Source organism: Sorghum bicolor, chromosome 1 (genome assembly GCF_000003195.3).
Source record: "Sorghum bicolor cultivar BTx623 chromosome 1, Sorghum_bicolor_NCBIv3, whole genome shotgun sequence".
NCBI lineage: Eukaryota > Viridiplantae > Streptophyta > Magnoliopsida > Poales > Poaceae > Sorghum > Sorghum bicolor.
This window is the reverse complement of record NC_012870.2, coordinates 51,993,345-52,065,433: the sequence shown is the minus strand read 5'-3', so window position 1 is coordinate 52,065,433 and position 72,089 is coordinate 51,993,345. Positions and strand designations below refer to the sequence as shown.

The 72,089-nt window shown below is 40.5% G+C and overlaps 1 pseudogene; it reads left to right on the top strand.

Annotated features, from left to right (window-relative positions):
• Nucleotides 29,801–61,673, top strand: LOC8083867 (annotated as a pseudogene).

Here is a 72,089-nt window from a genome sequence, read left to right as displayed (position 1 = left end):
CCAAAGTCGTAGAGTGCTTCTTGGAAGTCCACCATGCCGATGGAGATCGGGATGACGGGGCGTCCTAGATTGTCTCTCTTGACCGGTAGAAGGTCAGTAATTACTTCCACAACGGGGTTACTCCAGTAGTTGCATCCTCAAGCATCTCAGGGCAGTGTTTGCATGAGTGTCCAGTATCTCCAGCGTGTTTGTGCTCATATATCTAGGTTCTTCACTTGTGAAGTCTAGGAATTGTAAAACTCCTTCATATTTTTCTCGAAGTGTACCTACTCATAGAGACAAGGCAGAGATCAAGTGCATGGGCCCTGTTGGTGGAAAACACCAACAGAACCAAAAGTGTATTTGTTCTTCTCTAACCTCAAGCATAGTGAGCAAGACAAAGTTGATGGATAATAAAATCATGAGTGTAGTATTTAACATTTGTCAGATTAGATTGCTCAACCTTATGGAAAGATAATCTATCTATCTATATGTTTTGTTTATATCTTCCAAAGATTGAGTGTGCAACATTTTAGCTAATATGATTAGGAGTGTGGAATCACAAAGGTGGAAGGACTAAACATGTTGAATCGATTGGGTTGGTTAATCTAGAGTTGTAGATCATACATGTTTGTCTCTTTTATTCATGTGAACGCTAGAACCAAGGAGAAGCTTATAGAAGTGATAGTCAAGTACTTTAAGATGTTACCTTACTTGAAGAGTGATGGTACAGTATCACCTTGTGGAAGCTTTCCTCTCTTAGCGGTTGTGCATTGTGTTTGTGGCACCCTCCATGGATCATCTCTTGTGAGCTATGCCTTCCTTGTGTAAATTGTTAAACTTCATGTGTGTCTCTCTTTGTCTCCAATGTGAGTTTATCTCAGGACTTCCCAGGTCGATATTGAAAGTTTTCCTGCAGGGGTTAGTCCAACAAAATATACCAATGTCTACACAAGCAGTTTTTAGTTCAATAACCAAACTAGACTCCATGTCTAATTAGATTAAGGAAGGCTGTTTAACCTAAGCACCATGCTTAATTTAAAAACCAATAGAAGTATGTACAGTACTTCCAAACTAACACTTACTAGGATAAACAAACGTAGCGTGATGGCTTTTATAGAGATCTACTCAAGTGGAGATGAAGTAGTGTGATTACTATTTAACAAATTGAGCATGTCTCAAAGGTAGGGACAACCAACATAGCAACATGGCAAATGATGTTTTTATATAAAGTACTCCCCCAAGCTTGAATTTTGCAAAATTCAAGTTTGGATGAAATTAATTCAATGTTGTATGATGATTGGTTGTACATACCTTGTGCTTGTCATTCATCTGATCTTCTTGCTCCAATCCTAGAAAGGTTAGTGACAAGAATACCCGAAGGGATATTTTTACAATTGTCCTTATATGCTCAATACACAAGGTAGTGTTGCAAATAATTAAAAGCTCATGTTATGATCTGATCAGTGCTTGTTTTAGGACACTAAGCTTGTCCTTGGGAAACCATCAATTTATGTCGGCGAAGTGGTTTCCCCTCCAACGCTGACCTATATCAAGATCAACTCAACGAGATCTGCAATATTTAATATAGACATATGCATCGACAACCGCCCTTTTAAAGTTTTTATAAATAGAAAGGATGAGGGGGTTGGAGATCTCGAATGTGGTGATGTTGGAAAAACCAATGGATTGGGAAGATGTTGCATATGAGCATGGAGTAAATGAAGTGGCTATGAAATAAATTCCATGCTCATTAATGCTTAGAGTGAAATCCATGTGGTGTGGTGAAAATGGTAAGGTGAGTGTGGTATAAAAGGAAAAGAAAAAGGATACACGGACGACTTGGTTCGAAACTAGCATAGCTACCGTTCCCCGGCAACGGCGCCAGAAAGCTTGTTGGGTATTTTAAACGCAAACAGAAAAATCCGCAAGCGCACGGATACCGATGTAGCTTTCACCCGGGAGTATTCGAGAGTATCGATTTTCCATAGGGAACGTGAGTGTACTAATTAAGATCCAAGATCGCCCAAGGATAACTATATAATTATTTTTGGTGGGAAGAGAGGAAGTTTCCTGAGAGTTCTCTAGTTGATCTAAGAATCAAGAATTACTTCAAGATTATCTATTTTGGGACATCAGAACACTAACCACAGAAAGAGATGAGAAGGGGGCTAGGAAGCTCCGACTACGGTCCTACAAACACCGATCCGAACGAGGTGGAATACGTCGACCGATAGGGCTGTCACTACCCTAGGGCTACCACAACAATCCGCAGGATTGGGTGCAATTCCAGGTAATTGCAAGACTAAACACCACGTCTAATCTATTAATTACTACTCTAATGTTTCAAAGATTAGAGCACTTGATGCAAGCGGGAATCCAATAAATAACTTGAATGTAAATAAAAGTAATTAGAGAACTCAGGAGTTATGAATTGAAGAACCTGGAGAACGATGAAGAACGAACCAGATGCTGCAAAAGTACAATGTTGAGGAAGATCCGACAGATCCGGTGTTGAAGGTCCTTAAGTATCAAATTTAATTATCAAATAAATAAAGAAAAGGATCCAAATGAAATCAAGATCTAGACTTAGGGTTTTATCTGACAGAATTCCACGAGTTTTGGTGTTTGTCTATTTCTGCAGGGGGTTATCAGGAAATACGGAAGAAAGGCCCACATGTCAGGATTACGTAAAGATATTAACGTGCTGCGCAATTATCTTACATCTAGAAGACTCCAGAATCCACGAGACCAAAGCGGAGGCGAAACGGGGCCAGAGGCAGGGCGCCCGCCCTCCTGCCCTGGGCGCCCGCCCCCTCCAGGAGTCCAATCAGGACTCTGCTTTGCGGGAGATTTCCACCGACCTAAAGGATGAATCTAAACCATACAATCTATGTCGGTTTGATCCAATGGCCCATATTCACTTGAAGGGACTATAAAACCAGACCCCCTGGCCCCTGGAGGAGGGAGCCTCTCAACCCTAATTCATTGTTCCATCAAGGGAGAAGAAGCCTCTGATCAAGATTAGAGCCACCACATCAATTAGACATCTAGATTAGCATAGCTACATAGGATTAGAACTAGAAGGAGTCAATCTTCGATTGGTTTCCGGATCTGTCAGGAGGATTCTTGGTAATTCTCTAATTGTGCTTCTAATTGCTTTCTAATTATCTTTGTTCTTCAATATTATGAATATGACTTTGTTCTACTTCAATATATTGCTTATGACTTTGCTCTACTTGCTTATATTCAAGATTATATTGTTCTTAGTTTATCATAGTTATGTACTTGGCTTAGTTAGATTAGATCTATATACATGCTTAGGATCGTATAGCGTTTATCCATCGGATCTATGGGTAAATGATAGATATTGTGTAGGCGTGGTGCTTATACCGTATTTATCTGCGATTGTACCCAATATGCCAGATCGTGGGGTGGTTCGTGATAGTGACAGATTCATTGATTCTTATATAGTCCCCCTCTCGTGTATTGGGCTGGCAGAGCAACATTATTATAGGGGTGTGATTGCTATGTTTCTCATATTCCTTGCTAATATCACTATGCATGGGCGTAGTCTTGTCTCGCAATGATTGCTAAGTATGCTTGCACTAATTATGATATGCTAGACTATATAGTTGAGAATAACTTAGGGAATATTCTTGTAGTTCGTTCTAATACCATGCTAATGACTTTCTAGAGTATCTAATTGAGGTGCTTATCATATTTATTATGTGGCTAGATCAGATTAGTTATCCTTGTCACTATTATTATTTCATATATCTTTTATGTGACACTTATCCCTGTATGAAGAGTTAGATATAATGTTCTCAATTATACATGCAATGATAGATGCTCAATCTCATATTCTATTCTGTAATCATTAGTGATGATTTCTAATCCCTTCCCAGTGGTAAAAATATAAATAACGATACCTGGAATACTTCCCGGTTAAAATGCTACATCGGTATTAATCTGTGCGCTTGCAGATCCCATTCATTATTTATTTAGAAGAGCAATTGCATATTTCAATACCGCGTCTCTTATGTCATGCTGGGGATGACAAGTTGGCTTAAGTGGTGTGAGGGATAGGTTTGGCATTTTTGGCACCGTTACTAGATTTAGAGAACTTAGTCTACTTTTGGTAATGATGTTAAGAATACCCAACAAGCATTTTTGGCACCGTTGCCGGAGAAGGTTGATTACTAATCAGGAATGGAATAAAAGATTTCGAGTTATCATTCGCATCACTAATATGATTGAGCGTATCTATTCTCTCATACAGTTTTACCCTGATATTTTCCTATTTTATCTTATGCAGGGGAATGTATGAATAGAAGACATCTTCCCGGAAATTTTGTTGACAATCCCGAGGCATTATTCAAGAAAACGAGAACCAAGAAGAGATCATCAACACTTCACGAAGAAGCTTCATCCAATCAGGAAGATCACCGGAACCTGTCTTCAGAGTTCGAAGCCATGGCGAACAAATCAATCCGCGAGTTCTCAGCTCCCACTACGGACAACATCCGCACTGGACCTGCTGCAGAGATCGATGGCAACTTTGAGCTCAAGCCTGGACTTATCAACATGGTGCAATCCAACCAGTTCTGTGGGAAGGCACACGAAGATGCTAGTGCTCATTTACAACACTTCCTGGAGATTTGCAACACATTCACCATAGCAGGAGTTTCCAAAGATGCTATACTACTTCGCCTCTTCCCATTCTCACTGTTAGGAAGAGCGAAGCAGTGGTTCTACGCTACAAAGGAGAAGAATACTACGTGGGCACTCTGCTCAACAAACTTCCTAGCTAAGTTCTTTCCCATGGGCAAGACCAATGCTCTCCGTGGGAAGATTACAAGTTTTCAGCAACAAAATGATAAATCTGTTCCAGAAGCATGGGAGCGCTTTCAAGACTACATCCTAGAATGTCCCCATCATGGAATGGAGAGTTGGCTATTGATGCAGACGTTTTATCATGGGCTCGGCAACAGTGCCCGAGAAACTATGGATGCTGCAGCTGGAGGAGCATTCTTATCACTTACTATACCACAAGCCACAGCTCTTGTGGAGAAGATGGCGTCCAATCAAAGCTGGAATGAAGAGAGGACCCAGACACGCAAGAGAGGTGGAGGTATGCATCAGCTGAAGGAGGTAGACATGCTATCTGCAAAGCTAGACCTGCTCATGAAGAAGCTCGATGATAGAGCTGGAGATAAGAAATAAGTTATGCACATCTACGACTCTCACATGACTTGTGAGGAGTGTGGAGACACTGGACACTCAGGCAACCACTGCCCTGAGATGCTTGAGGATGTGAACTACATCAACAACAACAACAACAACTACAACCGTCCTCAACAAAATCAAGGTTGGAATCAACAGAGGCCTAACTACTCCGGTAATTATCAAGGTAACAATTCTTACAACAATAATAATAATTTTCCACCTTTGAGAGAGTTAGTGTCTAATCAAGGCAAGCTAATGGATAATCTATCTAAGAAATTGGCATCTAATGATAAAATGCTAGAAAATATAAATAATAGAATGGATAATTTTTCTACAGCTATCAAGAATCAAATTAGCTTTAATAAAATGATTGAATCTCAGTTAAATCAAATAGTTGCTGCTGTTCCTACTACTAACCCCGGTATACCATCACAACCGGAAGGATTAGAATCTGCAAATCTTGTAGACATGTTTGATGCAGGTAATTGGAGTAACCCCGTCACTGAATTTTCTACTGACCGTCTGCCGGTCAAGAGAGGCGATCCAGGACGCCCCGTCATCCCGATCTCCATCGGCATGGTGGACGTTCCAGAAGCACTCTGCGACTTTGACTCTAGCGTCAACATTATACCCAGGGTACTCTATGAAAAATTCTTTACATATCCTTTATTAGAAACAACCATGTGTTTGCAGTTTGCAGATCAGACGATAACTTTTCCAAAAGGAATAGTGAAGAACCTTTGTGTCCGAGTTGGTACCTTATATGCCCCAGCAGACTTCGTAGTGGTAGAGACCGGAAATGATGAGAGAGCACCTATCATCCTAGGGAGGCCATTCTTGAACACCACGGGAGCTATCATCTACGCCAGTGCTGCCAAGATCAGTTTCTACGTCAAAGGGAAGAAGGAGATATTTTTCTTCAAGAACAAGACTACACAAATTCCAGATCAATCCAGACGTAAATCAAGGAAGAGGACCAACAGGAGAAACAGGAACAAGCAAGTGTGGACCGAGTCAGCTAAGATGGTCATTGTAGTCCATGAAGGCCAAGATCACCAACTTAAGTCACCGCTTTTGACTAAGAAGGACGACCCAGGAATGCCAAGCATCTACTGCTCCATAAATGGATACAACTTCTACAAGACAATTTGCGACACCGGATCGGGCGTCAACATAATGGCCACAGTCACCTATCGGCTCTTGTTCGGAACCATGCCACTAAGACCAACATACATTCAGCTCCAGATGGCAGATCAGACATTTCGAGAAGTTAAAGGAATAGTATCTGATGTCCCAGTCAAAATAGACGATCACTTTGTCTACATAGACTTTCAAGTTGTTGACATGGGAGAAGACGAGTATGATCCACTCATCATCCTTGGAAGACCGTTCCTCAGCACCGTTAAAGCAATTATCTACATTGGAACCGGAGAAGTCCATATGCACTTCCCCTCAGAGAAGGTACGCCGTTATTTTACTGACCCTAACTATATCATTGAAGAATCTAAGCAGGTCAGAAAGAGACGCAACCGCAACCAGAGGAGGCAGATCATCAAGGATGGATGGGCAGACTATGAAGGAGAAGTTGTAAGATCAGAAGACGTTGAGTTTAAACAGAATTATCCAGAGGAGATTGAAGCACCAAGTCAGGTATGGAAAATGAAGATAACTATACAAGAAGAGGAGGTGCTGCCGGAAGTACCGACTACGCCACCCAACGAACCTCAGGACGATTAAGAAAATGGAGAGTCCCGTTCGGAGGACTTAAAAACACCGAACGCCTTGCCAAGAGGTAAACTTGGTAGTTATCCTTTCCCTTTTAATTATTTCAAATAGTTTACTTAGTTAATCATGTTCGTATTATCCTAAAAAGAAATTAAAAAAAATGTGAAAAACAGTAAGCCCCATGTGAGTAGACGAGTGGCATAAAACCCATAAGTACATTCACTGTGGTGGCATAAAAATAAAATAAATATTTTTCTGCTTTATAAAATGAAAATATAAAAACAGGGAGTAATAATTATTAAGGAGTCTCGACATGATAAAGGCTAGATATTTATGCTAACACTTAATCAGATCCACAAGCTTTGTTGTCTATTTGAGCTCCACAGAATTTAAGAATCAAGAAGACTAGCAGATGGAGGACATTCTAATCGCTGTCAGAATGCTGCTGACTTTCAAATACACCTCTGCCACCTGCTAGCTACATCAAGAGAAATTACGTCAAAATTCAGCTTGGGGGAGAGCACCCCCATTTATCTCGATAAGTATTTCTATCTATCTTTATACTTATATTATTTTAGAATATAAATACACATAAACTATGGAAAACCAAATAAAGATTTTATGCTTATATATCTTTTGCTTAGTGTGTTTAATAAATAAAGTGGCTATGCTAATCTTTATCTAAATAAAACTTAAGCATGGATATGATAAATAGTTGCTCTGCCTAATTTGCAAATTTTAAGTTCTCTCTCAAGTTTAGAAATAACTGTTATAATTTAAAGCTTGCTCTAGACCTAAACTTGTGGGATGAAAATTTGATCTGAAGTCTAAGTTGTTAACGGATACGATATGGGAAGGTTGAGCTGCTGTTTATCTGTTCCTAGAGATGCTAGAATTCTGGAGAATTTTATCTTTGAAAATCTTTAAAATGTTGCATGATGAGTTCCTGTATGATGAGAGTTTAAATTCCTACCACAGCCATATATACATGCTTGCTAGACTTTGAGCCACACATTTATTATTTACTGCTTATGAGCATTGAGTGTAGTCAAGCTGTGTAGACCCTTAGGGGCTTGTCATGTGGTTAAATCAAGATTTCACTTGCACGTTCACTCATATATGCTACTTCTACTCCGGAAGTACCATCCACATATATCCACCCATTCCATCTCCAGAACCAACCAAAAATATTCTACTCCTAATCCGGGAGAGAATAACCAAAAATATTTCTGTTTTCCCCTTGTGAAATAAATGCTCAAGTTATCTTGTTACTACCACTTGCTATATTATCTCAAGAGATGAATGCTCTAAAAAAAGAGAAATAAAAAAGATACGAGGAAATAAAAAGGAGCAAGTGCTCAGAACCTCGAAAGAAAAGAAAGAGTGAGACGAGAGGTAAAAATGGACAAGTGTCCGACAGTAGAATTAGGGGTACAATATACCCACCTGAGAGACAAGAAAAAGAAGAGCATCTCATTCTCCTCATAAAGTTTCAAAAGCAAGGAAGGTATGTATCCCCTCAAAGAGCAAAGTAAAATTAGACTTCCACCACCATTGTTTCCACCATTGTTATCACCGTTATCACCATACACCATTCATTCGCCACACATGCACATCTTGATTTGGCTTATTGATATGTTTCTTTGGATCCATGGTTTGACTATGCAATAAATGTCTTGTAAGTATGTATACTTTATCTCCCACCTATGAGCTCCAGATATTAAAGTCTTATTAGAGTAGGGTGAGAGAGAAGGCAATGTCACTATGCCTCATACCACAAATACCACATATATTGAGAGAAGGCATATACCATCACTGCCTTGGTAAGGATCCAAAAATACCACAAAAGAGAGACCTGAGAGAATCATACAAGGAATCTCTGAGTTTTATTTGAAAATCTGCAAAAACTCTAGAGCTATAGCTGATCAAGAATAAGAGACATGGCACTTGGCTAGACTGTTCTATCTTTTAACTACTCAAGACAGAAGTGACGGTTACAAGTCCCATGGTGAAGGTAAAGTAAGTAAGTTTTAAGTCTTGACAGTTTACTCTAACTCAGAGATGAGATCTTATTTAAAAGCATGTGTACCGTCAATTTTTAAAGATATTGCAACAACTTATGATCCATAGCTGAGTCTATCCTTGCTCAGGGACGAGCGAGAGGTAAGCTTGGGGAGTTTGTTGACGGTCCTTAAGTATCAAATTTAATTATCAAATAAATAAAGAAAAGGATCCAAATGAAATCAAGATCTAGACTTAGGGTTTTATCTGACAGAATTCCACGAGTTTTGGTGTTTGTCTATTTCTGCAGGGGGTTATTACCCCTCTCGTGTATTAGGCTGGCAGAGCAACATTATTACAGGGGTGTGATTGCTATGTTTCTCATATTCCTTGCTAATATCACTATGCATGGGCGTAGTCTTGTCTCGCAATGATTGCTATGTATGCTTGCACTAATTATGATATGCTAGACTATATAGTTGAGAATAACTTAGGGAATATTCTTGTAGTTCGTTCTAATACCATGCTAATGACTTTCTAGAGTATCTAATTGAGGTGCTTATCATATTTATTATGTGGCTACATCAGATTAGTTATCCTTGTCACTATTATTATTTCATATATCTTTTATGTGACACTTATCCCTGTATGAAGAGTTAGATATAATGTTCTCAATTATACATGCAATGATAGATGCTCAATCTCATATTCTATTCTGTAATCATTAGTGATGATTTCTAATCCCTTCCCAGTGGTAAAAATATAAATAACGATACCTGGAATACTTCCCGGTTAAAATGCTACATCGGTATTAATCTGTGCGCTTGCAGATCCCATTCATTATTTATTTAGAAGAGCAATTGCATATTTCAATACCGTGTCTCTCATGTCATGCTGGGGATAACAACTTGGCTTAAGTGGTGTGAGGGATAGGTTTGGCATTTTTGGCACCGTTACTAGATTTAGAGAACTTAGTCTACTTTTGGTAATGATGTTAAGAATACCCAACATCCGGCTCCTCCTCCGCTCTCCTCTTCTCTCTCCCTATTTTCTAGATTACAACTAGAACTAGAACTAGAGGAACTAGAACTAGAACTAGATGAACTAGAACTAGATCTAGATGAACTAGAGGTAGAACTAGAAGAACTAGAGGGATCCTCTCTACTTGGATGAAGAATTGAAACCCTGACTTTGATTCTGTAGAAGAGGTATGATCTCCAGGGGCTAGGGGGCCTTGCTTATATAGTCTTTTTAGATGAATCTGGGCCGTCGGATCAAACCGACATTAATCGCACGGTTTTCCTTGGTCCCTTAGGTCGGTGGAGCACGATCCGCGAAGTTGAAGCTGATTGGTTACTGTAGCTGGGCGGGCACCCAAGGGACTTGGGCGGGCGCCCTGCCCCCGGGCCCGATCGGCCTCCCGTTCGTTCCCGTGGCTTCTGGAGTCTTCTAGATGGTAGAAAATTGCGCGGCACGTTAATATCTCTATGTAAATCCGACGTGTGGGCCTTTCTTTCATATTTCCTGATAACCCCCTGCAGAAATAGACAAACACCAAAACTTGTGGAATTCTGTCAGATAAAACCCTAAGTCTAGGTGTTGGTCCATTTAGATCCTTTTCCATGATTAGTCGACAGTTAAATGTGAGCATTAAGGACCGTCAACAACAATAACAAAGCATTGGAGCGAGCGCTTCAAGCATTGGTTCTACGGTCATGGGGGAAGCGTGGACCCAGACACCGGGGCGCTAGTTTGGGGCCAAGAAATCTCTAGAGCAGCAGAGAGACTAGTCCGTGCATGAGAGGCGGTTCAGTCTGGTGAGTTCAGGCCTAACAGGGAGAAGGATGAACTCACCTATGCGCTTGAAAATCCTGAGCACGTTGGGCGTACGAGAGGCTATGGGGCAGTTCCGTGGCTGCAATCATTCCAAGCCGATCAAGATACCTACAGAAGCCGCCAGAGAAAGAAGGATGAGGAGGCAGAGCGGATCCGCTGCCTAGAAGCTTTTGTTCTGCAGTCAAAAGAGCGCGAGAAAGCTCGTGAAGAATGGATGCAGGCGGAGATTCAAAGGCAAGTGCAAGCAGCACTTAGTCAAATGACGAAAGGGCAAGGTACATCACAGCCTGAGGTCAACGTTAGCGCCCCAGGCCAGTTGAAAAGCAGCTGCGCATCCACGGAAGTACCAACCATTCAGGATGACACGAAGCTACACTTCCCCATGGATGATGTCACAGAGGCTTTTACTACCTGTGAGCTGCATGTACCAGATGGGAATGCAACAAAAAAGGTGGCTATCGCTGTTGTCAACCCTATCGACCGAACGAGAACTCAAAGAATCCATAATCGACCAGTACCTGGTGGATATGCTAGCGTCTCGGTTGATAGGGTTGAGAAAGGTTGTGGCAATGTGCCTCTTGACATAGAAGGGGGAGACGGAGAGAAGACCTTAGGTGAAGCTGAGAAGACATTTATTTGTTGGCGCAAGCACTTCATAATTATTCCTCAACATAGGTTTGTGTGTGATTTTAATTCTTATATTATTTATTATGTATTGAAATTAAAAAAAGTTTGCTCACAAAACTTGTAATTATTTTCTTTGCAGGGACTCCTCCAACCTAAGTCCAGTTCTCTCCCCAGCGCATCATAGTGCTGCGGGCGGTGACAATGCTGGATCTCCTCCAACACCTGCGGCGGCCACACCGACCCCGCCACCGCCTCCACCACGGTCTCCACCTCCTCCACCGAGGTCTCCAACTCCTCCACCGTGTTCTCCAATGCCGAAAAGGTCGGCCCCACCACCTCCACCGCCTGCACCGCCCTCTCCTAAGAGTGCACGGTCGGTCCCCTCGCCTCCAAAGCGAGGTAGTCAGAAGCGGTCTACCCAAGAAGGACCGAAGTCATCGGTCCCACCTCCAAAGAAGGCTGCCTCAGCAAAGAGAGCTAAGACGCTAGAAAAATTACCTTACGAAAAGAGTGAAGAGGAGGTAATTGCTGCATCCAAAGCTGAGGTCAAACAATTTTTTGATAAATTGAAGGAGGATAGGAAAAAAACGGCTTAACCCAGAAAAGCCGTACTTTTATGTAAAGCCATCGGAACTAAGGCAGAAGGTGGCGGACCATCAAAAGAAGCAACGCGAAGCTCAGAAAAAGCCAGCACTTTCGGACTATGAGCGGTCTCTGGTCAAGTCTTCACAGCCTAAGAAGAGAGTAGGAAAGGGGGTCCCACAGCTCGGAGAAGTATCAAAACCGGTGCCCTCTTTGATTGTGCCAAATCAATACGGCTCAAATGAAGACTTGATGCCAAAGAAATCCTTAGCATTGTCTGAGCTAGACTCGCTTGAGCATTACTTTGGACAGAGCGGTTTAAATATGGAAGAAATTGGCGCCATTCTTGGATGCCAAACATTTGAAAAAGCCGAGGTAGTTGATTAATGGAGGGCAAGATATGAACCGGCCAGGAGTCTATTCGACCCTAAGCGTTTACACGAGCTCGGCACACAAATGTTTGCAATAAACAAATGGTGCATTGAGGCGTCTAAAAGGGGAGAGAATTGGATTTCTGTTCGTATTAGACAACATCACTACTTCCGTGGAGATGACCTTATATACGTGCAGTTCGAAGAATTGCACCAATTATGTCACCTCGACGCCCTCGACAAATCTCTTGTCAGCTGCTTTTGTCTGTAAGTATTTTTTTATTTTTATTATACTTCTAACTTCTTTAATTACATGTATATAATCCTTACACACTTAGGATTTGTATGTATAAATGCAGGCACCAAATGAGAGAGCTCAGAATGAGAAATGACAATAGTATTGGGTTCGTTGACCCTTATATTGTTTTCAAGGCTCCGCAGGCAGTGTGGACAGCAGCTCATGAGACAGAAGTCTGCACCAATCTTATGAGGTTCTTTGTGAACCAAAAAGAAAAACAAAAAAATACTCTTCCCCTTCAACTTCGAGTGAGTTATATAGTTATTAAGTGCATGCATATTTTATTTTACATTATAGGACTGACTATATATATATGTGTAAACAGCTTTCACTGGATACTCATGGTCATTGAAATTCCCAAGAACCGGTTAATAATCTTTGACTCAATGAGAAAACCACAAGAAAATTATCAACAAATGGTAAACATTATTCAAAGGTACGTAATGTCGATCTCAGCTTAAAAAATATCATAATATGACTCTGTAATTATTAGTTCACGATCCACAATGGCTGTGTATAGGGTTTGGGAAAGATTCATTGACCGTGAACATCTCAGTGGATGTAAAGCGCCGCTTAACATAATACATCCACAAGTAAGTTCTACTAGCTAACAAACTTTCGCTAACTTTTAGCCTTCTTATTGTCGTGGTCGTGAATATTTTTATATATATATCGTACAGTGGTGTTTAAGACAAGAAGGGGGGAACAATATATGTGCATATTACGTGTGCAAATTCATGATGGCACAAGTCAATCAAACACCCACAGAGACGCTCAGAGTACGTTACATGTCTCTTTTCATTATCTCCTGAATTATATTGAATAACTTAGATAACTAATACCTTTTTTATTTATTTCAAATTAAAGACGGAATAGTTGAGGGAAAAGGTCCTACAACAAGACCGAATCAAAGCTATCCAAGAGACGATAGCAGGATTTCTCCGCGACCAAGTGATCAATCCAAACGGCGAGTTTCACTTAACGGCAACGAAACTCTTATTCCAAACAACGATGATCATTTGTATCGTTTGTAGACATTGGGAGAAAAAACTCTATGTATATATGTGTTACGAATTTTATACATATAAAACTATATATATATAAAGCTTTTTACATATCTATTTAATTTTTGATGTGGCCTATTCATTTTATTATAGGCAAAGCTTAATTATTAAGCTAAGCCTATAATTTTCATTTATATATGCTTAATATGCGTGTAATATAAATATATTATTGTATCAGCAAAAACATGTATTAAAAAACCTACTATTATATATTATATAAAAACAATAAACAGAACCGAAGAAGTGAACCAAAAAAAAAGAGAAACCCTTTAACTTCAACATCGGTTGGTAATACCAACCGGTGTTAAAGGGTCCTGCAACGTGGTAGCCCTGGCAGGACCCTTTAACACCGGTTGGTATTACCAACCGGTGTGGTATTACCAACCGGTGTTAAAGGGGGGCTTTAGCCCCGGTTACCCGAACCGGGACTAAAGGGTGGGCCTCCCGGAAGGGCAGCACCAGCTCAGGAACCGAGGCAATAGGCCCTTTCCGACCGGTGCTAATGCCTGAACGTGTGGCAGTGTTAACATAATGAATCCAATAATAAGTACACACCCGTTAGTATTTTCTAATGGATCCTAACCCGTGCCCGGTTAGTATTCTTTATGTTTATCAAGGTGCTGGTGCAGACTGATATATACAGTGACATGAATAGCTGCTGCACTATGCGAAATCCGTGGATGACTATTAGAACCCTATCACTACCCGAATTTATGCTGACAGAGGATCATCACACTACTAGCCTTTGGTCACTTGCCCAAAATGAACAATAATCTCGGCCCAAACAGCGTCCGGGACAAAAACATATTTAGTCCCGGTTGGTGAGACCAACCCGGACTAAAAGTCCCCTGCCCAACGGCTATTGCAGAGATCCCGGTTGGGCTCACCAATCGGGACAAAAGCCTAGCCTTTAGTCCCGGTTGGTACCACCAACCGGGATTAAAAGCTGTTGTCCCGGTCCGTCCCACCGGCCGGGACTAGTGTTGGAATTTAGACACGGTTTTTAAAAGGAACCAGGACTAAATGTCGCTCCCCATATTTGAACTCTTCTTCCCCTGGCCGAGCTCATCGATCTTCACTCTTTTGCTGTGTTCTTCATTTGGAGTTGCTTGTTCTTGCTCTCATCTCCGGCTATTGATTCATTTCATTGTTTCTACACCGTCATCGACTTGTTAAGTGGTCACTAGCTTCATCTTCTCAACATTTAGAAGCGGCATATGTCATTTCCTAGTGTTATGTATATTGTTTTTTATTTTATGATTTTTTTAAGAGGTTATTAGCTTCATCGCCATTTCAAAAGCGACGCGTTTTTTTAGAGAAATAGTGATAATATGTTTTTTATTTTAATTAGTTTAGAAAAAAATTTAAAACATATAATACTTTAATTTGCAATTTTTGACCGATTTAGTTAGTTAATTATAACTAGTATGCATACCACATTTCATGATTATTTAGGAAAATAGAGAATTTTTGTGCTTTTTTAATTTTGCTTGTTTAGAAAAATTAGAAATAGAGAATTTTAGATTTTTTGTTGCTTTAATTTCTCTATTAAAAATTAGAAACTTATAATACTTTAATTTGCAATTTATGACAAGGTTAATTAGTTAATTATAACTAGTATGCATACCATATTTCATGATTAGTTAGAAACATAGATAACTTTTGTGCTTTTTTAATTTTGGTTGTTTAGAAAAATTAGAAATAGAGAATTTTAGGTTTTTTGTTACTTTAATTTTTCTATTAAAAATTAGAAACTTATATTTCTTTATTTTGCACTTTATGACATGGTTAATTAGTTAATTATAACTAGGATGCATGCCACATTTCATGATTAGTTAGAAAATAGAGAACTTTTATGTCTTTTTAATTTTGTTGGTTTAGAAAAACCAGAAATAGAGAATTTTAGGTTATTTGTCACTTTAATTTCTTTATAAAAAATTAGAAACTTATAATACTTTACGCTGCACTGCAGACAATGACACGTCATTGGATGTACAATGTCGATCGCCGCTCCAAAGAATTCATTGACACGTCATTGGATGGATTCATATGTTGCCCATGTGCCTTGTGTCAGAATTTGAAGGAATATTCTAGCTCTAGAAATATTCACTCACATTTGTTGAAGTCGGGTTTTATGCCAAACTATATTTGTTGGACCAAGCATGGAGAAAACGAGATAATGATGGAAGAAGGTGAAAAAGAACAGTTGGAGGCTGACGACATTATTGCTCAATACGGTGACTTCGGTGATACAGCAATGGGAGAAGCTGAAGATGAGGCAGGTGCAGAAGGCGCACCTGTTGAAGATGATGCTCTTGGTGATGTCATTCGTGATGCACAGAAAGATTGCGAAAGTGAAGAAGAGATGACAAAGTTTGACCACATGTTAGAAGATCACAAGAAATTACTATACCCATCTGCCCAGGATGGGGAAAAAAACTGGGTACAACACTAGAATTGTTAAAATAGAAGGCACAGAATGGTGTATTCGATAAGGCATTTGGGCAATTACTGAAGATCCAAAAAAAATTCTGCCGAAGCCTAATGAACTGCCCACTACTACGTACGAAGCAAAACAGATCGTCTGTCCTTTGGGATTAGAAATCAAGAAGATACATGCATGTCCTAACGACTCCATCCTATACCGTGGCAAGGACTACGAGAATTTAGATGAATGTCCCGTATGTAAAGCATCACGGTATAAGATCAGGCGAGAAGACCCTGGCGATGTTGAGGGGGAAGAATGTCCCAGAAAAAAATCTCTGCAAAGGTTATGTGGTATGCTCCTATAATACCACGTCTGAAACGTCTTTTTAGAAATAAGGACCATGCAAAATTGTTGCGGTGGCACAAAGAAGACCGTAAAGTAGACAACATGTTGAGACACCATGCGGATGGGTCCCAGTGGAGAGCAATAGAGAGGGAATTTCCGGAGTTTGCAAAAGACGCAAGAAACTTAAGGTTCGCTTTAAGTACGGACGGTATGAATCCTTTTGGTGAGCAAAGCAGTAGTCATGGCACTTGGCCTATTACACTATGTATCTACAACCTTCCTCCATGGTTATGCATGAAGCAAAAGTTCATTATGATGCCGATGCTCATCCAAGGCCCGAAGCAACCGGGCAATGACATTGATGTCTATCTAAGGCCATTAATTTAAGAACTCCTTCTTTTATGTAGTGAAACAGGTGTTCGTGTGTGGGATGAGTACAAACAGGAACACTTCGACCTACGAGCACTGTTGTTTGTGACAATCATTGATTGGCCTGCTCTAAGTAATCTTTCAGGGCAGACAAACAAGGGATATAATGCATGCACATATTGTTTTGATGACCTTGATAGTATATATTTGAAAAAATGAAGAAAGGTCGTGTACCTTGGGTATCGTCGATTTCTTTCTATGAATCACCCAGTTAGAAAGAAAGGAAAGCATTTTAAAGGTAAGGCAGACCACCGATGCAAGCCTCGCAACAGAACTGGAGAAGATGTATTTGAGATGGTTAAGGATGTGAAAGTAGTTTTTGGTAAGGGACAAGGCAGCCAACCAGTTCCAAAAGATGCAGCGGGTCATGCACCCATGTGGAAGAAGAAGTCAATATTTTGGGAGCTACCCTATTGGCATGTCCTAGAGGTCCGGAATGCGATCGACGTCATGTACCTAACAAAGAATCTTTGTGTGAACCTTCTAGGATTCATGGGTGTATATGGTAAGCCTAAGGATTCACTTGAAGCACGACAAGACTTGCAACGCATGGAAGAACGAGACAACCTGCATCCAGAGAAGACAGATGATGGACGCCAATATTTAAGACCTGCTAGCTACACTCTTAGCAATGAAGAGAAAGAAATCATGTTTGAATGCTTAAGCAGCATCAAGGTCCCATCTGGATTCTCCTCTAATATAAAAGGTATAATTAATGTGCCTGAGAAGAAATTTCTGAACTTAAAGTCACATGACTGCCATGTGCTTATGACGCAATTACTTCCAGTTGCATTAAGAGGAATTCTACCTCCACATGTATGTCTGGCCACCGTAAAGCTATGTGCATTCCTCAATGCAATTTCTCAGAAGGCAATCAATCCACTGGAACTAGCTGCTCTACAGAATGATGTGGTTCAATGTCTTGTCAGCTTTGAGTTAGTGTTCCCTCCATCCTTCTTTGATATCATGACACACCTCCTAGTTCATCTGGTCAAGGAGATCTATATTCTGGGTCATGTGTTCCTACATAATATGTTTCCCTTTGAGAGGTTTATGGGAGTTCTGAAGAAATATGTTCACCAACGTGCTCGGCCAGAAGGAAGCATCGCTGAGGGCTATGGGACAGAGGAGGTCATTAAGTTCTATGTTGAATTCATTCCTGAACTTGACCCAATTGGTGTTCCTGAATCGCGCCATGAGAGGAGACTCAGTGGAAAGGGAACACTAGGAAAGAAAACATACATCAGTGCGGGGGACGATTCTTTCAATAAAGCACACTACACAGTTCTTCAAAACTCATCCGTGGTGGAGCCGTATGTCACGAAACACAAGGACTTCCTACGATTCCAATTCCCAAAGAAGAATGAAGCTTGGTTTATGCGTCAGCACATAGACACTTTCAGTGATTGGTTACGAAAAGAATGTCAGGGTAATGACCAGATTGATGAGCAACTGTATTTGTTGGCTAGGCAACCATCATGGCATATCCTCACGTACAAAGGGTACGAGATAAATGGAAATACATTTTACACCCTAGACCAAGATAAAAGAAGCACAAACCAAAATAGTGGAGTTCGCGTAGACGCCATAGACCCGAATAGAAACAGACAAACATATTCTGGCCGTATAGAGGAGATTTGGGAACTAGACTACGCACCTAATTTTAAAATCCCTTTGTTCCGGTGCCAATGGGTGAAGGTTACCGGAGGCGGGGTGACAGTTGACAAAGACTATGGAATGACAACAGTGGACCTCAACAATGTTGGTTACAAAGATGAACCATTCGTCCTTGCTGCTGATGTGAATCAGGTGTTCTATGTGAAAGTCATGTCTACAAAACAGAAGAGAGGGAAAAATGACAACAAATCAACAAATGAGCCAAAACGTCATATAGTTCTCTCAGGGAAAAGAAACATTGTGGGAATTGAGGACAAGTCAGATATTTCAAAAGATTATGAAAGGGATGACCGAATCACGCCTTTCAATGTGACCAAAGATCCGAGCATACTGATAAATACTAAGGACACTCCATGGTTACGTCAAGATCATGACCAAGGAACATACGTCAAAAAGAAGATCACTATTGTGCCCGCCTAATAAATAGATTGCAATAGAGTATGCGTATGTGATAATTGTAACTTAAGATGTTTATATTAGTTTTTCTTATTTTATATCATTTCAAATAATGAAATGGCATTTAAGTTTGCTATTATAAGAGATGTGTCAATTATTTGTCAAATGCAAAAATAGTCGAACTTGGTCAAACTTGGTCAAATGACATACTAAATTACTTAAAATGAAAAAATTTTGAATACCAAGTTGTTAGATATCATCAAGATCTAAACTTTTTATATAGACAATTTTTCCATTTGAGAAAGTTTAAGTTCACAATACCCATCAATTCTTCATTCTCACACAAACTATATGAAACTACATTTGTCAATTGTGGATTTTGAACTACACCTTCCCAACACTTTGTCAAATGCAAAAATGGTCTATATATTAAATGTAGATTTCGATGAGTGGAACAATATTGGTATTCATGACTTTTCCGTTCGAGACCATCTAGGGTTTCGAAAACCGATGCGTGGCTATGAATTCTATCAAAATTCAAAATTGAGTGGTCAAACTTTTCCAAAAGAAAAGTTGACCATTAGACAAAATGTAGAACTTGCTGAGTGCAACAAACTTTGTATTCATTACTTTTCAATTTGGGAGCATATAGGGTTCGGTCAAAGTGTGTGTTTCTAAAAACCAATACTTTGACTTTGGTCAAACTTGGTCAAATGACCCATTTGATGACTTGAAATGAAAAAATTTTGAATACAAAGTTCGTAGAGATCATCAAGATCTACATTTGATATATTGTCCATTTTTCCATTTGGATAAATTTGAGCCAATCCTAAGCACATTTGTTCAAAATCTAAGACGGGTTTTGGTCAAACTTGTTCAAATGACAAACTAAATTACTTAAAATGAAAAACTTTTGAATACCAAGTTGTTAGATATCATCAAGATCTAAACTTTTTATATAGACAATTTTTCCATTTGAGAAAGTTTAAGTTCACAATACCTACCAATTCTTGAATCTCACACAAACTATATGAAACTACATGTGTCAATTGTGGATTTTGAACTACACCTTCCCAACACTTTGTCAAATGCAAAAATGGTCTATATATTAAATGTAGATTTTGATGAGTGGAACAATATTGTTATTCATGACTTTTCCGTTCGAGACAATCTAAACTTTGTATTCATTACTTTTCCATTTGGGAGCATATAGGGTTCGGTCAAAGTGTGTGTTTCTAAGAACCAATGCTTTGACTTTGGTCAAACTTGGTCAAATGACCCATTTGATGACTTGAAATGAAAAAAATTTGAATACAAAGTTCGTAGAGATCATCAAGATCTACATTTGATATATTGTCCATTTTTCCATTTGGATAAATTTGAGCCAATCCTAAGCACATTTGTTCAAAATCCAAGACGGATTTTGGTCAAACTTGGTCAAATGACAAAAAAATTACTTAAAATGAAAAACTTTTGAATACCAAGTTGTTAGATATCATCAAGATCTAAACTTTTTATATAGACAATTTTTCCATTTGAGAAAGTTTAAGTTCATAATACCCACCAATTCTTGAATCTCACACAAACTATATGAAACTACATGTGTCAATTGTGGATTTTGAACTACACCTTCCCAACACTTTGTCAAATGCAAAAATGGTCTATATATTTAATGTAGATTTTGATGAGTGGAACAATATTCGAGACCATCTAGGGTTCCGAAAACCGATGCGTGGCTATGAATTCTATCAAAATTCAAAATTGAGTGGTTCAAACTTTTCCAAAAGAAAAGTTGACCATTAGACAAAATGTAGAACTTGATGAGTGCAACAAACTTTGTATTCATTACTTTTCCATTTGGGAGCATATAGGGTTCGGTTAAAGTGTGTGTTTCTAAAAACCAATGCTTTGACTTTGGTCAAACTTGGTCAAATGACCCATTTGATGACTTGAAATGAAAAAAAATTGAATACAAAGTTGTTAGAGATAATCCGATGTAATGGTGAATATTGTTGTAAGCATAAATAAATAAGAAATAGAGAAAAAGCTTGAAAAAATAATCCAATGTAATGGTGAATATCACGTATATCATGATTTTGGAGATAAATGATGATAAATAAACAAAATTTACGTTTAAATAATGCACAAACAAATTTTCTATCAAAAACATCTATTTTAAGATATTAAAATTAAATCATTCATTTTTGCTTTAACAAAATACTAATTATTTTTCATATTTAAGTTTGCTAATATAAGTGATGAAAAGATTTTATGTTTCCAAATTTATTATGTAAGCAATTAGACCAAAAGAAATGGAACTATTATTTTTTAACAAATTAATACATATGATTCTATTTACTATACAATTAACAACATTAATCTAATTATTGTAAGCATCAGCAAAAAATACATTTAGTCCCGGTTCCTGGCTAGAATCGGGACAAAAGGTTGCCTTTAGTCGCGGTTCTAGCCAGGAACCGGGACTAAAGGGTGGACCTTTAGTCCCGGTGCGTATCACCAACCGGGACTAAGGCCTTGTTTAGTTCCAAAATTTTTAGCAAAATGAGCACTGTAGCAATTTCGTTTGTATTTGACAAATATTGCCCAATCATGGACTAACTAGGCTCAAAAGATTGGTCTCGTCAATTTCGACTAAACTGTAAAATTAGTTTTTATTTTTATCTACATTTAATATTCCATGCATACGTCTAAAGATTCGATGTGACGGGGAATCTGAAAAATTTTGCAAAATTTTTGGGGAACTAAACAAGGCCTAAAAGGTCTTTAGTCCCGGTTGGTGATACGCACCGGGACTAAAGGTCCCCGCGTATATTTAAGCTAACAGTCGTCTTCCTCACCGATCCAAATCGATCCCGAGCCCTAGCCCTAGCCCGTCGCGTGCCGCTCCCGCCGTGAGCCCTCGTCTCGTCTCCGACCGCCGTCGTCTCGAGTCCAGGAGCGCCGCCGCCACCGCCGCCACCACCACTAGTCCACCACTCGTCCCCGTAGACGTACGGCGCCGGCACCACCGCGCGCCGCCGCCGCGCGCCGAGCCGAAGACGTACGACACCGCCACCACACGCCGAGCTCCGCCAGCCCTCGTCTGCGGCCCGAGCGCTGCCACTGCCGTGGCCGCCACCGCCACTGACGACTGCAGAGTTATCGATCTCTGACACCAAGTTTAATTACCTATATACATATATATACATGCTATTTGTTTTTTTCCATATGCAAAATATGAACAGTGTACAATGTTTTATGTATGGATGTGACATGGAATTTAAAATATTTTGCAAAATATTTGGAAAAGTGTACAATGCTTTATGTATGTTTGTTCTTTCGTCCCCGGGTGGCGGCTCGCGCCCTCGTCCCCCGCCGTCGCCTCGCGCCCTCGTCCCCAGCCGAGAGCCGAGGAGCGCCACCCCTTGTCCTCGGGACAAGCCAAGGAGCGCCGCCGCCGCCGCAGCCACCCCGTCGTCCTCGGGACGAGCCGAGAGGAAAACTGCCACCGTTCTACCGGCCCCGCTTTCTTCTCCGGCGACCCGGCCCCGCTTTCTTCTCCGGCGAAACTGTTTTGAGCGCTCTGTTGTATATATATTGAGATGAGATGATATAATTTATCCTTTGTATGATATAATTTATATGATATAATGTATCCTGTGTAAAAACTTGAAATTTGTAATTTATTTTTACAGTATGTTTCTAAGGCCTTAGTTGTAATTAGTTATTGTTATTTATCTCGTGTAGAAGCTTAATTAGTTTATAGTAGCCATAATTACAGTGTAATTTATATGATATATTTGTCAATAAAAACAAAAGTGTTACAGTACCAAAAACCAAAAAAAAATTCAAAACTAAACAAGTCCTTAGTTGTTGTATCGAATATTTTATGAAATATCAAAAGAGCAGTTTGGATATTAATTAAAAAATTAATTACATAATTTCTCTAAAAATGCGAGACAAATTTATTATATCTAATTAATCCGTTATTTGCATATTTGTGTTATTATAACAATTATGACTAACATAAACTAATTAAGTTTAAAAGGTTTGTCTCGCGGTGTCCCTATGTACTGTGTAATTAGTTATTTTTTCTCTATATTTAATACTCTTAGCTAATTTTATCTAATTTTTAGCTAAGGCATGTATACATATATATATATATATGGAAGTGTTTTGTTTATCATATTTGTCTCGCAAATTTTTCTCGCAAATTAATTACATGTTGTAAACATATATATGAAGGGCTTTGTTTGCTTGCAAAAAAATTGCCTCACAAAATTTTCTCGCAAATTAATTACATGTTGTTAACATATATATGGAGGGCCTTGTTTACTTGCAAAAAACTTGTCTCGCAAATTTGTCTCGTAAATTAATTACATCCTGCAGTGGCGTTTTTATTTATCCATACATTTTTATCTATCTATGCAAGAGTTAATGGACAAAAAATGGAAGTGCTTTCATTTTTTTAGATATTTATAAAAAAGTTACACATCTAGATTTACTTGTTGATAAATATTTATATGTATTAAAATATTCATTAGATAAAGTGTAGACAAATATTTTATGATAAAAATTCCAAAATGTGTGGACAAATATTGTATCCAAATATTGTCTAAGTACGAGATTTGACAAATAACTTTTAACACTTGATTAAATTTGCAGAAATGGCCAATCCGAATGACAACATGGATGATGCAATGATGGACCTAATCAACAGCGGCGCCAATCCAGATCCTCAAGGCGAAGATGATGGGAGTCAGTACTTTGCTGATTATGAAGAACTTGTGGGAGATAATACTGATCAGGTCTATCTACAATCTAGTATATATGTATATATATGAAATTAAAATAAATAACATTTATACTAATATATTTATACTTGTTTGTGTAGCCCTCTAAATTGGCGACAACTTCTGAGAAGAGTAGAAAAGTGCGCGGCCCGAAGAAGCCGTTGGAGGGTCGGTACATTCTGTCGGAATTCGATGAGGGTACAGGACAAGTACTTGGGGCTAATTCTAAAAAATTTATTGCGCACTGTGGCTACCTTGTAAGGGACAGGCTCCCGGTCAGTGCTCGTGAATGGAGGCAACAGAAAGATAACCCTAATATTTGTTTTGTCTCAGATCGTGACAAGGAATTGATTTGGCAAGATATTCTTCAACATTTCACGCTCGATACACAGGATGAAGTTTTGAAGGAGAAGGTTAAAATCTGGGTTATGCAGAAGATGGCCAAACAATTTCAGGCTTGGAAGAAGACATTATACAAGACTTTGGTTGCACAAGGCCGGATACCAGATTTCACCAACAAGGCCTACGTCAAGTTGAGGCCTTTTTGGGATGAGTTCGTAGAGTTTAAGAACTTAGAAGAGGGTCAGGCACGGATGATCAAGAATCAAGAAAATGCTAAACAAAAGCAATACCACCATCACTTGGGTTCAGGTGGCTACAGGACTGCTATTCCTAAGTGGCAAAAGCTGGAACAGGAGATTCTTGGGAGAGGGATCGAACCAGAATCAATGCACTGGCCCGAGCGCGCCAAGTATTGGTTCTTTGGTCACGGGAGAACCATAGACCTAGAGACCGGAAAGATAGTGTACGGCGAAAAGCTCGAGAGAGTAGGGCAGAGAATGGCCTATGCTAGAGGATTAGTTGAAAGCGGCACCTGGCAGCCAAATAGAGAAAAGGATGAGCTGACATATGCCCTGGAGACTGCTGAACACGGTGGGCAAACCAGAGGCTATGGGGAGGTATCATGGGAGCATGGCTTCCCTAAAGATAGACCGACTTATAGAAGCCGCCAACGAAAGAAGGAAGAGAAAGCAGAGCGGTTGCATAGGTTGGAGGCAATGGTGATTGAGTCACGCGAAGCGGCTTGTGAAGCGATAGTGCGAGAGAAAGCGCTTGAAGAGAGAATGAACGAGGAGATCAAAAGACAAGTGCAGATTGCAGTAAGTACTATACAAGGGCAAACTGCATCAGAGCCTAGAGTCAACATTAGCCCCCCCGGTCAGTTGAAAAGTAGTTGCGCTTCCACGGAGATGCCAACTATTCAAGACGACGTGGGGCTACACTTTCCGGTGGATGATATCACTGAACCTCTGACAACATGTGAGTTGCACATGCCACAGGGGACTGCCACAGTCATGGTTGCTGTCGGTGTTGCAACTCTTGTCGACCCTACGAGGACACCAAGAATCCATGGGGCGATAGTTCCACCTGGATATGCTAGTGTCTCAGTGGATACAGTTGTCAAAGGCTTCAGTAATGTGCAGCTTGATATAGAAGGAGGTGATGGAGAGAAGACTCTAGGAGAAGCAGAGAAGACTTTTATTTGTTGGCGCAAGCGCTACATCATTATTTCTGGGGCATCACCTAGTAGTCTACCACCACCTCCTCATCATGAATCTAATCCTAGGTGCGGATGAAAATTGACTATACATTTGTTCACTAAATTTATTTTGCATTCTCTTAGTTAGCAGTCTACTCATATACCTTTTGTTTCACAGGTGGTCACCGACATGTCATAGTGTTGCGGGTGATGACGAGGGAGTGCAAGACACGGCTGCATCGCCTCGGTCTCCAACGCCACCACCTAGGGCTCCAACACCGCCACCTCAGGCTCCAACACCACCTAGGGCTCCAACGCCGCCTCCTCGGGCTCCAACACCGCCACCGGCCGCCTCATCGCCTCCACACGTGGCTCCAGCATGAAAGAAGAGGCCGGCCACACAATCAAATGTGTCGGCCGCCCCGCCGCCAAAAAAGAAAGCCTCCGAAAAGAAACAAGCTATCATTCCTAAGAAGCTGTCCTATGAGAAGACTGATGCAGAACTAAATGCTTCACTAAAATCAGACGTGGATAGTTTTTTCAAGAAACTTAAGACTGAAAGAGAAGCCAAGCGAAAGCCTGAGAAGCCGTACCTCTTACTACGGCCAGAAGATCTACGACAAAGGGTTGAGGCTGAACAAAAAAAGAGGCGTGAAGCTCAGAAAGAATCATCATCTTTATCGGACTATGATCGCACTTTAAGGAAATCCATAGAAGAAGAGAAGAAGAAAGAGAAAAGAGCACGCAAGGGTGTAGCACAGCTCAGGGAACAATCAAAGCAATCAGTGCCCCCGCTAGTCATTGGAAATGAATATGGTTCAAACATTGACGTGCTAGACCAGCAGATACCGGCGGCAGATTTAAAATTTGATGAGCTTGAAATTTTTTTTGCGGAAACTGGTCTTAGCTTAGCCCAAATGATAGCGGGGGCACCAATTGAAAGTGCTCCACAAATTGATCATTGACAGAAGGAATATACATATGGCAAGAGTTTATACAACCCTGCGGCCCTCAGCAAGCTTGGAACGCAAATGTACATGCTAAACAAATGGTACATTGATATGACCATGCCAGCAAGCAAGATGTCACAAGCTCTAAGTCAAGCTACAACCACTCAAGTTTTACCTACACCGACACCAGCCCAAGTCATTGATGGACCGGTTACACGTAGTCGTGCAAAGAAGCTACAACAAGAGGTCCACGCGCTACTTTGTGAGATTCATTTTAACATTAATGAGAATTATATACTACCTAAGTGTTCTACCTTAATTGTACTCAGGTATATAGAAGAAGAGAATGATGAATCGGACCCTGAAGAACAAACCAGTGCAAGTCCTAGAAGACACGTCAAAAACGGACCAGTGGAAGTAAAAAACGGACCAGTGGAAGTTAAAAACGGACCAGTGCAAAGAAATCTTCATAACTTTTTAGTCACAAAAGCTATGAAGGCCCATGAGGACTTGTTGGAAAGCTTGTCGAGTCTACTTTCCAATGCATCTAGTGGCGACCAGTTTTGATACTCCATATTGCCTGCAGACCAGAATTAGTACAGACTGCTCAGAAGGTCAACAGTCTGCCGTGACAGAATGTTGGTACAACTTGCCATGCAAAACTGTACCAATCTACAATGTTTCGAGGTACATGGCATACATTGCTAGAAAGCTCTTCGAGTCTAGTTTCACACCCAAGAAACGGTTCGTCATTTGGACTTCCCAATAAAAAGTTATGGTCAGTTTATTTGAAACTGCTCTGGAGGCCAATAGTCACGCGAAGCCAGTTCGGGAATCCATTCCGAGAGGTCCTTTCACATTGCCTTCATCCAGAAACTCTATTTCGTTTTCATACCTATCTAGGAGGGTTGTTCCTAGTATAAATATCCCCTACCTCTAAGCTATCAGTAACCTTTGATCATTTGATAAACTACATGATATTGCAGCCGCACTGCTGTGCCTTACTCAACCTTTGTTCTTCCTTATTCTTCATGGACTTGTGAAGTGAATCCTCTGGGTTCCCCTACTTCGTGCCCTACGGCTTCCGTTCGGCTGCGCCGTATTGTGTGGATTAGTTCCGGATTGTGGTTCTGCGGTCGTTCGGAGATCGAGTCGAAGTCTTCGTGGTTTCGGTGCCTCTCTCCCCGTCGCTTGGTCGCATCCAACCTTTGTCAGGTATAAAGCTAGTTACCCGCTGTTCACAGCAAGTTATCCTTGTTCTTTTGATCTACGGTCGTGAAGATCGGGCCACCCTCGTACCGATTCCATATCGGTAACCTATCATACATGGAAGCGTGTGTCAGAAAAGCAGATGACTATCTTTGTGTCCGAATTAGAAACTATCATTACTTCTGTGGTGATGATATTATTTATGTTCAATTTAATAAGCTACACCAACTATGCCACATGGACACTCTTGACAAATCTCTAATGAGTTGCTTCTGTGTGTAAGTGATTCTTCCTTTCAACAATGTCTTTGTAACTTATCATGTATATATATAACTAATTACAGAAACCCGCTATACATATGCAGAAACATGATGAGAGACCTCAGAGTTAGAAATGACAAGGAGATTGGATTTGTGGATCCAAATGTTGTATTCAAAGACCACAAGACCCCGTATGTCTTATGGAGAACTAAAACGGAGAGAAATCTACGGAGGTTCTTGATCAACCAAAAAGATAAAAGATATATACTCTTTCCCTACAACTTTAAGTAAGTGTCGTTATCGTGTGTACATTCTATTTAACTAATTAATCAGATCAATATGAAGATATATACTAATTTTGCCTACATATGCACACAAATGCAGCTTTCATTGGATACTAATTGTCATTGATCTCTGGCAATGTCAATTGGTAATCTATGACTCATTGAGAAAACCACAGGACGATTACCAAGAAATGATAGATATTATCCAAGGGTAACTCGGATCTCTATATATTAAATTATGCTCTTTTAACTTGGTAATGGATAATTAATAATAATCGTTTTATTGCTAGGGTTTGAGCTGGGTTCGTGCAGAAACACCGTCCAAAGTTGAATGCAGCACTTTCAAAGCCCATCTTACTTCAGTGGGTTCTACGGCAGACACCGGGCAACAATTTGTGTGGCTACTATGTGTGCGAGTTTATGACGGTGTATGCCAAAAGAACTAATCTTGAGCACCTAAAAGTATGTAACATGTATATATAATAAGTTTATTTTATTTATTTGTTGCTATTTAATAAATCCTATTCATACCTCTAACTTTTTTCTTTAATGTCTATTAAAGGAGATGTGGCTGAAGGAGCAGGTGTTGGATGCGGTGCGCCTAAAAGGAATTCAGGAGACAATCGCAGGATTTCTTAACGACCAAGTCCTGAATCCCGGCGGCGAGTGCTACTTCAACCATCAGGAGCCAATGAAACCAAATAACGATGATCATTTGTACGATGCTTGAGTGGCGGAGATAAATTGTGTTGTAAATACTTTGTCTGTGAAGCATATGTGTAAATATTATATTATAGACCTATAGATACATATTATTTATATATATATATAGTGTTTTATAGTATATTTCTATGTAATGCTTTAAATTATATAAATTATAGGTGCACGTTCCATAAACTACCAGCAAACAATACGCATTCGAAAATAACAATAACATAATTGTAAACCCTAAATGGAGAACCAAATGAAAAGAAAAAGAAAAAAAGTCTTTAGTCCCGGTTGGTAGCAACAACCGGGACTAAAAGTGGAGGCCAGGTGGCACAACCTGGCGCGCCTTTTAGTCCCGGTTGCTGTTACCAACCGGGACTAAAGGTGGGACATTTAGTCCCGAAACCTTAGCCCCGGTTCCGTAGCCGGGACTAAAGGCTCTTACGGCCCGGGGCTAAAGCCCTTGTCTGTACTAGTGGCAGGCGACCCCATCCCCATATCTTCCCTTGGATTTGGTTAGAGGAAGAATAATATAGCAGGCTGTAAGCCCGCTAAATGGTGAGGTATAGAAAAGAAGAGGAAAAAGTAGAAGTAGACTGTAAGCTTAGTTCTATCCCGTAGTACACCGGTCAAGCTCCACCGTTAAAACCAGTGCTCTGTGTTAGTGTGTTTGCCCGTTAGCCTATGGCATCTCGCCATGGGTCTTTACGTGCTTGTACTCAGACTCCTTTTTTCCCTTAAAGCAACACGTGCCAATGCACGATTTCGAAAAAAAAAGCTTACAGCTGGCTCAGCTACAAAAATTAAAGAACTTTATAAGAGACATAAGTACGTAGACCATGTATTAACCGTAATAATAATAAGCTATTCACTATATAGGTGGGCTACAGAAAGGCTAAAACAATGTTGCAGTCAGCTATATTATTAGTCTTACTTTTACGGTCAGTTTTTGCAGGGCCCCTCTTGTTCACTTTGCTCATCATCAATCCGTCTCGTATATATACTCTCTCGTGGTCGTGGAGGGAGAGGGAGAGTGAGAGTGAGTTCCATTTCCATAGAGAGATGAGAGATGGGAAGTCCGTCGTTGTTGTCGTTGAAGCTGCTTAAGGCGGAGTGGGGTCCGGCCATGTGCATGGTGCTGATCGAGGTGTTCACGACGGGGCAGATGCTGCTCACGAAGGTGGCACTACGGCTTTGGTCACTTGTCCAAAATAAACAATAATTTCGACCAAAACAGAGTCCGGGACAAAAACATATTTAGTCCTGGTTGGTGAGACCAACCGGGACTAAAAGTCCCCTACCCAACGGCTATTATGTCAGACATCGGCAGAGGGGACTTTCCGGTTGGTCTCACCAACCGGGACAAAAGCCTAGCCTTTAGTCCCGGTTGGTACCACCAACCGGGATTAAAAGTTTTTGTCCCGGTCCGTCCCACCGGCCGGGACTAGTTTTGGAATTTAGTCCCGGTTTTTAAAATGAACCGGGACTAAATGTCTCTCTCCATATTTGAACTCTTCTTCTCGTGGCCGAGCCCATCGATCTTCACTCTTTTGCTGTGTTCTTCATTTGGAGTTGTTTGTTCTAGCTTGCTCTCATCTCCGGCTATTGATTCATTTCATCGTTTCTACACCGTCATCGACTGGTTAAGAGTTCACTAGCTTCATCTTCTCAACATTTAGAAGCGGCGTATGTCATTTCCTAGTGTTATGTATATTATTTTTTATTTTATGGTTTTTTAAGAGGTTATTAGCTTCATCGCCATTTCAAAAGCGAAGCGTTTTTTTAGAGAAATAGTGGTAATATGTTTTTTATTTTAATTAGTTTAGAAAAAAATAAAAACATGTAATACTTTAATTTGCAATTTTTGACCGATTTAGTTAGTTAATTATAACTAGTATACATACCACATTTCATGATTATTTAAGAAAATAGAGAATTTTTGTGCTTTTTTAATTTAGCTTGTTTAGAAAAATTAGAAATATAGAATTTTAGGTTTTTTGTTACTTTAATTTCTCTATTAAAAATGAAAACATATAATACTTTAATTTGCAATTTTTGACCGATTTAGTTAGTTAATTATAACTAGTATACATACCACATTTCATGATTATTTAGGAAACTAGAGAATTTTTGTGCTTTTTTAATTTAGCTTGTTTAGAAAAATTAGAAATAGAGAATTTTAGGTTTTTTGTTACTTTAATTTCTCTATTAAAAATTAGAAACTTATAATACTTTAATTTGCACTTTATGACAAGGTTAATTAGTTAATTATAACTAGTATGCATGCCACATTTCATGATTAGTTAGAAAAACCAGAAATAGAGAATTTTAGGTTATTTGTTACTTTAATTTCTTTATAAAAAATTAGAAACTTATAATACTTTACATGGCAATGCCGACAATAACACGTCATTGGATGTACAATGCCGATCGCCGCTCCAATTATTTATATATATATATAGTGTTTTATAGTATATTTATATGTAATCCTTTAAATTATATAAATTATAGGTGCGCGTTCCATAAACTACCAGCAAACAATACGCATTCGAAAATAACAATAACATAATTGTAAACCCTAAATGGAAACCAAATGAAAAGAAAAAGAAAAAAGAAAAAAGTCTTTAGTCCCGGTTGGTAGCAACAACCGGGACTAAAAGTGGAGGCCAGGTGGCACACCCTGATGCACCTTTTAGTCCCGGTTGCTGTTACCAACCGGGACTAAAGGTGGACCTTTAGTCCCGGTCCACGGAACCGGGACTAAAGGTGGGACATTTAGTCCCGAAACCTTAGCCCCGGTTCCGTAGCCGGAAATAAAGGCGCTTACGGCCCGGGGCTAAAGCCCTTCCCTGTAATGCGGTGCTCTTCGTCTTCGCCCTCCTCACCTACCGCTTCTTGCTCCGTTGCTCGGCACCCTGCTCGTCGTCCCGCTCGCCATCATCTTCGAGAGGTCCGTACACGTACGCAGACGCGCACAGGTTGTTGGTTGCTACCAAGTTCAGTTAGTAGAGCAAGTCTAATTTCCTCTTTTATTAATCATCACTAATTTCTCAGAAGTGATGTGCATATGCATGCATGTTCTGCACAAATTACGTTTCGCATCATCTTTGAGTCGAGTTGAGAGAGGATGATCTTTGTTTAGAGTACCATTTTTTTTTCATTCGAACTCATGTATGTCTTTGTTTAGCTTTTCTGTCTTGTTTCCTGATGCAAGTTGCCACCGGGTTCGCTCCTGATGAACGGTGCAGTCCAGTGACGGCATGGCGTGTACATATATAGCTAGGAAGGAACATCCTATAAAGGGGCCTTGTTCTTTTCAAATTTACAAGAGCTAGCTAGGAGTGTGCATCTCAGTTTTGAGAGATTGCATGAGTAGGTTCATCCCCATCCTGATGGGAAACTCATACCCTATAATAGAGTAGGCCAATTAAACAAAGTGCTAGCTGGTGCTAATTAAACAAACATAAATAACTGGTATCCTAAAGTTGACACTACCTGAAAAATCATTTGTAAGTGCCAAGTGTCTTTTCTTGTAGGGGCGGCTGGATACTGAGCTACCTCTATAAATGACTCTCTATTTGTAGGGACGACTCAATATCCAGCCGCCTCTACAAATCGAATTTTAGGGGTGGCTCAATATCCAACTGCTCCTACAAATGAACGTCTATATGTAGGGGCGGCTCAATATCTAGCGTCCCTACAAATCAATTTATAAGGGTGGCTAGATATTGAGCTGTCTCTAAAAACGGGCACCGAATATTTAAAATAAAGTACTGAGATTTGAATTTTTGTAAATAATTTTAGATGAAAAAATGACCAAAATAAACTTTATAGATCTTGAGAAGCTATAGAATTTTGTAGTTGACAACTTTTTTCATTTGAATTCATTTTGTGAAGGAAAACTACGTTTCAATTTATCCAATTTGAAATTTGAATTTTTCAAACAACCTCGGATGGAGAAATGATCAAAATAAACTTTGTAGATATCGAGAAGTTATGAAATTAATATTGTAGTTGATAATTTTTTTATTTGAAGTCATCTTGTCATGCAAGACTACGTTTGAATTTAAAAAATTTAAAATTCAAATTTTTCAAATAACCTCGGATGGAAAACTTCCTAAACAAAAAGGGTAGCTCTTAAAAAGTTATGAAACTTTCTAGTTGGTAACTTTTTCACTTGAAATCATCTTGTCATGTAAAACTATATTTTAATTTCTCAAATTTAAAATTTAAATTTTATAAATGGCTTCGAATGAAGAAACTCTATAAATAAAAATTATAGATCTCAAAAAAATTATAAAACTTTATAGTTGACAACTTTTTGATTTGAATTCATTTATAATCTTCAATAATCAATTTATACACGGTTTAGTATAATATGTGAGAAACCAAAATAGAATATAGGCACAAATGACAAAGGGGTGTAGTGGTAGTGGAGGTCGTGCGTGTGAGAGAGAAGAGAGGTTTGAATCCTAAGGGCAGCAAAAAATTATGGAAAAAAATCATTGTAGTCGATGGGTGGTGTGCCTGACTGGTGGGGTCTTCTTTGGATAAAAATAAAATGGCTTGCTATTTTTTAGAGATTTTTTTCATGATTTTCGAAAAATGATTTGTAGAGGCAACTCAAAGCCGCCTAGCAGCCTCTACAAATCCTTGATTGGTAAAAGTCCTTCCGGAGGGGTGGCTGATGATGACCGCCCTAGTTCAAATACTAGGGGTAGCAATGTGCGAAAAATTGTGGAAAAACATTATTGTAGTAGATGGGTGTTGTGGCTGGCTGGTGGAGGCTTCTCTGGATTGAAATATATTTTTTCTTTTTCCTAAGGATTTTATTTCGGATTTTAAAAAATGATTTATAAGGGCAGCTCAATATTGAGCCACCCAGCCACGCCTACAAATCCTTGATTTGTAAAAGCCCCCCGGAGGGGCGGCTGATGATGACCATCCTTATAGAGGTTGGGAGCCACCTCTACAAATCATAACTGGGTAGTGTGAATTACCTGAAATATTAGACTCCACACCTTCATGCACACGTCATCATTGTTCACATTATAGAGTGACCCCCTCCATAAAGTGCTGCTGGGCTAAGAGCTAGAAGCACGCGAGTACCATGCATCTTGTGGATCTTGCGTTCCCCCGGGCCCCTTAACACACGCCACAAAGTATTGCATGCATGCTTTTTATGATTATCGGCCTTCTTGATCGAGATAGAACTGTGCTACTCCACTACTGTCCTGCTGAGTGAGACCTGCATGAGAGAGACAATAAGGTGGCCGGCAGAAGCGATAAGGAATATAATTGTGGCCAGCATCATTCACGGAGCACTGATCCAAGTTTTCTTTTTCTCTTTTTTTTTATCCAAGTTTTCACTATACCAGGCAGTTGCTGCTCACCATGGTGGCCATCTTGGTCATCCCCTCAGCTGCTATCTTTGAAAATTGTTACCTCCATGTATATTGTGGTTACGTTTTTTTGATCCATGTTGTCATCATCTCCAACGATATCTACAAAAAATACTCCAAAAAAAGTTTTCCAACCTTTGCAAAATATACTGGAAGACATAAAAAAAGATACAATTCCAATAGTTTCTAAAATCAAGCACCTAAATATAGAAGATAATTTTACATCAGGAATCCTAAACTATTTCTAAATCACACCAACCATTTTATTTTATACTTTATTTCTCTCTTATATATTTGCATTAGAAACCTTATCCTACGTTTTTTTCTTTCCCGCGTCCTTCCACCTTTGATTGGGGCCACGATACGCACGTGTAACTGTAGCGTGTGGCGTGGTTTCTTCCAAGTGCCAGAAGATTGGGAGGTGGGTCTGGGAGTTGTTGGAGATGAGTTTTTCTTCAATCTCACCAAAATTCCTAAACTGAGAGACTCTTTAGTACTCTTGAAGATGCTCTAATATATTATCTTTGGTAGTAGAAAAAATTGTTTTGCATACAATAATAATACTGTAGTAGCACCTTTTCTAATATGAACATTGCAAGTCCTTTATTTAGGCCTTGTTTAGTTCTAAAAAAATTTGCAAAATTTTTCAGATTTCTCGTCACATCGAATCTTGCGGCACATGCACCGAGCATTAAATATGGATAAAAAAATAACTAATTACATGGATTATCTATAATTTGTGAGACAAATATTTTGAGTCTAGTTAGTCTATGATTGGACAATATGTGTCAAATTCAAACAAAAGTGCTACATTGTCCATTTTACAAATTTTTTTGAAACTAAACGAGGCCTTATATATTGTCAACAAAGGAAGATATACAACTGTGTTATCCTGAATATATACTGAATTATTTAAGATTTCTTATGCAATGGTGTTCATTCTGATTGTATTGGTGCAGAGGGAATTGGAAGGAGATTAAACCGAAAGCATTCATATGGATTTTTACAAGTGCACTTGTAGGGTCAGTAGTTGTCCTCTCGTAAGACCCATGCACATAAACGATTATTTCTTTGTTTACAATACAAAATAAAATTCTACCTTTTTGTTACCTACAGATTCACAATTCCTGGTCTTTACTACATTGGCCTGGGAGATACGTCGCCCGGATATGCCATCAATTTTTTCAACATCATCCCAATAGCCACATTCATCCTTGCGGTTCTTTTCAGGTACGTGTAGTAAATAAAGTCTGCCAGAGTTGTTTTTTCCTGATGAAAAGATACATACATCTTCCTAAGGCATTGTTTGGATATTGTTGGATTCACCTCGATCCACACGTGTTGGGGTGAATTGAGGTGGAATTTAGTTCAACTTCCAGTCTAATTTTACTCCAACACATGTGGATTGATGACAAATCAGACTATATCCAAACAAGGTCTAAATGTATATATAATTCTCCTATTTCATTTCATCAGGAAGGAGCCTTTGAACTTGAAGAGCCTGGTAGGAAACATTAAGGTGATAGGAACCCTGGTTTGTGTTGGGGGGACACTGGTGATCAGCCTCTACAAAGGCAAAGTACTTCATCTCTGGCCTACCAACATCATCGGCTACCACCCCAAGCAATCTGGATCAGCGTTTGGGCACCACCATATGCGTGGAACCGTCTTGCTCATCGTGAGCTGTTTGAGCCTGGCCGTCTGGTACACAGTGCAGGTATATACTACTCCCTCCATCTCAAATTGTAAGTCATTCCAAAAATCTTGGAGAGTCAAAGCATTTTCACGTTTGACCAAAGTTATAGAGAAAAATACTAAGATTTGTAACATAAAGTGAGTATACTATAAAAATATAATTAAGAAAGAATCTAATGATACTTAGTTAGTACCATAATAATTATTATTTTATAATATAAATTTGGTCAAACTTAGAAAAATTTGACTCTTCAAGATTCTTGGAATGACTTACAATTTGGGATGGATAGAGTACTATATATATATATATATATATAAGCACGCAAATGATTAATGCACACACTCATAGAGCTACCAGAAACACTTGTTGCCCATGCATGCAGTATCTTTCTATCTGTTGTTCAATTTCAGAATGTTCTGGTGCTTTGATGTTAACTCTCTGCTGATCACCATTAATCCAACATGAGAAACATACATAGAGTTTTAGGAAAACTTACATGTAGTTTTGTATTTACAGGCACAGATGCTGAAAGTGTTCCCTTACAAGTACTGGTCCACGGTTGCCACATGCTTCGTGGGCTGCATCCAAATGGCTGTTGTAGGGGTCGCAATGAACAGAGAAAAGGCGACTTGGCAGCTGAAATGGAACATGAGTCTGCTCACAATCGTTTACTCGGTAAATCTAGCAATCCTCAATATTAACATCAATTAAGATTTCTTCATAAGTTATCTATTTTTCCTTTTTTTCGTTCTCCCCAATGCAATCTGGGTTTTTAGAACCTGTTCGTTTGAGCTTTTCTGTTGAATCTGTCAGTCATTCAGCAATATTTTTCTCTCATAACAAATCCGCAAACGGTACTTTCAGCCATGGGCATGTGTCCACACTTACTCGATCGTGCAGTTCCTCTGGTTCTCTTTTTTCTTTTTCGTCCGTCTCATTCATGTTGCGCACAAGCTAAAGTCTAGTTTTGCAACTGTTTTGTTTTCCATAGAAACGAGGTCGATCGAGAAAAAAGAAAGCAACCGATTTTTTCTATGGAAAAGATGTAAAATGGAGAAAACTAGAAGCAGAGGATGAAATGTAAAACAAAATTACAAAATATATAATGAAAAGATAAGGAATCATACTCATAGCCTTAGATTTTTTTTATAAAGAAAGGATTTCATTGATTCACATTCCTTAGATCGAGTTTATATAAAAATTATGAATCTAGAGTTGTTGTTATGTTTATGAGTTTGTTGCACAAGCAATCCTATTTAAGCATTAGCTGGCGTGCAACCTGCCAAACTAAACAAATCAAATCATAAATGGTAACCTAGTTACTTTTATGCATATACATACGTCGTGCCATTTCCACCGAGGTTTGTAGTATGGACAATATGGAGATATCACTATAAGAGATGCACAATTTTCTCAAAAAACACAAGTGCATCAGTGTATTAAGAAGAGTCTAGGTGTAAGAACCCAACAACACTCACACCACACATGGACAACATGATGCACTCAGACAACACAATGACTACAACATCATTAAACACAAATGCCCCTTTGATATATGAAGTTTGACACACATACACCAAAATACTAATCACCTACGAGGGAGGGGGGACAAGAGGGATAGTCCTTGAGCCCCTGCCATGGACCACAACTGGTGTTCCTCACTAGCCATGACTAAATCCCCAGCAATACTTGGCACCGATCCATAAAAAACACAACGATAATGATGGTTCCAATGAATCTAAACACCAGAATGATTAGGGAATTAATACCTTGCCGCACCAACTTAGAAGTAGCAGTACTAGCTATCTCCCACCAATCAAGAAAGTATTTTTCAGTAGGTTGTGGTGATAAGGCCTGAAGACCAAACTATCTTAGTAGTTGGAACAAAAATTACCTAGCAAAGACGCAGATGAGGAGATGGTTGATGGTTCCTCATCATAATCACATGGTGGACAACGTTCCAGGTGCGGCAGTCCACGTCATGCAAGGCGCTTTGTTATCTAACATTTGTTTTCTGCAACTAACCACATGAAGAACCAACATTTAGGTGGCGTACAAGACTTCAAAATGTTTTCCCATAGTGCAAAGAGGGTAGCACCTAAAGAAAAGCCCTACTTGGCTAAATATTGTCCATTGGAAGAGAACTTCCAAATATATCTGGAAGAGAACCTCCAAATATATTTGTCCTTCCTTTCTACTGCAGTAAATGAAAGGGGATGGTTTGGATATATTTCCATGTATATTTATTTAAAATATGGTAGCAGCTTAAAAATAAAATACCAGCGGAACATAATGTTATGGCTACATAAGGTTCACTATGACTTCTTTCTCAAATACGCAAGAAATTTATGTATCATTGCATTAAAGAGAAAAAATGATCGGCCCCTTATATTACAAGCAAAACCACTTCACTCATGGCCGGGCTGTGGGGGTTTGTTTCAATTACATCAAATCACTTAAACTAAAAGAACTAGGAAAGAGGTGAGACTTGACCACAGACAACACCAACCAACTAAACCAATGAAATCTATCCTAGCCCAACACCGTGACCCAGACCTAAAGTGCACAGGCCATGCGCTCCTGCGAAGCACCAAAGGTGATATTCATCTCTGAACTCTTCAAGCATCCTGGTGATGCAGGGGTGAGCGAGACCCTTAAAAAACGCAAGCATTTCTGTGCTTCCAAGGATTCAGGAACCTAGAATGATCATTGTGTTCAGCCCCTTTTTCTTCTCCTTGGAATTCTCTTGGTTGCTTTTTTGCCACCATTAGCGAATGAATTCTCTCCCCTTGTGGGAGTCCAATCTTGCAGTCCCAAAGGAGTCAGGATGTGTGACCAAAATTCTCAAGCGAGGACACATGTAGTAAGCAGATGCTGGACCGTCTCATCTTCTTGATCACACAAGGGTTAGTGGGTCAGGTGAGGTAATCCTCTCTTGGCCAATTGGTCCTCCGTACAGCACCTGTTTTTGGATTGCTAGCCATAAAAATAATTTGTACTTTGCTGGTGCCCAAGATTTCCGTAAATGTCGACAAGGCGCAAAGGTGATGGAGTCATTAAAGAATGCTCGATATGCAGATTTTGAGGAAAACCGTCCTAACCCTTCGTATCTCAAAACATGGACATTGTCGTCCTAAGAGAGGATTGCCTCGTGCTATATATCCCATAATTAAAATACTCAAAGAGACCCACCAATAAGAGACCCCGACTGATCTCAGTAGGCCAAGCATGATCATGTAAGGCGTAGCCACCGTGCGCTGTTTGCAAGTGCGAGATGGGATTGCAGCAACCATCTCTGGTGACAAGTCCTCCAAACAGCAGTCCATGCGCCACTAATCCTCCCAAAATAGATAACTTCTTCCATTACCGACCTTTGATTCCAATGCAATGTTGAAAAGAGCTACAACATTTAGATGAATATGAATGTCATCAAGGGCCAGCCCATGCTCGGTTAGGGTCTGTTATCTTGAACCATAGCCAACGGATTTGAAGCGCCCAACTCATGAGCTCAAGGTTCAGTATCTCTAGTCCGCCCAAATCAAGGGTCACTGGATTTTATCCCATGCAACCAAGCAAGCTCCACCATTCAATTGCTCCCTCCCTTTCCATACAAAGCCTCTCCTTATCTTATCAACAATGGCGCCTAAAACCATTTAGGCATCTTTATCCATATCAAGACGTAAATAGGAATAGCTGAAAGGATGAAGACCTAGGTAATTCTCCTGGCCATATTCATCACATGAGTTTTTTTTACCATGTTTATATTGAACATGTAAAACGGAAAAGTTTCAACATAACGTTATGGCTGGATAAGGTTCACTAGAACTCACTTGAGTTTTTTTAAATCTCCTTCTTGTTTTGAATATTTCAGACTTAAACTATTAGAAATGTAGGTATTTTAATGTTTGATTTAATCCAAAAAAATATAATCAACAAAGTGGTGGCATATATGTGCACGTTCTTTTTAGGTACACTCCATCTATTCCAAATTATGAGAAGGGATATAACTTTTACTATGCACTTATATATACACCATGTCTAGATATATAATAATAATAATAATAATAATAATGTATTTAGAAATAACAAAACGTCTTATAATTTGGAAAGGACACGATAGTAAATAAGACCAAAATAAAGAATGTCACAGTCGTTTGTTCCTAAAAGGATACATGCACCTACATAAATATTAGCCTGTTTCAGGAAGGAGCCTTTGAACTTGAAGAGCCTGGTAGGAAACATCAAGGTGACAGGGACCCTAGTTTGTGTTGGGGGCACACTGGTGATCAGCCTCTACAAAGGCAAAGTGCTTCATCTCTGGCCTACCAACATCATCGGCTACTGTCACACCCTAGCTTTAAAAATAAGACCAGAGTTGTCATATGTGTGTGTTGACACCATTTTTGGACACGTGTCCAGGATAGCAGGATAAGGTGGCAGTACGATGCGGGTTGCTGATAAGGATGGTTGCCGATGAGGGAAAGGTTGAATGTGACTAAGTCCTCAAGCAGTAATACGGTGCCGATGACCAAGTAAGAAGGTCTGCCGATGACTGTGGCAAGGGGATTGCCGATGACGCGAAGGAGGAGTCCGGAAGCTGCCAGTTGTCATGTGGAGGAGTTTTGGTTTGTTACGAAGGGTGGTTTTATTATTTCCTTAGTTATTCGCATCGTTTTGTATACGGGTTTCGTGTAAATTGGAATTCGAATTCTAATCGTGTCTGGTCTTAGCTCTTTGAGCAGGGTATAAATATAAGCCCTAGGACCTTGTAATAATCAATCAATCAATCAAACACACGTTTTTACTCATATTCCAGCATTTACTTTTCGACGACTTCGTCATACGTTTTCTTTTTGTTACGAGTTCTTAGGAATTCGTCGACTCAAGCTCGGCGTATCCTCAAGTTCCGCGTGAGTACCTCTTAGCCGTGACATCCGGGCGCATCGCTGTTGTCAGGACTAAAGTATTCGAGTTATCACCTTTGCCGATAGTAAGGTCAAATCGGCTGGCACGCCTTAACGTTTGGATCGGGTATTAGCCCTTTGTGTTTGCAGATTAGTTTTGCATCAACATATCTTTTGGCACGCCCGGTGGGACCGATTTAAGATCAAGATCAGCATGTCGATCTCTGACCTCGATCAAGACAACGTCATCCCCGTGACGGAAGCCAACCTCAAGGATGAGCAGAAGCAAGCTATTGCCCAAGCCATGGAAGAGTTCAAGCAGCAATGCCTGAAGTCTTTCAGCATGAACAGGAGCGGCGAAGTGGTCCAGAAAGATGCACTGCCGGCACCACGGCAGGTCACCTTTGACGCCAATCCTGGCAAGCTTCAAGACATGGTCGACAATGCCATCAATCGAGCGCTGATCAACCAAGCTGGTGTACTGTCTAATACGGTTTTTAACGCCGTAGCAAGAACCTTCAAGGAAGGACAAATCCCGCCGGATTATGTGGGCCCTTCCCATCATCAACCCACGGCACCAGAGGTTACGGCTCCATCGGCTGCCTTGACGAGTGCAAGTGCACAGTCTGCCGTCCCTCCAAGTACATTGGGGACTACTGGTGCACTATCTATGCCGATGGCAACCAACCCACAAATTTCAGTTGGGCAGCATAAACTGACAACAGATATGTTGGCATCGGCAATGTCGGGGTTAACTCTTCCTCCCAACTGGTGGGGTTATGGTATGCCTCCAGAGTTGACGCCAGGAACATCACAGATAACTGACATGAGGGGCAAAACTCCTATGACATCGGTACCTTCCAATGTGCCGGTGAACCAGAGTCCTCGGTATACCACAACTACTACTGCAAGGCCTCACACTGGAAATCCTCAAGATTCAATGTTCCAGATGCCCAACGCATCGGCAGAGTCAATGCTGATGCAACAGAGGCCTATGGCCCAGTCGGGGTATGTCAATTCAACGACGATACCCAATTACCAATCATCGGCAGCACCTATGCCGATGAACGCTAATAATGGATGGCTTGGACAGCAAGCCTTTCCACAGTCGCCCCAGCAGGGTTATCAGACTACGGGGTTCCAGCAAGGGCAGGTTTATCCCGGGTTCCAAGGTCAGGGAATTCCCAACCAGCCAATAAATTTTGGACAGCAACTTGGAGGACAGCCAGTCGGTGGACAGCAGTTTGGTAGTCCGCAGATTGGAGGACAGGTGACCAATACGATGTTCCATACAGGTCACGTCCCAAACAGACACGTGGAGGTTCGCCACCAAGTGCCGGATCCGCAGCCGCCTCATCGGCAAGATGCCGATGCTTATTGGGCCGATAAGATTGCTGAAGTAATGAGGGAACAATTTGGGATAAAACCCAAAGTCAACACTTATTCTTATCGGACACCGTATCCTCCAGCGTATGATTTGATCCCGCTTCCACATCGGTACAAGGTACCAGATTTTACAAAGTTTTCCGGACAAGACGACACGTCAACCATGGAGCATGTCAACAGGTTCATTATTCAATGTGGAGAGGCTGGTAACAGGGACGAATTAAGGGTTCGTCTATTTTCGTCATCACTGTCTGGATCGGCCTTTACTTGGTTCATATCGTTACCTCCCAACTCAGTAATTACTTGGGCCGATCTAGAGAAGCAATTCCACAGATACTTCTTCTCGGGGGTTCATGAGAAGAAGATCACCGACTTGGTTAAGTTGAGGCAACGTAATGACGAGTCGGTTGAGGGATTTGTGCAGAGGATACGAGAGGTCAAGAATAAATGCTATAGCCTGGTTCTAGATGATCGGCAGCTAGCCGATTTGGCTTTCCAGGGTTTGTTGCCACATATCAGGGATAAGTATGCATCTCAAGAGTTCGAGAGTTTAAGTCATTTGGTGCAGAGGATATCTGATCAAGACATCAAGCCTTTCGAACCTAAGAGGGCATGGAATAAGAAAGTGTCATTTGTTGACGAAGCAACAAGCTCAGATTCCGACGAGGAACCAGTAATCGGTTTGGCAGAGTGGGTAAAAAACAAGAAGCCGATGTCCTGTCCTTTTGGGCAGAAAGAACCAGAGAAGTTTGCCTTTGACACCGCCAAGGCCGATAGGATATTTGACTTTCTACTTCAGGAAGGTCAAATCAAACTGTCACCTAACCATGTGATCCCGTCGGCAGAAGAGTTGAAGAGGATGAGATATTGCAAGTGGCATAATGCAACTTCACATGACACCAACGAGTGCAAAGTATTCAGACAACAGCTGCAATCGGCTATAGAGTCGGGGAGAATCAAGTTTGACAGTTCTAAAGCCCAGAAGCCGATGAAGATAGACCAACATCCTTTCCCGACAAACATGTTGGACGCTAAGGGGAAGGCTAAGGTCTTAACGTTGGAGACAGCTGAGAAGAGTGCATCGGTAGATCCTCAGCATCAAGTTACTACCGCCGATGCAAGAAGTAAGGGCTTGGTCCAGGAAGGAGCTAGCTCAGGAAGACCTCCTCGGTCTGGTATTGTCATAACTCATAGAAGGCCTCGAGAGAGATGGCAACAACGGGAAGATCGATATCGGCGCCAGCAGGAAGATTATCAACGGGAAGAAGAAAGACGCCGACAGGAGTGGAATCGGCACAGGGATCATTGGAATTGCCCGTTCTTCATCCATTGTTGGGAGGAAAATATCAAGCTTCCTACTGTTAGAGACTGCCCTGAATGCAACGGTTATGATCGGTATGATAGGAACGATCGGCGTTATCATGATGATGAACGGCGATTTAATGGGCCAATCAGAGGAAGGGCGTCAGTTCATGATCGGCTGGGGGGCAGGCTTAGTGTTCGCGATCGGCTCGGTGACCGTGTCCAGTATTTTCCCAGGAACCAGGAAGAGCTTGAGGAAATGGCTAATGCACGGGTTCCCGATGAGTTCATATTTTGCAGAGATGCTAACACACATCGTATGGAGTCAAGGGAGAACCGACGCCCGGCAGTAAGGCAAAGGCCACTTCCTCCATGGTGCCCTCAAGGATTAACCAAGACACAGAAAAGGAGGTTGCAACGAGAAAGGCAAGAGGAGTTAAATAAAGGAGAGAGTTCTGAAAGTCGGCAGTCGGCAGACACTAAGAAGGAAGGTCCATCGGCAGGCGTCAACATGGTATTCATGTTGCCGATGGAGTTTCTTGCACCAGCCAGTGACGATGAGTTGGGACTTTCTGATCAGATAGCTCAGTTGGCTCTGGATCCGATGACGGCTATCTTTGAGAAACCTGCCGATAACGAGAGGCAGCATCTTAAAGCTTTGTTCCTCAAAGGAAGGGTTGATGGGCAGCCAATGACTAAGATCCTAGTTGATGGTGGAGCTGCTATTAATATTATGCCGTATGCAGTATATCGGAAGCTTGGGAAAGGGGATCAAGATTTGACCAAGACCGATATGATGCTCAAAGACTTCGAGGGAAACGTGTCTCCGGTCAAGGGGGCAATATGTGCGGAGTTGACCATCGGCAGCAAAACCTTGCCGACAACCTTTTTTGTGATCAGCGGAAAAGGTGCCTACAATTTATTATTGGGGAGAGATTGGATTCATGCCAATTGTTGTGTCCCATCTACAATGCATCAGTGCTTGGTTCAGTGGGTAGGTGACAAGATTGAGATCGTCCCAGGGGATTCTTCTTATGTTATCGCGTCGGCAGAAGCGGATACTTATGAAAAGACTAGGTGCATTTCAGGAGAAGTTTGGGAGAAAGATTTTCTCAAAGTTGCCGATTATGAGATTCCACCGATCCAAGCAGTCGGTTCTGACGACGGTTTTTAATGGATAGATTCGCCGATGATGGAAAATTAGGCCAGGGATTCACATCGGCCGATGATTTGGTAGAAGTAGATATAGGTAGTGGTGATAAGCCTAGGCCTACTTTTATTAGTGCTAAACTAGATCCTGAGTGTAAACAGCAATTAACTAGTTTGTTAAAGGAATATAAAGATTGCTTTGCTTGGGATTATACAGAGATGCCTGGTTTAGACCGATCAATTGTTGAACATCGGTTACCCATTAAGTCTGGATTTCGGCCACATCAGCAACCAGCCCGCCGATGTAATCCTAACATTCTACCTGATATTAAGGCCGAAATCACTAAACTTATTGAAGCTAAGTTTATTCGGCAGTGTCGGTATGCCGAATGGATTTCCAATGTCGTCCCGGTTTACAAGAAGAACGGGAAGCTTCGGGTGTGCATTGATTTCAGGAATCTCAATAAAGCTACGCCGATGGATGGATACCCAATGCCTGTCGCCGATCTACTGGTTGATGCTGCGGCTGGCCATCGGGTCATCAGCTTCATGGATGGTAATGCGGGTTACAATCAAATATTCATGGCGGAAGAGGATATTCCAAAAACCGCATTCAGGTGTCCTGGTCATGTTGGACTATTTGAATGGATAGTCATGACTTTTGGGTTAAGGAATGCCGGTGCTACTTATCAAAGGGCTATGAATTTTATATTTCATGAGTTCATCGGCAAGATCGTAGAAATTTATATTGATGATGTGGTGGTCAAGTCTGGAGATTTCTCAAAGCATCTTGCCGATTTACGAAGAGTGTTGGAGTGCACAAGGAAGCATGGATTGAAGATGAATCCCAACAAGTGTGCATTTGGTGTATCGGCAGGGCAGTTTCTTGGTTTCATGGTACATCAGAGGGGTATTGAAATTAGTCGGAGATCTATTGATGCCATCAATAAAATAGTGGCCCCTACCAATAAAACCGAGCTCCAATCTTTGATCGGCAAAGTGAATTTTATCAGAAGATTTATATCGAATTTATCTGGGAGAATTCGTGCTTTCAGTCCTCTTCTAAAATTGAGAGCCGATCAGGAGTTTGTTTGGGGAGAAGAACAGCAGTTGGCTCTAGATGAAATCAAAAAGTATCTAGTAAACCCTCCAGTTTTAGTTCCACCTCAACAAGGGAAACCCTTCAAATTATACTTATCTACCGATGGATCGGTTATCGGCTCAGCTTTGGTTCAGGAGTTTGAAGGGAAAGAGAGAGTAATTTATTATTTGAGTAGGAGGTTGATTGATGCTGAAACCAGGTATTCGGCCATCGAGAAGCTGTGCTTATGCTTATATTTTTCATGTATCAAGCTAAGACATTACCTATTGTCGGCCGAATGTGCTGTTATTTGCAAAGATGACGTAGTCCGATACATGCTATCTATGCCAATTATGAGTGGAAGGATCGGTAAATGGATTTTAGCGCTGTCGGAATTCGATTTGCGTTACGAATCGGCTAAGGCGGTCAAAGGGCAGGTTATGGCCGATTTTGTGACTCAACATTGCGGCCTAGTGGAAACCTTGGAAATTGCACCCTGGACGCTCTTCTTTGATGGATCTACCTGTGATCGGGGAGCAGGAATCGGTATTGTGTTAGTTTCTCCTAAGGGGAGGAAGTATGAATTTTCCTTACCGATTGTTGCTACATCAACAAATAATCAGGCTGAGTATCAAGCTCTGATCAAGGGATTGGAGTTGTTAAGAAAAGTTCGTGCTGATGCTGTTGAAGTATTCAGGGATTCCATGTTGGTTATAAATCAATTAGCCGGAAGCTATGAATGCCGAAGTAAAGTTCTCATAACCTATTTCGAGAAAAGTATGCAACTGTTAAAGGAATTCAAAAACTTCCGATTGGAGCATGTTCCCCGATTGCATAATGAGGACGCTAATCGGTTAGCCCAGCATGCCTCAGGATATCAGCCAATGATTAGTGCAACATCGGCAGTCAGTGCCGGTGACTGGAGGAAAGAGATTGTCGACTATCTAGAAGATCCATCTAAGAAAGTTGGAAGACGGGTTCGATTTCAAGCGACCAAATATGTGCTTCTTGAAAATGAATTGTATTATCGAACTATCGACGGAATTCTTCTCTGATGCTTGGGTGATGATGAAGCCAAAAGTTTAATGGGGGAAATCCATGAAGGAGTATGTGGAGCGCATCAGTCAGCTTTCAAGATGAAGTGGATGATTCGAAGGAATGGATATTTTTGGCCAACCATACTTGAAGATTGTTTTAAATATTTCAAGGGTTGTCAAGGTTGTCAAAAGTTCGGTAATATCCAGAGAGCACCCGCATCGGCTATGAATCCTATAATAAAACCTTGGCCGTTCCGGGGGTGGGCCATCGATCTGATCGGCCAGATTTATCCACCATCTAGCAAAGGGCATAAGTTCATTCTAGTTGCCACTGACTATTTCACTAAGTGGGTCGAAGCTATTCCCTTGAAGAAAGTCACATCGGCCAATATGATTGATTTTGTGAAGGAGCATATTATTTACCGATTTGGGATTCCCCAAACGATTACTACCGATCAGGGCACCATGTTCACGTCAGGGGAGTTCGATGAATTCGCAATCGGTATGGGAATTAAAGTGTTGAATTCCTCTCCTTACTATGCTCAAGCCAACGGGCAGGCCGAAGCGTCTAACAAAGGAATTATCAAGCTTATTAAACGGAAGATTGAAGAAAACCCTAGGCGGTGGCATACAGTGTTAAATGAAGCACTGTGGTCCTATCGGATGGCTTGCCATGGATCAACCAAGGTGTCACCTTATCAATTGGTGTATGGACATGATGCAGTATTGCCTTGGGAGATTAAGGCTGGATCTAGGCGATTATCTTTTCAAGATCAATTGACTGCCGATGATTATGCCACTTTGATGACCGATGAGTTAGATGATTTAGCAGGACATCGGTTAAAGGCCTTAATGAGTATAGAAGAAAATAAGAAGAGAGTTGCTAGATGGTATGATAAAAAAGTAAAGACTAAGGAGTTTGCCGATGGGGATTTGGTATGGAAGTTGATTTTGCCAGTCGGGACTAAAAGTTCGAAGTTTGGGAAGTGGTCTCCTAATTGGGAAGGTCCTTATCGGATAAGACACTCAGCTCCTGGTAATGCCTATATTCTAGAAACTCTCGAAGGAGTTGAATTTCCCAGAGCATTAAATGGCAAATATTTGAAGAAGTACTACCCCAGCATATGGATCGACGCATAAAAGTTTAAGTGCCGATAACACTCCTATCGGCTGGATTTAAATGTTCGAGGGCAGACTTAATGTTTCAAAAGATGCCGATAACAGTCTTATCGGCTAGACTAAAAGCTGAAGGCAGAAAAACAAAGGTGTGTCGCCGATGAAAGCTTCAGATGCTCAACAGTGCTTGGATTGCTGATATGGCGCGCAGCCGAATCTGGTTGGCTGTCTCTATCTCTTTGATATCATCATCGGCAGAACCTTCGATCGGCTTCAGCTTCCTCTTCAGTTGCAGCGCTTTGCGACCATGGACGTTTCGTTCTTGTTCAAGATGCTTGATGGTCTCCGGCAGTTGACTCTCTTCTTGCTGGGCTTGGGACAGAGCGTCTTCTACTTGCTTGAGTTCAGCCAGTAGAGCTTCTCTTTTCGCCGATAGATCAGACACTTTTTGCTTCAGTGCATCACCTGAGGACTTTAAGGTGCCGATGTTCTTATGTTTCTCATCGGCTAAGAGTTTTTCTTTCATCATCTCCTCAGAAAGCTGGATTTGAGCAGCTCTATCGGTAAGGCGTCGAGTAGCTCTCTGGTACTGTAACTGGCGGCTTTCTAGATGTGCAGCATGGAAGAGTGTTTCTTCAGCATCGGCAGGAATTTGGCCTCTAAGGGTCTTGAACAGGGCCTTGGCTGGGTCAGAATCGTTGACCAGTTGAGTTGTGTCTTGATGGAGTATGGCCGATAGCTCCTCCAGCTTAGCTCTAGCTTTTGCCGATACAATTCCAACTGCCCGAGAGGAGCTTGCTTCCTCGCCTTCTTCTTCGAAGATATCAACAGCAAAGGAGAACAAGCTGTTGGGAGAATCTTGTTCCTGAAAATAAAAATGAAGTAGGTCAATTTTATGGTCAAAACTTCGGCAGACGATACTGATGGAAAAGTGGATGACTTACTTGCTTCAAGGCGATTTCTTGCCTTTGACTCAGAGGGGCCGATGGAGCTGCAGGTTGATCGGCAAATGTTGCCGATAGAGCGATATCGCCTGAAAGAAGACAGGAAAGATTATAAGAATAAATGAGGATAAGTTTATCGGTAGGAGTATTGTTGAGATCTGTTACCCGGAGGAGAAACAACAGTTGCCTGAATCGAGGAAACCGCCGATGATGTAACTGTACCTGCCGGGCCAGTTGTTTGTTCACCTACATCAGCTGATATACCTGCCATTTGAGGTTCTTCCTGCTGGGGTTCTTCCATCTGTGGTGCTTCCTGTGTTGGTTGTGAAGATAGTACTTGCTGTGCCTGGACGTCTGGGGAAGAAGGGGAAGATTCCACCGGGATTGGAAACACCGGAGGAGGAGGAGGAGTTGCCACTTTCTGGCGCTTTGTTCCAGCCTTAGCACCGTGGATGCCCTTCCTCTTTGGCTGGCTAGACTGGGGGGCATCGGCGCCTTGGCGTTTGACTTTTGCCGATGCACCAGTTTGCTGCAACAACAAAAAGGAGGTTATGAGTACAGATAGCCGATACAAAGATAAGTCAGCGTAAATGAAAAAAGAGTTTTAACAGATTGCCTTGAAAGCTTGTGCCAGAGTGGAAGCAGTTACCGGTGGTGATGTCTGAGTTTTCCTGGTGGTAACTTTCTTGAGGCGCGCACCCCGGTGCACGATGGAAGCCAGAGTGGGAGCATTATGGCCGATTGAGGAGATAGGGCCTGATGGGAATAAGTCGATCGGCTTGCCACTCCTACTAACTGATGGGGGGGTGTTGTCAATCTGCAAAAGGAATACAGGGGTAAGTTACCGATGGGAGTGATATTGGAAAATGAGACATCGGTTTAAAATACTTACAGTGTCGTCAGGGACTTCATATTCGGGGTCGATCATGCCGCGGTATGAGAGGGCTGATCTGCAGAACAGATTCTCCTTCCATTCTGCCCACCATAGCTTGTATGCCTGAGTGATGAAGGCGGCTGGAACCCATTCTGACAGATCTACATCCGTATCGGCATTTGGTGGTAGCTGGGCTACTCGAGTCCACTCGAGGAGGTTGGCGATGGGCTCTCTGGGCTTTATTACATCGGCATAAGGAAGTGCAATCGGCAATTGGCCGAAAGCTAGCTGGCGAGCTAATGCCGATGGATTATAAAATTCATAGGTTTGGGGAGAGGTTTTCGTGCTGCCGAAGAAATTCACTGGTATGGCTCTGGGGCTCACGATTGCCATCATCACCTCATTGTCCCTGTCAAGAGCTTCATCAAATGGATTGAAGGTCAGAGGGAGCATGCTGTCTGGGTCGTCATAAGCCAACCATGGTCGTTCATCTCTGGCCAGACCTTCATACAGCGTCTCGAAGAATCGGCCGATCTGATCCGGAGTGTTCCCTGAATCGGGTAAGACTATAACAGCTTCGCCAAAGTTCAGGGGGGCACGTGTTGCCGATTCCTCTTCACCCAACACATGATTCTCGGCTATATCTCTTGGGAAGTGCTGTGAGAACAAGTTGAGATCAAGGCGCTTGTGCAGGTGCAGATTGAGCCACATATTAATAAACCACCAAGGACCTCCCAAGTTGCCGATAGGTTGGCCAAGCAGGAGTTTCTGGACTACCTGATGAAGAAGGTGATAAACGGCACCGAGCAAATAACGGCCGAGAGGAAATTGGCCGCCGCTAGCCAGTCTTTCTGCTGCCGATAGATAGACAGAAGTCGGTCCTGCCGATCGACCACAGAATACAAACTTGTCTAGCCACATGTTCAGAAAGGTGGTTTGCTCCTTTATGGTGACAGGCCCTCTCCCGCGGTACTTCTGGATGTACCCTGACCAACCGCCGATAGCGCGAGTCTCCACTTTAGCACTGGGGGCGGTATCAAAAAAATGGGTGCTATCGGCAGAAGATATATCTAACCCAGTAAGCATGGCTACATCGGCAAGGGTAGGAGAAGCAGGGCCATGGCCAAAAACAAAAGCGTTGAGAGTGTCTGACCAAAAGTAAGATGCAGCTATCAGCAATGACTCGTTCCTGTGCATATCGGCAATGGACAGCCTAATGCATTGAGCTAATTTCCTCTCACCCCATTGAACTTCATAAGAGTTGCTGACCCTCAAGAACCAGTCTTTCCACCCTACGGTAGGGCTGGGCCAAGAGCGAAAGGTGTCTTTCCATAGATCTAAAGCAAAGTTTTCAACTCTAAAGGGAATCCTGTTGGTTTCTGCATTGATAAGGTCGGTTGGATCTGGATCCCCTAGAGGGCCGAGGCATTGAAGATGTGGTTGATCGGTAGGGATGACAATTTTGTTGGATAACTCCTAGTGTTTTGAGGAATAAAAATACAAAGAAAAGGGAAAAGGAAAATATTCGGTAAGAATGAATCGCAGATGAACGGGAATGCAAGGAAAAAGTACAGCAGATGGGATGGAAGTCTGACCTCAGGGACGACGAAGCCAACGGCCATCTTGTCGTGAAGAGGACGCTAGAGGGCGCGGAGTTGATGAAGAAGAATGCTTGTCGGAGATCTTGGGGATTGAGAATGGCGCCGCCGCTGGAAAAGTGAAGTTGGATGGCAGAATGATGCAATGGGGGAGGAGTACCCAAGAAGGAACTATTTATAGGACAAGATGGACAAGGGCAAATCTGACTTATTTCTTTGCCGCATCCGAGAAGCCCGAGGGTACTCAAGTGGATATGGTAACTGTTCGCACGATAATCCAGGGATTGTGCAGGTGATTTGACAGGAAGCGGTCATTATCTAAAGATATTCTGCTGTGCGCGATCTCCTGGTCGGTCCATCGGTGATATTCTATAACGGTCATCCTGCCGATGGGCGGATAGAGGGGAGGTAACCGTTTTTGCGAATCTTCTGGGCAGAGCATCGGCAGAACTTTGTAACGGTATTGTTGCCGATGTACGACTAAGAGAGATGCCCGTTTAGGAAGTTGGGGATTTCGAGGGATCTGCGGAGGATTAGGATCAGAGTTGTCCAGATTGAGGTTGTCGGTTACCAGATTAGGAGCATTAATTGCGGAGAAGACATCATTACTGCAGAGAATTTCGGAGCATTAATAGTTTTATACTCCGAAACTGGGGGGCATGTGTTGACACCATTTTTGGACACGTGTCCAGGATAGCAGGATAAGGTGGCAGTACGATGCGGGTTGCTGATAAGGATGGTTGCCGATGAGGGAAAGGTTGAATGTGACTAAGTCCTCAAGCAGTAATACGGTGCCGATGACCAAGTAAGAAGGTCTGCCGATGACTGTGGCAAGGGGATTGCCGATGACGCGAAGGAGGAGTCCGGAAGCTGCTAGTTGTCATGTGGAGGAGTTTTGGTTTGTTACGAAGGGTGGTTTTATTATTTTCTTAGTTATTCGCATCGTTTTGTATACGGGTTCCGTGTAAATTGGAATTCGAATTCTAATCGTGTCTGGTCTTAGCTCTTTGAGCAGGGTATAAATATAAGCCCTAGGACCTTGTAATAATCAATCAATCAATCAAACACACGTTTTTACTCATATTCCAGCATTTACTTTTCGACGACTTCGTCATACGTTTTCTTTTTGTTACGAGTTCTTAGGAATTCGTCGACTCAAGCTCGGCGTATCCTCAAGTTCCGCGTGAGTACCTCTTAGCCGTGACATCCGGGCGCATCGCTGTTGTCAGGACTAAAGTATTCGAGTTATCACCTTTGCCGATAGTAAGGTCAAATCGGCTGGCACGCCTTAACGTTTGGATCGGGTATTAGCCCTTTGTGTTTGCAGATTAGTTTTGCATCAACAGTGTGCCCAGGAAGTCCACACATACAACAAAGAATAGAAATATCAGAAAACAATGTTATATATAGCGGAAATCATATTTATATTAGCACTTACAAACATCAGAGTACGCGGAAAGAGTAGCTAAACTTCTTAGGCTCCATTCTTCTCAGGGACGGTTGACTGGGGGCTTCGTACGCCAAGCACTTCTGATAAGCCTCGAGAAAACTTCACGATATCTTAATCCTTCTTCTGAGCAGCACTTTACTACACACTGGGGGTGTGGGGGAAATAACAAGGGTGAGTTCATGTCGAACTCAGCAAGCACAGACGGAAAGTAGTGACATGCAAGGCTTAAAACAAGGTAAAGCTGACTTGGTTTGACTGCGGTAGCATTTTAGTTGATCATTTTTAATTATGAATATTATTAGAACAACCTACTACTAATTATGAGTAGCATAAACCCAACCCTTAATTAGTGTAAGTAGTAATTAGCATCTTTTAAATAACTATCCTAATAATTATAGTAGTCCAGGGATTAACCCCAATTATTAACACAGGATAGCAATCCTGCCAACACGGAATAGCCATTCCGCCAAAACACGAGGTAGCAACCTCGCCAAGTTCCATCTCCAAGTAACCAGTGAATCCAATTTGCTCATCAAGTGAGGGTCTGGGCCGCTCGTGACCGTGAGCACGGCTGATATATCAGTTTTACACTCTGCAGAGGTGTGCACTTTCACTCCAAGTCGTAATTCCCATTCGCCCGGGGTCGCGACTCCCCAAAACACTACCGAGGTGAGCATGTAGGGTTTCACTACGAGACCTTTCACAGGGTCCAACTAATAGGATGCCACTCGCAAGTTTTCGCCGGGGCGCTCGACAGTCGATACCCATAGCCATGGCGTACCGAGCAGCCGCTAACTTAATATTCATTACCCAAGCTACTTCCTCACGCCTACCCGGAAAGTAACACCCTACCAGCGGAGGTCCTGCTAATTAGTCAAGCCAGAGCCACATAGCTTGGAGCTGCACTGTAAGTCCCAGGGGGCCGCTCCCTGACTAAGTCCTTACGGAGAGCAGAGGCGGATACGCCCGCCAAACCGGACCACCAACAGTACCCGCTCCCCCTTTTCTCAACCAAACCACGATGCTCGCAAGCACCGCAACATCTCCATCACCGAAGTAACCATTGTTCATCATTTAAACATTATTCATCATTGAAGAATTCATTGATCAAGATTATTACTTTTATTATTATATAGATTAGATGAGTGGAGCAGCTAAGCATAACTACTGTTCACTATTCTATCCATGTATAAACCTAGGAGTATAAGGAATATAGTAGAGGGCTAGTCATGTCCTTAGGGTTTGCAGTATTAAGACACATGCAGTGGAAAGTAAATGTATTTAAAGTTCATAGGTACAATATGATCAAAGGGTGTCTGCACTTGCCTTGATTCCCAGTGTATATCTGCTCAGAACGATTGAGAACGGAGCTATAGTTAAATGGACACGACTTTCGAGGTTCGAAGTGCAACGAAGAAGATCAACTATCCGCTTGATCTATTTTATTTGATGAAAAGAGGTGATAGACTTTTTAGAGAAATAACTCAAAAAGTGGAATTAAACAAATTATAATTATAAAAGACGAAGTATAGTTCTAGTAATACTCTATTTATAAATAATTATAGAAATTATTTAAACTATTTTAGCATTTATATCTTAGAGAATATAAAACGAGTGAGAGCAACTTAATTAGAATCACTATTTATTTTTAAAGTTAATCTGAGCAAGTCATAATTGAAAATTCATTTAGGTTGATATTAATTATATTAACATTCTTTATTTAAAGACTAAACTATATAACTAACTCGCTTTTAATCCAAAAGCCATTAGATAGATATTAAATAAATTAATCACATGCTTCATATTTAACTAAACCAATTATAATTAAGAAATATTTAAGTTAATATTAATCAAGCTAACAATTATTTACAAATGGCCAAGATTATAGACCTAAGTTGCTTTTTAATGAAAAAGAAAGACATTGCATAAGTATTAATTAAATTGCATCTAGACCGACTTCATATAAATCATGCTTAAACTAGCAAATTATAATTAATAATACATATTTATGTTGACAAGCAATTATTAAAAGAAAATTGATATTGTCCTATATTATTTTTATTTAGAAAAAAATTTGTGTAATTATTAATCAAATTAATAAGATTAATTTGATAAACATGTGGCATGGTAAACATTGTTGGAAACACATAGTTCGCGCAGACACGGTCGCTATGCAACGAGAACCGAATTACAACCCTAAGTGGCTTTTAATTAGAAAGTTCTTAAATAAATATTAAACAAAAATATATTTAAATTTATGAATTCATAGACGAGTCACATAATAATTGTTTGCGCTACTGCATAGAACACGATGATATAAATCTAACGCAACTTAAATGACTTGAAACGGAGCTAAAACGATTAATCAGTGCAGATTAAAAGAATGAATGGCGATTCTGTAATTACTTTGTCTTCAACCTCTATCCACCATCCTCACGTACGCAACCATGGTTGGGGCTTCCTGCTGCTCAAGCTCGAGCGAGGGGAGGGAGGGGCTCAGCCTCAGCCGTGGGGCCAGCCGGCCAGCACGGCGGCTCCCGGCTACGGCGGTGCTAGGCCAGCCTGCTCGGGCCGTGCAGGGTGGCCTGCCCGCACGCACTGCACGGAGCAGGGAGGCGGCTACTGCTGCCTGCTCGCAGCGGCATGCCAAAGGGCGCGAGCCGGGGTGCTGCGGGGCTGTGGCGTGGGGCGCAGGGTCGGCGATGTCGTCGTACATGATCGCAGTGGCTGGAACGAAGGATAAGATGACGTCCATGGAGGTTCGCCGGAGTTAGACAAACAAATATTAGGATACGATGAACGAGAATGGATTAGTCAAACAAATAGCGTGCCGGTGTAGAGGAGATCGATACGAACCTCGGTATGGTGACGGTTTTCGCAGGGGACGACTGAGACGGCCGGAAAAGCTCGCCGAACTTTCATCGGAGAAGTTCGCCGGAAGTGAGATCCGAAACTTCAGCGTCCGATCTGCGGGGCTACGAGAGGCGGCTCGAAAAAGCGATCGTACTTCTGGAATCAGCGCGTCGAGGGCTACGCCGGCATATATATAGGTCTAGGGTTTGGAGAAGCTTCGAAAATTATTAATTTCGGGATTTTAAATAAATTATTTTTAGTTCCAAAATAATTCTAGAAAAAGCTGAAATCATTTTGAATCTGTAAAAAAAATATTTTCAAAATTCCGAAAATTCAATAAAATCTAGTAGAGATAGATTAGGAGATTATGAACGGAGATAGTTTTTCGAGTTCATAAAAAAATATTTTAGAGCGTCCGATAATTAGATTTTTGCTCAAGGAAAAATAAGAAAAAGATCCGGAAAAGTCTGAAAAATTCTCGCAAAGGAACAGATGGTGTCTAGACGTGTTTTTAAAATCTAGCACACTCAAAAACACATAACTCAAGTAACAAACAAGCATCACATCAACTAAAGCTCGTCTAATTAATTCCAAAGCATTTGAAAAACACCATTTTTCTTTGATAAAAATATATAGAAATCTATACTATTGTTGACAAATTTTATCCATATATTGAAACCATTCATTTTATTTAGTATTTTCTAATAACAACCCGAAATAGAAATTTCGGGATGTTATAGCTACCATCCCAAGCAATCTGGATCAGCGTTTGGGCAACACCATATGCGTGGAACCGTCTTGCTCATCGTCAGCTGCTTGAGCCTGGCCGTCTGGTACACAGTGCAGGTACCATGTATATAATGCAAACACCCATAGATTTATTGCGCAGAAATCCATAGGGGTGTGTGTAGCCCACGCATGCGGTCTCTTTCTGTCTGCTCTTTTCATGTTCCTGCTGTCAGACAGAATGGTACATGGATATTAAATTGTGAAGAATTAAAGCGATGCTTTGATGTGAACTCTCCGCTGATCATCATTTATTGAACAGGAGAAACATTTTAGGTCTTATTTAGTTCACCCCGAAATCCAAAAAGTTTTCAAGATTCCCTATCACATCGAATCTTGCGGCTCATGCATGAAGCATTAAATATAGACGAAAATAAAAACTAATCACACAGTTTGACTGTAAATCACGAGACAAATCTTTTAGGCCTAGTTAGTCTATAATTGGATAATATTTAGCACAAACAAACGAAAGTGCTACAGTTCCGAAAACTTTTCAGTTTTCGGAACTAAACAAGGCCTTAGGAAAACTTACGTCATGTAGTCCTGTAATTGCTGCAGGCCCAGATGCTGAAAGTGTTCCCGTACAAGTACTGGTCCACGGTTGCCACATGCTTCGTGGGTTGCATCCAAATGGCTGTTGTGGGGGTCGCAATGAACAGAGAAAAGGCGACTTGGCAGCTGAAATGGAACATGAGCTTGCTTACAATCGTTTACTCGGTAAATCTAGCAATCCTCAACATTACAAGTCATTAATTAAGACTTTTTCCATCCGTTGTTTATTTTTCCTTTTTTTTCTCATTTGCCCCTATGCAAAATGGGTCTTCAGTTCTTTACCTCCACCTGTCCACACTTCCCTGTGCAGTACCTCTTGTTTTTTTTATTTTTGTTCTGTCCTATTCATGACATGGACAGCTTAAGTCTGGTTTTGCAATTGGTGTTAATTTTTCCATAGAAAAGAGGTAGTTGATTGAAAAATAGAAAGCAACTGATTTTTCCATGGAAAAGAGGTAAATGGAGAAAGATGAAAACAGAAGAGGAAATATAAAAGCAAGATTGCAACACATGTATAACAGAAAGATACGGCTCATAACCTTAACTTAAGAGATGTATTCCACTACATCTCTTTGCAAAATATATAACAAGTTGTTGTTGTGTTTATGAGTTTGTTGCACAAGTAATCCTATTTGAACATTAGCCGGCCATTCAACATGCCAAACCAAACAAATCAAATCATAAATGGTAGCTATAGAAAAAATACCATTAATAGTCCACCTAGAGATATACCCAAGTTTGTAGATGTGCCATAGAGGTGTGCAAGAAGTAAGCAGAGATAGAAGCATGCTAAAACGTCCGGTTTTAACTGGGCTTGCGTCCTACAGTCAGTATTGCTCTGATACCACTTTGTAATATCCGATTTTAAGGATAAAATCAGATATGCACTATATGTGAGTTTTAGAAGTCAAATCCCACGTATAGCTACAAATAAGGGGTAATATCAAAAGACAATGTATAAATATATAATGTGCTTAGTATAAAAGAGATAACCTTTGATAGCAAACAACGGATAGACAACTCTAAACTTTGGATATTAACTTTGCTCTACAGGATCCAACTGACCGGTTGATCACAAGCCTAACACTCCTCCTGAAGTATGGGAGAAATAGCAAGAGTGAGTTCATGTCGAACTCCACAAGTATAGCAACTAGATTGTATAGATCCCATATCTCATGATCAATATGACATAAATAATGTAGAGCATGGAACAATAAATAATTAATAGAAATTTTAACACAACTAGAATCATCACACCCTTAATGCACGAATCCCCAAAGCTGCTCGTGACCGTGAACACGGCTAGTATACTAGTTTTAAACACTCTGCAGAGGTCGCACATTTTTACCCATGAGTCATGATTTACCCTATCACCCAAGGTAGCTAGTCTCTTAACCCCCTTCCTAGGGAGGTCGACAGGGATCACTATGATGTCTTTCAAAGGTTCGTCTAACAAGTTAGGGCCGCTTGGTTTCATTAGTCAGTCCGTGTGATCTACCACATAGGGATCCACAGTCTGCTATCCCCCAATTGCGCGACACGGGTAACCGCTAACGAGCTAGAAAAGTTACTCATACTTGACTAAAGCCAGAGCCATTATAGCCCTCATGGTTGCACTATTATCCCGGTTATCACTTACAGATAAATCAAGTGGCTAAAATGTCATTTTTATTATTTGTTGCTTAAATATTTTTATCTTGATCACCGAAGTACTGTTCACTATCTATTCGATCACCAATCATCAACACACAAACAATCAGAACCAAACATACACGAAGCAAACAAGGCTATAATTAGAACAGTACACCAACAGTATAAAAACAGTAAGAAAAGTTTATAAAATGATTCTACGCAGCGCTACGATCACACGGACGTAAAGATCATGAAAATCGGAGCTAAAACGAAGAAGTTATCAATTTTCTAATATTTCCTATAGAAAAGTAATTAATTAAATAAGGTCACAAAATTAAAAAGTTTCAAACTGGCAAAACAATACAACTAACATGTAGAGCTCATGATTACGAATCTAACGCAATTTGAATGGATCAAATCGGAGTTAAAATGAATATTTTATGGCCAAAACCATCTCAGTGGCAAAACTGTAAATTATGAAAACGTATTTTGAAATCATATTTTCCAAATGTGGTTGGCGTATTCAACAGGGGCGCTTTGGACCGCAGGTTGAGCTTTGGATCTTCGAGGAGCTCTTTAGCAAAATTCAATCGAAGGGGTATGATTCAACTACAACCGTTGGATTAGAGTTGAGTGGCGCGGATTAAATAGAAGAGATGGGAGAGGAGGGCCGGCGATGCACAGGAGCCTGACGGTGGCGCCATGGCCGGAATAGGCCGGAACCTCGCCGGAGTTCATGGATTGAGCACTATGGTGCACCAAACACAAAACCGAGAGTATGGGGAGCAAGAGGAGCTCAAGGGAATCTCACCTAGGGCAAAAACGAAAGCGAAGAGAGCTTGGAGAGGACCGGCGACGAGAGATGGCGGACGAAGGCGCTCCTACAAGATTCGACGAGCAATTAAGCATCACATAGAGAGAAAAACAAATGAAGGAAAGCACAGGGAGGTTCGAAACCTCAACCTGAAGCTCGGTGAGTAGTTTGCGGAGGGTCTTCGAGCACCAGGGGCAAGGGCAACGATGGCGGGCGGCTTGGCGAGATTGAACCTGGTGGCGCTGTGGCTAGGGATGAAAACGCTAGAGATATTTTCCGACCATATTCAAGACCGAATTCGTTTAGAGAGGTTTAGATCTGTCTGTATCTGAGTTCGAATATTCAACATCCGATACCGTATCGGTATCCGAATATTTAAATCGTATATTTATGATGTCGACATCCAATCATATCTTATGCGACATGATTCATATTATCCATATTCAAATCTCAATCCGACCACAAATATGAAAACAAATATGATATTGGTGATATCCGTCCGTATCCGATCCGTTTTCATCCCTAGCTGTGGCTAGGGCTTCTCACGGAGATCAAGAAGAAAGGAGAAAGCACCGAGGGGTGCCAGGGGTTCTTATGGGCACCTCTCAACCAGCATATCCCGAGAAAAACAGAGGGGGAAGAGGATCTCCATCCCAGATGGAGTCCCAATCGGCCACGGTTCACGGAAGAAGAAAAGGGAAAGGAGGTGGTGTCGCTGACTAGTGGGTCCCACCCGTCAGCGACTCCACACGCGAGGCCCGTTTACCAGAGAGAAGGAGAGGAAGGGCCAAGAGCAGCACCTAGGCTACTGAGATCAGGGCCAAGAGTGAGATGATGCTTCTTTCACTCAGGAGACTATGACTGGTAGTTGGGGATTTCTGATCCGTGATCATGTTGGTGAGGTAGTGATGACGGGCCGAGGGAGAGTTAACAGTGTGCTAAGTGCTTTCCATGCGGAATTAATTGCCTGCCTGCAAGGTGATAGCGAGCAATTTGGGAATCGGTCACCTCATTCTTGAAACGGATGCGCTCAAATGTTCAGCAAGCTCTGCAGTCCCGGTTCTTTGATGTGCAACCGGAAGGGGGTTTGATCCACAAGCTTAAGTCTTTGTCTACGTCGAATTTTAGTAATTTTACTTGTAAATTTTTGGGTAGAGTTGGCAATAGGGCTGTTCATGTTTTGTTGTGTTTAGGTTGTGCCTGCACTAATTACTAGTTCCATCCTTGATGATGTATCTGTAATTGTTTCTTACGATTTGTCATCTGATGAGTAATGAATTGACCAAAGCTTAAAAAAATATTTATGTAAATATCACAGGTTTCACACAAAATTATAGAGAAATATTTAACATCTATCATATATCAAATACATAAACTACAAAAATTTATTTCATAATAATGTATTTACTGATCGATACTAACTTAATGTCATAACTATTATTAATCTTTTATACAACTTATATTTGAGGATAAAGAAGTATTTAGCCAAGTGCTTCATTGCTAGTGCTTACATCTACTCTTGTTCTTTTGTACTGGCAATACTCAACACTGCTGCCAAATTTGTGATGATTTCGTGGGTCGTCACGCAACGAGGCCCAACCTACCCATCGATGTTTTGTGCAGTATCCGTCTTGTTCACCACTGTACTTGACTCAGTGCTTCTGGGCCACGATTTGTCTGTTGGAAGGTATCACTATAACTTTTTTCCTACTCCATTGGTCTCATAAAAGTATCGTTCTTATTTCCTCAGAACTAAAACACTTTTGACTTCGACCAAATATATATAAGAAAATATTAATATTTATGATTAATATCATTAGATATACCATTGAGTGTATTTTTTAATAAAATTTGAATGAAGACATCAATATTCTAATATTTGTTGCAAACCTAGTTAAACTTAACAACAAAAAAAACACCAATCCTATAGCGGCTCTTTTAAGCGATGGGGGGAGTAATTCTTAAAATTTACAAGCATAAGTCAAAAAGTAATATAATTATCAAACTCTGGGTAAGAAGTTAATGTTTCTTCTTTTTATCAAACATGATCATGAAAAGCATACGAGAAATATGAAAAACTAATGCAAGTACATCTTGATTACAGTGGCTTTGAGAACGGAAAACAATAATGCTTTTTAAATTTGGGATCTGAAAAAATAAAGAGGACGATTGCTGTTATGATCTATACACCTAATGCAAATTTGATTTCATACATGTGTAGTATTCTTGGCATGTTAATGATTCTCGCCCGGCTCTACCTTTTCCTCTGGGGAAAGAGAAAAAAATAGGTGCCCAACAATGAAGAAAAACCCAAGGATGAATTATTGCAATCTCAGAGTGAAGATAAAATCAAAGAATCGTCATGATCCAATGAATGCTTCGTTAACAGAAATATTCTGTCATAGAGAATGAGACACTTATCCAAGATCTGGCGTTCTTATGAGCATGAAGAAGCCTACTGGAACTGAATTCAGATTATTGCTTCTATATATGCAAGGAAAAAAATAGAAACATGACATTAATTGTATAACTTTTTTGTCTCAATACTTGGTGAGCACAAGCCAACCCATACCACGCGACCTTGATTTGGTATTCTACAGCTCCAGGTATATGATATTGATGTTATCCCCTCAAATAAAAACCAATTTTACCATAGTGCCACGAGTGTTATGTGGTGGCTATTGGCTAATAGGTAGGGATGAAAACGGATCGGATACGGACGGATATCACTGATATCGTATTTGTTTTTATATTTCTGGTGCGATTCGGATTCGAATACGGATAATGTCAATCATGTTGGATAACACACGATTGGATATCAACATCATAAATATACGATTTAAGTATTCGGATACGGATACGGTATCAGATGTTGAATATTCGGACTCGGATACGGATAGATCTGAACCTCTCTAAACGAATTCGGTCCCAAATACGGTCAGAAAATATCCGTACCGTTTTCATGCCTACTAATAGGTGTTGGGGGCAAGTTTCCTTCTCTGTAAGCTCTTGCTCGCCATTTGCTGCCGGGCGCATCTGACCATCGGCTGTTCTGCCATTCATCATGGTACGTGTTCGCCCGTCCCTATGTTGTATCCTGTTTTCGTACTATGCTAACCGCAAGTAGTGGCATAGAAAATGACCTATGGTAAATTTTGTGTGTTTTTTTTAAAAGATCCGTTTTCGGCTTTCATTGATAAAGCTATGGCGAACTTTGGAAGGGAAAGCTTCCGCTCCGAACGTTCGGACAGAAGCAGCGTGCCGATAGTTCCCGTGTGATAATTTCCCGCGCTAATTTACTGCTGGTTCCGTGTCTGTTCTAAACGGGCTAAAGATGGAACGGCCCACGAAGCTACTAGCTCGACAGAGCGCGCAGGTCGGATGAAACATCCACGTGCGGACGGCAGTAGGTAACTATTTACGTGTTTTTTCGTCCTTTCTTGTTATATTTTTTTCTTTTTCTTTTTCTTTTTTGTTTTCGTTTTTTTATTTTCTCATTTTTCATTTTTACAAGTGGTTTTTCTCTCTATTTTTTTATTGTTTATTTCTTGTCTCTTTTTTAATTTTCTTTGATTCATGTTTATTTTTTTCTTTTTATTTTCTTTGCTTTTCTTTATTTTTTCTTATTCTTTTTATTTTCATGCTTCAATTTTCTTTATCTTATGTTAATTATTTTATTTCAATTTTTTGTGTTAATTCTTTTTGGTTTTTTTGGTCTTTATATTTTCTGTAGATTTTTTTATTTTTCCATTTTAGCTTAGTTAATGATTTTTCATGTTTATTTCTTTATTTTCTATATTTTATGTGATGCTATCTTTATATAGTATAAATGTAATGTTCTATGATATATTTTTGATGTTCACGTGGTATATAATGTCATGTTCTATAATATTTTTTGTGATGTTCATGTAATATACACATGATGTTCTATTTTTTGTGATGTTCACGTAGTATACATGTGATGTTCTGTGATGTTTTTGTGATGTTCACGTGGTATACATGTGACGTTCTATGATGTATTTTGTGATGTTTGTACAGTATACATGTAATGTTCACTTAGTATACATATGATGTTCTATGTTTTTTATGTCATGTGGTACACATGTGATGTTCCGTGATACATTTTTGTGACGTTCATGCAATATCTACGTGGTGTTCACGTAGTATACATACGATGTTCTATAACATATTTAGTGATGTTCATGTATTATACATGTGATGTTTTCCATTGTTTTAGATGTTAATGTAGTATACACAATATATTTAATTTATTCATTTGTTTCCTTCTTTAGTTTACTATAATTCATTTTCTTTTAGTTTTATGTTTTTGCTTTCTTGGTCCTTGTGTTCTTGATTATGTATGTGATGTGCTGGGAGTCTATATATGATGTTCTCTATTGTATTTTGAGATGTTCAAATAGTATCAATATTATATTTGATGATTATCTTTAAATACTCATAAATATCCTTGAGATGTTTTATGATATATTTTATAATGTTCAAGTAACATTGACATGATGTTCTCTTTATTTTCCGGATATTTTATTTCTATTATTTTTGTGTTTCTTCTATGTCTTATTTTTTCTATTTTTTATATTTATCTATTTCTATATATTTTATAGATTTTATAAATCATTGTTCTCTTTATTTTTCATAAATATTATAATGTCATTCATATGAATCTAGATTTTTATCTTAAAATTTTAAAATTATTTTCTTTGGTTTATAATATTTGTTTTATGAAGACGAAACATTTGTTTTATGAAGATGGAACATTTTATATACGTAGAACATTGTTATAGTTAACAAAAAATATTTTATTTTTGTGAAATAAAATATTTGTCAAAAAATATTAAAATATATTCATGTGGGTCTTGTTTGAATAGTTTATTGCAAGGAATACGATGGTGTAATCGGATTTTAATTAGAATACCTGGTTTAGCCACTATAATTTTTTCTACTTGACGAAACATGAGATATTTGCTTATGTCAGCTATTTTGGCTTTCTTTCATGCCTCTGCTGGGAATTGTTGGCGCGTGCTGTCCACTACAAGAATTCCTGCATGCGCGCGCGACGGGAGTGAAACATGGGTGGGAAAAACGTGGGCGGGAAAAATTGTTGCGCCATCGGCGCACGGATTACGTCCGTCCGCCCGGACCTTAGCAGGCCCCACTTTGGAACGCTAGATTTATTCATGACATGGGCAGAGGGGCGCTGGGAGCTGGCCAGCGACGGCGCAGCGGCGCTAGTCCGCAGGTAGGCGTTTAGGGCCCACGGCGAGGACAGCAGAGCCCATGGCCATGGCTAGAGATGAAAACGGATCGGATATCATCGATATCATATTTGTTTTCGTATTTTTGGTCGAATTCAGATTCGAATACGAATAATATCAACTATGTCGGATAAGATACGATTGGATGTCGACATCATAAATATACGATTTAAGTACTCGGATACGGATATGGTATCGGATGTTGAACATTCGGACTCGGATACGAACTGATCTGAATCCCTCTAAACGAATTTGGTCTCGAATACGGTCGAAAAATACCCGTACCGTTTTCATCCCTAGCCATGGCGCACTTGGCAGTACTGGCGGCTCCAAATGGAGCTGCGTGGGAACGTGACAGACTGACGGGGCACGACATAGGTGGCACGTGGCCACAGCGTGGGGCCTAGGTTGCGGAGAGGGCTAAAGGGAGACATTGAACAACGGGGTGGTCGGAGAAACGAAGAAGATAGCATAAGCACCTCGTCGGAAAGGAAGAGAGGTTAGGGGAATGACCAATGGGCACAGTTACGTAAAAAAATAAAAGTGTACCCATATAGAGAACGACGAGCTGAATCGAGGTAGTAACGGTTTCTGTAGGGAATATCGGATATGACCGAAAACGCTCGGCACACCTTCGCCGAAAGTTCGTTGAAGCTAGGTTTTAAAACTTCGGCTTTAGATCAAGGATGAAATGAGTGGCGGCTTGCAAAATAGGTTGTATTTCTGGAACTAGTGCGTTGAGGAGAAAATTGGCATGTATATATATAAGGTTTCAAAACTTTTCAAAATTTCTTGATTTGGGGATTTTATAAAATCATTTTTACTTCAAAAACAATTCTAGAAAAAGCTGAAATAGTTTAAAATTTCTGAGTTTTGTTTTCTAAAATTAAAAAATTTAAAGGAACACTCATAGAGATAAATTGGAAGATAGTGAATTCAAATAAAGTTTTTGGAGGCCATGAAAAAAATTTTAGAGCATCTAAAAAAAGATTTTTCTCTAGAAAAAACATGAAAAAGTCCTAGAAAAGTCTAGAAATTTCTAGGTTGAAGATCGAGCAACGTCTAAATGTGTTTTTACAACTTAGCACATAGAAAAACACCAAACTCAAGCAATAGACAAGCACTACATCAACTAAAGCCCATCAATCTAATTCCAAAATATTTAGAAAGCACTATGTTCTTTAATAACAAAATATTGAAATCTAAACTATTGTTGGCAAATTTTACTGAAATATTAAAATCATTTATTTTATTTATTTTTTGCATTCACGTCCCAAAATAAAAATTTTGGGGTGTGACACATATGGCATAGGCATCCCATACCTCGACTCGATGACATGCTTGATGAGCTTAGTGGTACTATCATTTTTACAAAAAATAATTTGAGAACTGGCTATCATCAAATTCGCATAAGAGAAGGAGATGAATGGAAAATAAACTTCAACACTAAGTTTGGGTTGTATGAATGGTTGGTGATGCCTTTTGGTTTGATAGATGCACCTAGCACCTTCATGAGATTGATGAATCATGTGCTTAGGACTTTTATTGGCAAGTTTGTTGTATTTTACTTTGATGATATCTTAATTTACAGCAAGTCTCTTGATGAACATATTGAACATATAAAATATGTGCATGTTATTTTAAGGAAGGAATGTTTGTATGCTAACCTTGCCAAGTGCACCTTTTGCACAGACAAGGTTGTCATTCTTGGTTTTGTTGTTTCAGCTCATGGCATGGAGGTGGATGAGAAAAAGATCAAAGATATTCAAGAATGGCAGCCCCCACAAAATGTAATCCAGGTACAAGCTTCCATGGACTTGCCGATTTCTATCATTGGTTTGTGAAATATTTTAGTTCCATTGCTGCCCCAATCAATGAGTTGACAAAAAAGGAAGTAACATTCCACTAGAGTGAAGCACAAGATAAGGCATTTGAAGAATTGAAAAAGAAGTTGACAACAACCCTATTTCTTGCACTTCTAGATTTTGGTAAGACCTTTAAAATTGAATGTAATGCAAGTGGTATAGGGATTGGTGGCATGCTCATGTAGGTAGGAAGGCCTATCACATACTTCAGTGAAAAGCTAAGTGGTCCAACATTGAATTATTCAGTTTATGATAAAGAATTATATGCTCTTGTAAGGAGTTTGAAAACTTGGCAATATTACCTTTTGCCTAAAGAATTTGTGATACACTCAAACCATGAATCATTGAAACATCTTAAAAGCCAACTAAAATTGAATCGGAGATATGCAAAATGGTGTGAATTCATTGAGTCTTTTCCCTACATTGTCAAGTATAAGAAAGGAAAGGACAATGTTGTTGTTGACGCTTTGTCTCACCGCCATACTTTGTGTACACAACTTGATACTAAAAATCTTGGATTACAAAGTATAAAGGATTTATGTGACTGATTCATATTTTGATGAGCCATTTCCAAGTGTTGCGGTGGTAAGAGATGGGAACAATTTCATTTGCATGATAGATTTTTGTTTCAAGCTAATAAACTTTGCATTGCAGTCTTTGCATTTTGCTTGTGTAGGAAGCTCATGCAGATGGACTTATGGGCCATTTGGGAACCAAGAAAATAGAACAACTTCTCACTGATAGCTTCTTTTGACATAAGGATGAAAGACGTAGAGAGGCATGTTCTTCGCTGTATAACTTTCCATAAGGCTAAGTCATGGACTATACAGTCCTCTTCCTATTTCTAGCATAGCATGGGAAGATATCTCTATGGACTTTGTTCTTGCTTTACCTCAAACCAAGATAGGGAGGGATTCATTCTTTGTTGTGGTTGATTGTTTTAGCAAAATAACACACTTTATTTTCTGTCATAAGAGTAATGATGCTTCACACATTGCTAAATTATTTTCAAAGAAACTGTGCATCTACATAGAGTGCCACATACCAAAATGCCTCATTTGGACACCAAGTTTTTGAACTACTTTTGGAAGACCTTATGGGGTAAACTTGGAATGAGGCTGCTATTTTCGACAATGTGCTATCCTCAAACTGATGGGAAAACTAATGTTGTGAACTGCACACTGTCAACTTTGTTGCGAGTTGTTCTAAATAAGAATCTAAAATTGTGGAAAGAAAGTTTGCCTCATGTGGAATTTGCATATAATAGGGCGGTACATTCAACCATAAAATTTTGTCCTTTTGAGATTGTCTTTGGTTTCAAACATACTGTTCCCATCGATCTTCTTCCTTTGTCTATGCAGTAACATGTGGACGTTGATACAAGCAAGCGAGCTGATTTTGTCAAAAACCTTTTATGATTGTGTAGGAGCAAACATTGAGAAGATGATGACCAAGTTGTACGAGAAGAGTGCCAATAAAGGGCACAAGAAGATGTTGTTTGAACAAAGATACTTGGTTTGGGTTCATCTACGCAAGAATCTCTTCCCTGTACAATGCAAGAGCAAGTTATATCCCCGTGCTGATGGCCCATTCAAAGTGTCTCGCAAGATCAATGACAATGCATATGAAATTGATCTTCCAAGTACTTATGGTGTGAGTACAAGCTTCAATATCGCCGGTCTATCTCCTTTCTTTGGATTGGAAGACTCAAAGACGACTAAGAGGGAGGATGATGTGGACATGTCACCGTTAGCTCAAGTTATATTTACACAAATATATAAAAGGCCGATTACCCACAACCGTGCAAAGCTACTCCAACAAGAGCTGCACTATTTCCTCTTTGAGTTACATCCTAACATTGATGAGAACAATATACTACTCTAATGTTACTCAGATTTACACAAGAGGCTACACTACCATGGTACATAAACGATATAGAGGGTTGTTGATATTTGGTAACGCCATCAGGAAATGATCCGCAAGCGCACGGATATCGGTGAGCACTTCACCCGGGAGGTTATCCAGAGTATCGTATTTATATTTTTACCACTGGGAGAAAGCGTGCATCTGACTAACCAAATCTATTGCTACTACCCTTTAGGCTACAAACTATGAGACTCGATGTGAGTGATGTATAGAGAAGACTACAACCGTAATCTCGTTCTAACCTTGGTAAGGATGATCTACGGGGAGGCTCACGGAATCTAGACACCACAAAGGATGTTTGACCCGCCCCTATAAACCCTATCGATCCTGCTAACGGGATATGTGCTACAAAGGTAACTCAGAAATGTCACGTTCCTCACTACTACCACGGTCCGGCTAGTCAGGGGATATCGATGAGTATCCTAGCCCAAACACCACGTTTACGCTAGACATGATTACTCTAAACTCTACGCGAAGAGATCAAAGTAAACTCATAAACCAAAGAACAATAAAACAAAGAACTTACTAGAATTTAGAAGTCGAAATACTGAAGAATCCTAGGATCAAGCCTCGGGTTAGAAGACTTGATCCCGCAGGTACAACCTCGGAGTAGACACCGACAGGCCGGGCTTCCTCCGATCTACACCTCCACTCTATCTCTCTCAATCTAGTAGAACTAGTCTACTCTCACCTTGGATGCTAAGCCCTAAGTCTATATAGAGGAAAGGTTATCCTTCGAGGGCACCTCTCAACTCTATGATGAACTTGTTCTCCTCCAGGGGCCAGGGGGTCTGCTTATATAGTCCCCTCAAGTGAATCTAGGCCGTCGGATCAAACCGACATTGATTGAACGGTTATCCTTGATCCTTTAGGTCGGTGGAGCATAATCCGCGAGACGGGACCTGATTGGTCTCTGCAACAGGGCGGGCACCGAAGGGGGAAGGGCGGGCGCCCTGCCCCCGGGCCCGATCGCCTTCCCGTTCGTTCCCGTGGCTTCTGGAGTCTTCTAGATGATAGAAAATTGCACGGCATGTTAATATCTCTATGTAAACCCGACGTGTGGGCCTTTCTTCCATATTTCGTGATAACCCCCTGCAGAAATAGACAAACACCAAAACTCGTGAATTCTGTCAGATAAAACCCTAAGTCTGGGTGTTGGTTGCATTTGGATCCTTTTCTTTATTTATTTGATGATTATATTTGGTACTTAAGGACCGTCAACAACTCCCCCAAGCTTACCTCTTGCTCGTCCTTGAGCAAGGATGGACTCAAGAGTTTCTACAATGGTTTCATGCCTTAAAAGTACACATGCGTTCAAGGAAGATCTCATCTTTGAGTTAGAGTAAACTGTTAAGACTTAAAACTTACTCATTTTATCTTTCACCATGGGGCTTGCAACCGTCACTAGTGTCTTCAGCAGTTAAAAGATAGAACAGTCTAGTCAAGTGCCATGTCTCTTGTTCTTTGATTAACTATAGCTCTGGAGTTTTTGCAGATTTTTAAATAAAACTCAGAGATTCCTTGTATGACTCTCTCAAATCTCTCTTTTGTGGTATTTCTGGATCCTTTCCAAGGCAGTAATGGTATATGCCTGCTCTCAAAGTATGTGGTATTTTTGGTATGAGGCATAGTGATATTGCCTTCTCTCTCACCCTACTCTAATAAGGTTTTGATATCTGGAGCTCATAGGTGGGAGACAGATAATACATACTTACAAGACATTTATTGCATAGTCAAACCATGGATCTAGAGAAACAAGTCAATAAGTCAAATCAAGATGTGCATGTGTGGCGAATGAATGGTGTATGGTGATGATGGTGATAACAATGGTGAAAGTCTAATTCTACTTTTGCTCTTTTGAGGGGATACATACCTTTCTTGCACTTTGAAGCTATTTGAGGGGAATGAGATGCTCTATATTTTCTTTTTCTTTTCTCTCAGGTGGGTATCTTGTACCCCTAATTCTACTGTCGGACACTTGTCCATTTTTACCTCTTGTCTCACTTTTTCTTTTCTTCGAGGTTCCGGGCACTTGCCCCTTTTTATTTCCTCGTATTTTTCCTTTTTCTTTTTCTCTTCTTTTTTTTAGAGCACTCATCTCCTGAAATAATATAGCAAGTGGTAGTAACCAAGATAACTCGAGCATTTATTTCATAGGGAAAAACAGAAATAGGAGAATGTTTTTGGCTATTCTCTCCCGGATTAGGAGTAGAATAATTTTAGGTGAATCTGGAGATGGAATTGAGTGGATGTATGTGGATGTGTACTTCCGGAGTAGAAGTAGCATGTATGAGTGAACGTGCAAGTGAATCTTGATTTTAACCGCACGACAAGTTCCTAAGGGTCTACACAGCTTGACCACACTCAATGCTCATAAGCAGTAAAAAGTAAATGTGTGGCTCAAAGTCTAGCAAGCATGTATGTATGGCTGTGGTAGGAATTTAAACTCTCATCATACAGGAACTTATCATGTGTTATTTTAAAGATTTTCAAAGATAAAATTCTCCAGAATTCTAGCATCTCTAGGAACAGATAAACAACAGCTCAACCTTCCCATATCGTATCCGTTAACGACTTAGACATTAGATCAAGTACTCTTCCCACAAGTTCAGGTTTAGAGCAGATTTAAATTATAATAGTTATGCCTAAACTTGAGAGAGAGCTCAAACTTGAAAACTAGGTACATGGCAGAGCAACTATTTATCATATCCATGTAAGAGTTTATCATTTAAGTTCAGTTTGACCTAGACACTTTATTTATTTATTTAGCAAACTAAGCAAAGATATATATAAGCACAAAATTTTTATTTGGGTTCTCATGATTATGCATCTTTTTATTATCTGAGTAAAGTATAAACGCGAGTAGAAACACTTAGCTCAATAAATGGGGGTGCTCTCCCCCAAGCTGGATTTTAACGTAATTTCTTCTGATGTAGCTAGCAGGTGACGGAGGTATATTTGAATGTCGGCAGTAGCCTGACAGCGATTAGGATGTCCTTCGTCTGCTAGTCTTCTTTGATCCCTGAATTCTGTTGAGCTCAAATAGACAACAAAGCTTTGTGGAACTAGTTAAGTGTTAGCATAAATATCTAGCCTTTATCATGTTGAGCCTCCTCAAAAAATGTTACTCTCTTTAGTAGGATCATAAACTTATTTTTATATTTTTATTGTAAGATGAAAACATATTTATTTTATGCCACCACAGTCAATATACCTATGGGTTTTAAACCATAAGTCTGCTCACATGGGGCTTTAGATTTTATGATGCAATGCAACGAATAAATATTTTTGTTTTCTTTTCGAGATGATATGAACTTGATTAACTAAGCAACTATTTTAAATAATTGAAGGGAAAAGGATAACTACCACGTTTACCTCTTGGCAAGACGTTTGGTTTTTTAAGTCCTCCGAACGGGACTCTCTATTTTCTCAGTCGTCCTAGGATTTGCTGGATGGCGTAGTCGGTGGTTTCGGCAGCGCCTCTTCTTCGTGTATAACTATCTTCTCTCTCCACATCTGACTCGGTGCTATGGTCTCCTCAGGACAGTTCTGTTCAAGCTGTATGTCTTCAGACCTCACCACTTCTCCTTCGTAGTCTGCCCATCCGTCCTTGATGATTTGCCTCCTTTGGTTCCAGTTACATTGCCTTCTTCAGAGGGGAAGTGCATGTGGACTTCTCCGGTTCCAATATAGATGATGGCTTTGATAGTGCTGAGGA